This window comes from Balaenoptera ricei, chromosome 11 (assembly GCF_028023285.1).
Source record: "Balaenoptera ricei isolate mBalRic1 chromosome 11, mBalRic1.hap2, whole genome shotgun sequence".
Lineage (NCBI taxonomy): Eukaryota > Metazoa > Chordata > Mammalia > Artiodactyla > Balaenopteridae > Balaenoptera > Balaenoptera ricei.
Genome location: NC_082649.1, coordinates 103,308,004 through 103,368,951, shown reverse-complemented (window position 1 = coordinate 103,368,951; position 60,948 = coordinate 103,308,004). Strand labels below are relative to the sequence as shown.

Below are 60,948 nucleotides of genomic sequence, written 5' to 3'. Positions count from 1 at the left end.
TCTGCCTGCTGGGAGGCGATCTCTCGTTATACTTTGGATTTTTATTTCTGCAATAATGAGCCATGTTATGCATCTTGTCGTGGGGTGTATTTTTAATTTTCTAAACAGTGTGAGTAAACTTTCCCACTTGAAATTTGGCTGAATGAAAGTTTGTGTGTTTCGAATTTTTTTTCGGTTACCTAACCCAGCTGATTTTTGAGGACACGTGTCATTAAAAGCCCCAAATATTTTTGAATATGAGGCGCCCTGTAGCACCGGTTGTAAAGTTGTTACGGGAAACGTCCACAAGGCGGCAGCATTTCTTCATGCCCAACTCTGGTTCCTAGGCATCCAAAAGCTTTCGGAAGAGTCATCTTACTTGGCTGTGAGTTAGAGGGGAAGGTGCCATAGACAACACCCAAGGGCTTGTATGTCACTATCTCTTCCCCGTTAAGCTTCACGCCCCCCAAAATTCCAAACCCTGGCCATACCACTCTGCTGGGGTTCCTGCAGTGTGTAGCTGGGGTGACTCCTGGCAAGGAGGCTGGATGTGGGAACCCCACCACCAGCAGCCGTGGAGGCTCGGTCACTTTTTGAAGCTCCTGCCTCCTAGATGGTCCAGCATGGTTTGGGTGCACTCGGCTTCGTTTAGCTGTCGGAGGGCCCACCTGCAGCTGGAGTTTGTGGTTCCATGGAGAAGTGACAGACAGTACAGCTCTTTAGGATTCTCCTGTGTGGGCACATCCTCTCCTGCTCTCCCACCTCCACTTCAGTCCAGCTTTGGGACCCAAGTCTCCTCATGCTTAGGGTATATGAAACCAGCCTAGATCACCCAGGCTGGAGGGGTTGTAGTAGGCATTTCTTTTCTTTTTTAATTTAACATTTATGGTATGTTGGTATATAGTTGATTTTCAATGTGGTGTTTGTTGTAGGTGTACAGTAACCTGATTCATTTATACGTGTAGTTATATCTTTTTGTTATCTTTCCCATATAGGTTTTTGCAGAACGTTGAGCAGACTTACCTTCGCTGTACAGTAAGTCCTTGTTCATTATTTTTTGTATATTATTGTGTATACATTAATCTAAAAGTCCTTATTTATTTCTGCCCCTGAGCTTTCCTGTTTGGGAATCCTAAGTTTGTTTTCTAAATCTGTGAGTCTGTTGTGTAAATAAGTTCATTTGTATCATTTTTTAAGATTCTAGCTATAAGTGATATCATATGCTATTTGTCTTCCTCTGACTGACTTCACTTAGCTTATGATCATCCCTGTTCCATCCATGTTTCTTCCATTGGCATTATTTAGTTCTTGTTTACGGCTAAGAGTCCATTGCACACAGGTACCACATCTTTATCCATTCATTTATATGTGGGTATTTTGGTTGTTTTTGTCTTGGCTATTGTAAATAGTGGTGCAATCAACAGTGGGGTGCGTCTTCTTCAATCTTGGATTTCTTCGGAAATACACCCCCATGTGGAACTGCTGGCATGTAGGGTAGCTCTCTTTTTAGTTTTATAGGAATTTCGATACTGCCCTTTATAGTGGCTGTTACCAATGTACATTCCCACGAACAGTTTAGGAGGATTCTTATTTCTCCATACTGTCTGCAGCACTTAGTATTTGTGGACTTTTTGATGATGGCCATGTGACTGTAGTGAAGTGGTAGTTCCTTGTAGTTTTGACTTGCATTTCTCTAATAACTAACTAGTGATGTTGAGCATCTTTTCACATGTCTGTTGACCATCTGTATGTCTTCGTTATGAAATGTTTATGTCTTCCTATTTTTTTAATTGGGTTGTTTTTTTGTTGTTGATTTTTATAAGCTGTTTGTATATTTTGGAAATTAAGCCTTTGTCGTGAGATCATTTCCAAATATTTTCTCCCCATCTCAGGTTGTCTTTTCGTTTTGTGTATGTTTTCCTTTGCTGCGCAAACGCTTTCAAGTTTTGTTTAGGTCACATTTCTTTGCTCTTCCTTTTATTTCTATTGCTTTGGGAGACTGGCCTATGAAAACATTATGTTGTATGTCAGAGAATATTTTACCTATGTTCTCTTCTAGGAGTTCTGTAGTGTCATGTCTCATATTTAAGCCAATCATCTGAGTTTATTTTTGTGCATGGCATAAGGGAGTGTTCTAATGTTATTGATCGATCGATTTACATGCGGCTGTCCGACTTTCCCAGCACCACTTGCTGAATAGACTGTCTTTCTCCATCATATATTCTTACCTCCTCTGTCGAAAATTAATTGACCATAAGTGTGTGGGTTTTTTTCTGGGCTTTCTATTCTGTTCCATTGATCCATATGTCCATTTTGTGCCAATACCATGCTGCTTTGATTACTGTAGCTTTTTAGTGTTGTGTAACGTTTGGGAGGGTTATCCCTCCAGCTTTGTTCTTTTTCCTCAGGATTACTTTGGCAATTCTGGGTCTTTCTTTTGTCGTTTGATTGAAATTTTAGGATTATTTGTCCTAGTTTTGTGCAAAATGTCATGGGTAATTAGATAGGTATCACCAGCCTGTTTTTTTGTTTTAAAAAGCAGACACACTAATCCAAGTACTTTTAAATAATTTTATTTAAAAAGATCATCCCAACAGCACCCCCCGCCCCCCACTCCCACATCACTGCAAGTCAGTGGGGCAAATGTACACGTGGGCCCCAAGGAGACCCCAAGTGGCCTTTACAGTGCCACTCCCTGGCATGTTGTGCTTCCCAAGAGCCCTAAGAAAACCCCAAGTAGAAAAATACTTTACAAGGAATATGTTCCAATCTCAGCCAGAGAAAAATACAGCTTTTGGGGGTGGAAGGGGCATGTCCCAGGGGCTGTACCCAAAATGCATAGGCAGGCAGGACGCTCACTGGGGGACAGGTGTCAGGAGGTGTCAATTCTGGGGTGAACGATCCCCACGAGAAGACAGAGGAATATTGCATATGAGAAGGCCGGCGTGGCCAGGAGATCCACCCGCCGGGCCTGGTTGCATACGTCTGGGGGAATCGCAGAGGCCTCAGCCTGAGGAGGGCAGAACACTGTTCAGGGTCAGGATGCATCTTCCTTGGCTGCTGTCGAGCATAGCTTTCCCAAGCCCAGCGGGCAGAGATGGTTCCGCCCTGACAGGCAGGCCAGTACCTGCTCAGAGACTGTCAACCCCTTAATTGTCCAGAGGGGGTCAGACCAGAGGGGTTCACACAGCAACGAGCAGTGACCCAGGGTGAAAGCAACAGATGTCTTGACTCCCTACCGAGTCCCTTGAGTGGAAGAGCCTTTTTCAGGCCTCTAGGGGATTCAGGGGTAGAGGAGGATGAAGGTGGGAGTGGGTGCCCCCTGTTTTCCTGAGACCCTATTAGGAGCTGGGAAGGGGCAGAACAGGTCCCAAGACCTGGCTGAATCCTTTCTGCCCACCTCCATCTCAGGGGCCACAGCCCAGACCACCAGGTGGAGACCCCGGGCCCTTCTCAAAACCAAAAGGGTTTCTGGACTGCAGAAAATGAGGAAAGTGATTTTAAGGGATGCTGGTGCTTCCAGATTTCAAGTGAGAATCAACTTCCTTGAATGACCACTTTGGACACTGTCGCTGCTGGGCGTGAGAAAGAATGGCCTGTCTCCCCTGCTTGTCTGTCTGTCCGTCTCTGCTTCTCTCTCCTCCTTCACTGATTTATTTGGCTAGGAGCGCTATCATCTTACATATCCTATTTATTTCCATGGTTTTCCCATCTTCACTGTAATAGCAGCTGAATGGAACCCCCTGGGTCTTTTGTCCTGAAATGACTCCCACCCACCCTGAGGGGCCTGGGCTAAGACGGGTGTACTCATCTGGTCCAGTGGCCACACGTCCTACTAAAGCAGCAGGAGGGGCTGACAGCCCAAAGCCTGACACCAAGCTCGCCCAACGGGCCCAGAATTGCGGCCTCAAACGACAGAGGCTTCGACCAGAGTCTCAGAAATGAAAGAAATCCTCAAAGGGCCTGTGCTTCCTGGGAATCCAGACACCCCAGTTCAGAGTCTCCTAAGTGGGGATGCTGGTGAGCCCTGAACACCAGACTCTGGAGAAGGGAAGCGGCTGGCCTCCTCCCCTGAGCAGCCTCCTTCCTGGCGGGAGGCTGTCCAGATGAAGTAGCCCCCACCCTCCCCCTCAATGCTCCCCCGGGGGACGCTAACCACCTGAGCCCGCACGACACATCGCCGGGAAGCGGCACACCCCTGCCTGCGACCGCACAGGTGGGATCAGGTCCCGCTTGCTCACCTCCTGAGACAGGGCGCTCCCTCCTTCCTCACAGCCACTCAGGCCCCATAGCTCTTCTGGGAGGACGCTCCTCGCGCGGAGCTGAGCTGTCCCCGCACTAGACGCTCTTCCCAGGGGTTCTGCAGGGACTGGGGGCAGCCCCTGTACTGCCGGCTGAGCAGCCTGCCTCGATCCCTACTGGGCAGGCCCCGCACTGGGCATCTTGGAGGCCCAGCTGGAGAAAGACCTCGATATCACCGCAACTGGGCCCGGGCCCCCATTGCCGCAGACGTGGAGAAGAGAGTCTGGTCAGAGCCTGCCAGATGACAGATGGACGAGTGGGTGGCCACTTCTTCAGCCTGGCTGCAGGTGTGGGCGCCAGGATCTTCCCAGGTGTCCAGACCACGTGCTGACTTCACAGCATCCGTGGGCCTCTGGGGCCCGGTGCTCGTGGGGCCCGGCTGCTCTGGGCCAGCGGGTTGCGGCTGATGACCAGCTCCACGACATCGCCCGCCTCGGCCAGGAGCGGCACCGTCAGGCAGCAGTCAAGGTCCCGCGTGCGAACGTGGTTGACCTGCACATGCACAGCCATGGGGCAGATGGCGTCAGCTCAGTCTGGGCTGAAGTGGGTGAGAATTTCTTCAAATACAGACCCTGCCCAGCCCAGACGCAGGGTGGATCTGACCGCTCACACAGAGGACGGCGCTCATTTCAGTCTCTCCACCCCTCCATGCATCCGTCACCCTCCAGCGCCTGCTTGTCTCCGTTTTTCTTTCTCATCCGAAAAATCTAATTTTATTCATTTTTTTAAAATGTCTTTTTATTGTGGTAAGTCACATAATGTAAAACATACTATTTTAACCATATTTAACTGTACAGTTCAGTGGCACTACGTACATTCACATTGTTATGCAACGCTCACCATCATCCATCTCCTGAATTTTTCACCTTCCTACACTGAAACGCTGTCCCCATTAAACACTAACTCCCCATTCCCCCCCAACCACTGGCCCCTGGTATCTACCAGTGTACTTTCTGACTATATGAATTTGGCTATTCTAGGTACCTCATATAAGTGGAGCCAAACAGTATTTGTTTGCACCTCCTGTATATTGGAATGCATTTTTAACTTAATATATGTCCTGCAAACAGACTGGACCTTTTTTTTCCCCCATGCTATACAGTAGGCCCTCACCAGCCATCTACTTCATATATAGTAGTGTACATCCATCAATCCCAATCTCCCAATCCATCCCACCCCCCTCCCCACTTGGTGTCCATATGTATGTTTTATACATCTGTGTCTCTATTTCTGTTCTGCAAATAGGTTCATCTCTACCTTTTTTCTAAATTCCACATATATGTGTTAATATACAATATTTGTTTTTTCCTTTCTGACTTACTTCACTCTATATGACAGTGTCTAGGAATAAACCTACTAAGGAGGCAAAAGACCTGTACTCAGAAAACTATAAGGCACTGATGAAAGAAATCAAAGACGACACAAACATATGGAGAGATATACCATGTTCTTGGATTGAAAGAATCAATATTGTGAAAATGACTATACTACCCAAAGCAATCTCCAGATTCAGTGCAATTCCTATCAAATTACCAATAGCATTTTTCACAGAATTAGAACAAAAAATTTTACAACTTGAATGGAAACACAAAAGACCACAAATAGCCAAAGCAATCTTGAGAAAGAAAAATGGAGCTGAAGGAATCAGGCTCCCTGACTTCAGACTATACTATAAAGCTACAACAATCAAGACAGTATGGTACTGGCACAAAAACAGAAAAATAGATCAATGGAACAGGATAGAAAGCCCAGAGATAAACCCATGCACCTATGGTGACCTAATCTATGACAAAGGGGGCAAGAATATACAATGGAGAAAAGACAGCCTCTCCAATAAGTGGTGCTGGGAAAACTGGACAGCTACATGTAAAAGAATGAAATTAGAACACTCCCTAAAACCATACACAAAAATAAACTCCAAATGGATTAAGGACCCAAATGTAAGGCTGGACACTATAAAACTCTTAGAGGAAAACATAGGAAGAACACTCTTTGACCTAAATCACAGGAAGATCTTTTTTGATTCACCTCCTAGAGTAATGAAAATAAAAACAAAAATAAACAAATGGGACCTAATGAAACTTAAAAGCTTTTGCACAGCAAAGGAAACCATAAACAAGATGAAAAGACAACCCTCAGATTGGGAGAAAACATTTGCAAACGAATCAATGGACAAAGGATTAATCTCCAAAATATATAAACAGCTCATGCAGCTCAATATTAAAAAAACAAACAACCCAATCCAAAAATGGGCAGAAGACCTAAATAGACATTTCTCCAAAGAAGACATACAGATGGCCAAGAAGCACATGAAAATCTGCTCAACCTCACTAATTATTAGAGAAATGCAAATCAAAACTACAATGAGGTATCACCTCACACCAGTTAGAATGGGCATCATCAGAAAATCTACAAACAAGAAATGCCAGAGAGGGTGTGGAGAAAAGGGAACCCTCTTACACTGTTGGTGGGAATGTAAATTGACACAGCCACTATGGGGAACAGTATGGAGGTTCCTTAAAAAACTAAAAATAGAATTACCATATGACCCAGCAATCCCACTACTGGGCATATACCCAGAGAAAACCATAATTCAAAAAGACACATGCACCCCAATGTTCATTGCAGCACTATTTACAATAGCCAGGTCATGGAAGCAACGTAAATGCCCATCGACAGACAAATGGATAAAGAAGATGTGGTACATATATACAATGGAATATTACTCAGCCATAAAAAGGAACGAAATTGTGCCATTTGCAGAGACATGGATGGACCTAGAGACTGTCTCCATTTTTTAACATCACAAGCAGACCACACGCTGAGCCTCCTGCCTAGAATGTGGGGCATGGGAAAGGGTGTGCCAGGGACGCCCCACAGCTTCTATCTGCCCACTCACATTTCCCAGGCTCCCTTGCTGTGAGATCACATGACTTAGTTGCCATGGAGTCCGAGGCATTTACTAGAGGGTGGAGCCTCCACCAGTGCAGGTGGAGCAAGGCCCACACTGGCCCACAGTGGACATATTGTATAAGTGATAAATAAATGTTCATGTGTATTAAACCACTGAGATTTGGGATTGTTTGTTCCTGCAGCATAACTTAGCCTAACCTCACCAATACAACTGTGTTGTCATTCCCTTCTCTCAGATGAGAAACCTGGGGCTCAGGGCTTCCCTGGTGGTGCAGTGGTTAAGAATCTGCCTGCCAATGCAGGGGACACGGGTTTGAGCCCTGGTCCGGGAATATCCCACATGCCATGGAGCAGCTAAGCCCGTGTGCCACAACTACTGAGCCTGCGCTCTAGAGCCCGCGAGCCACAACTACTGAAGCCCGCGCACCTGGAGCCCGTGCTCCGCAACAAGAGAAGCCACTGCAATGAGAAGCCCGTGCACCACAATGAAGAGCAGCTCCAGCTCACCGCAACTAGAGAAGGCCCATGCACAGCAATGCAGACTCATCACAGCCATAAATAAATAAATAAATAAATAAAATCTATAAAAAAATAAAAAATAAAGGATTATTTAAAAATAAAAAAGAAACCTGGGGCTCAGAGAGGGGAGGCAACCTGCTCAAGGCCACTCAGCCAAGGTAGAAGTCGGGCTTTCTCCCCACTCTGGGGCTAGAAAAGGCCACTCCATCAACAGTGCCACCACCCAGCATTACCTGGAGGACCCTGTCAAAGGGCCGGAGACCCCCACGTTGAGCTGGCCCATCAGGGCGCACAGTGTGGACATAGACGCCCTTCTCCAGGAGGCCATCTGAGACACTAAAACCAAAGTCACTCCGTACAGGGTCCTTGTGCAGTGTCACCTGGGAACAGGAGGAGGAGGAGACCTCTGGAGCCCCGATCTTTCCCCCTAGCCTCCCAAAGTTGCCTAAGCCCCTTGGTCTGGCATCTGATGCCTCCGGGACCCAGCCCTAGCCCACCTGGCTGCTCTTCCACATGTGTTACTACCTTGGCATCGTGCCCAAGCCCTGGCTTCTGGAGCACCCCCTCCCCTCCACCTCCGCTGACCCTCCATCTACAGCACTCAGTCACAGTGGAAGCTGTAGGAAAAGGAGTTCCTTTTAGTTCTTTTTCAATCTTCCTGCTTCCATTCCAGGAGAAAGTCTCAGTGGGATGGCCATGTGTTTTCACCACCCTTTGACACTTCCCATCTCCCCGTCCACCAAAGAGCTGGCTTCAGGCTCAGAGCCTTCTGAAGGCTATTATGGGCCGAGAGCTCTTTTTTCTCTTCTGTGTTTTGTTTTCCTAGACAGTAGCCTATAGATGACAAAAATGCTGGCCTCTCATTTAAGGTACTGATATGCACGCACACATACGTATATATACACACATATTATAAGCCTTTATATGATACACGCACACGATAACTTAAGTGGGGAAAAAGTGAGTCTACTTAAAGTATCACGTGTGTGTGTGTATCGCCCAAAAGGCAGGAGTTTTGGAAAACTCTACCTTCTACAAAATCTGTGTTTTATTGATGGAGGAGAATGAAGCCCAGGGAGGAGCGGGGCCCATCTGGAGCTATGGCGAATACCCACAGCATCAGGACGTGCATCCAGGCCTCCTGTGCTCCCCCAGCACCCACCTTGTGCATCTCCAAGGGTGTCGGCAGCAGCACCTCCTGCATTTCTTCTGGGGAAGCTCGTATCTCCTGGTTCCTCCTCCAGGGCCGGTGGCCAGGCCTGCCCTCGAGGGCCACGTTCTGCACGGTGCCTGTCATGATGGATGCCTGTAGGGACACAGCTCTTCACTCAGATGCTTCCCGCTCTGTGTGCGGTCAACATCTATGGACACCTACTGTGTGCCAGCCTTCAAGGTCACAATGGTGAACAGAATAGATGAGGTCCCTGCCTAGGGGACCTAGGGGACCTAGCCTAGGGCTCTCAGCCCAATGATAAGCAATCAAAATAATAATCAATGGCACTGAATTATTAGCATTTATACTGCGTTGGACTCAGTTCCAAGCACTTTATACACAGAACTCATTTTATGCTCTACAATATTATGAGCCAGGCAAATAACATTCCCCCCCACCCATTTTACAGATGAGGAAACTGAGGCTTAGAAAGATTAAGATTTGAACTCAGAGTCTGGCTCCAGGGTCGAGGGTCTTAACCACTCTGCTAACTTGCTAGTCACAAAAATAAAGAAGATGGAATTACACATGGCAGTAAATGTCACAGAGGCCAGGGTACACAGAATGTGAGAGGCTGGGACAGTGAACCTGGTCAGTGTGAGGGATCAGGGAAGCTTCCGGAGCCGAGATCTGAAAGATGAGCAAGAAATGGGGAGGAAGGAGAGTCCCCGGCAGGAAGAGAGAAGAGCATGTGCAAAACCCCAGCGATGGATAGATGTGGACAGAGGCCCTGCATTTGAGAGGGTGCACAGGATGGGGCTGGGAGGGCAGAGGCTTAACCCTGCAGCACGTCCTCGGTGGCAGTGCTGGGGCCCCAGGGCAGTGGTTGGTGCCACGGAATGGGGAGAAGACACAGTTAGGGGCAAGCGGGACTGTCAGTGGCCAGCTAGAACAGGGGCAGATGACATGGCGTAGAGAGCGGTGACACAGGACGCCTGGGAAGAGAGACAGACAGACGGAGAGACAGGCGGGGGTGGGGGAGATCCATGGTGCAGCTCTAGAGGACAGTATTAGGAATTGAATAGACCATAAAAGTACAACTTAAAGCCTGTGGGAGGCAGGTAAGTGCTTACAGGTAAATTCCTACCTTTAAATGCACGATGTTAGGGAGCAAGAAAGACTGAAGACTAAGGAGTTAAGAAACCAGGAAAAGTATCAGGATTTAAACACAAATAAAGTAGAAGGAAAGGAATATCGAAGCTAGACATAAGAAAGAGTAAGATAGGAAACAATGAAACATGAGACATAGTTAACAAAAACAAAACTTGGTTCTTTGATGAGCCTAGTAATTGGCAAGGCTGATAGAGGAAAAAAAAGGCTCAATCAATAATTTTAGGAACAAAAATAGGGCAAAAGCACAGATAAACAGAGTGTAAATTACCGCTCTCAGAATATGAAGGAGCTTCAGAACTGACCCAGTGAGATCCTCCCTAGGTCTCCCCAGGCAGCCTTTTCCATCGTGGGCAAGGCTGACCTCACAGAAAGCCGCATTCACCTCTCGGCCTCTCATGTCCCATGCTGTTACTGATGTTGACATCCACAAGCTTCCACTGGGCATGCTAACGACATGCACACACAGACACCAAAACTGCCCTTATACATCCAAATGTGCACACTGACACACGTGTTCTGACAATACTCAGCACTGTGCATGCATGAGCGTGCTCACCTGCATGCACACACACATGCTCCCAGTGCGCACACACACGTTTTATGCCAAACATGCTCACATGTGCACACACCCCAATTAACGTGCCACGCCACGGTGCTCTCAGTCACACTTGCACACGGGTCCATCCACAGTCTGTATGCATGTGAAGGCACCTTTACACGGAGGGTGCCAGGAGAGTACCCTTGTACGCGTTACACAAGAGCACAATGCCATCAATGTGCCACCTCCCACAGGGGCCTGGTTGGGGGGCAGGGCGTACCTCCAGCTCCCTCAGCAGCTCCGACTGACCACATGACTCCAGGTCTTCGAGGGCTTCCCCGAACATGCGCCAGAAGCCCTCCTCGCAGGCGGGGCCAGGGGTGGGGCTGTAACGTAGGAACCAGAGAGCGTCAGCTCCTGGCGGGCGGGCTGGGGCCTGAGGAGTCTTCGGGCCCTGGGGCCCTGCGTTGGGCTCAAGGGGCCATTGGGTGGGCGGGTGGGCAGGAAGGCAGGCGTCCTCGGTGGCAGTGCTGGGGCCCCGGGGCGGTGGTTGGTGACACGGAATGGGGGGAAGACGCAGTTAGGGGCAACCAGGACTGTCGATGGCCAGCTAGAACAGGGGCAGATGAGACGGGGTGGAGAGCGGTGACACAGGACGCCTGGGAAGAGAGACAGACGGACAGACAGACAGACAGACAGGAGATCCATGGTGCAGCCCCAGAGGACAACCCCAGGCCCCACCCAGACACAAGGCATTGCAGGACAGCGACAGGGACAGAGCTGGAGCTGGCGAGGACACAGATGGATGGAGACGATGGAGTATTAGGGCTGGGGAAAGGGCTGCGCCACCCTATAACTTCCATCACAGGAGGTATGGCCCGTTATCAGCTCTAAAATCGGGTCTCATCAGAACGGTAACAAGCCACGTTTTCATGCTTCACCGTTTACAAAGCCCTTTGCTGTCTACAAAGCCCTGGACGTTATCAAGTGTGCTGTGGTGTGCAAAGCACTCTCACGAAGGCACGCAGGCTTTCCCCTGAAAGGGAGCCTCCAGGACAGTGATGCAAATTAGGTGCCTCCTTCCCTTCCCATTTCAGAGACGAGAAGACTGAGACTGAAGGCCATTTGCTCCAATCAAGTCAGTTCTACAAATGTTCTGAGCCAGGCCCTCTCCTGGGCCCAGGGCTGTGGAGGTGAATAAGGTGAAGGACCTGTTCTTAAGGAGCTGAGGGTCACTCATGGAGTGCATGGGAGCAGCTACTGGATGCCTGGCTGAGCTATAGGGCTGCCAAGTAGAAGACACGACAGCCAGGTGACTAACAGGTAGGCCCGAGGTGGCCAGCGCCACCAGGAGGCTCACGTGAGCAGCTGTGGGTGCCAGCAGAGGGAGGGAGGATCAGGGAAGCCTCCCCGAGGCAGGGGAGTCTGAGGCTGGTCTAAAGGACGAGTAGGCATCGGCCAGGAGAGGGGAGGGGAGAGCATTCTAGGCAGAAGGAACTGCCCGACCAAAGCAGAGCCGTGGGAAGCTGGTGGCTGGGGCCGCACGAGAAGCAGCATTTCTCCACCGGGTGTGCTCCCCGCAGGAGCGTCTGAATTCACTACAGAACCCACCATGTCCCCAGCCCAGGGCTGGCGCTCGTGACCATGACCCGAGGGCCCCTGCAGGAGGCCATCACCATCTGGGCCAAGTCGGGAGGGTGTGGGTCCGGGCCCTCAGTGTCTGGGAACAGCTGATCACCAGGCGTGGGGAGGGCCGGCCAGGCTGCCTCTCCAGCCTCACCCCTTTGCCCCTGCTGTGCCCTCCGGCCGGCGTGCCCGTCCCCCGCCTCGGCCTTCTGAGATGGCCCTCACCCCTTTGCCCCTGCTGTGCCCTCCGGCCGGCGTGCCCTTCCCCCGCCTCGGCCTTCTGAGATGGCTCTGCTCCACACCTCCTCTCCTCTCCCAGGAGGTGCCCTCCTGAGGCCAGACAAGACTTGCCCGTCGCCCCCACCGCCTTGGCACAGGGACCGGCTCCCCGCGCCCGTCCTAGCCAAGAGGGCGAGCCCATCTCCCTCGTGGAGTCCCCGCCACAGACCTAGCTGCTGGCTCCCAGTCCTCCTCCTCCTCCTCCTCGGGGAAGCTCTCGTCGGCAGGGGCTGGGGTGTAGCTCGTCCTCCGGGGCTCGGTGGGTGGGGGACTGCTTCTCAGCCGGCTGCACCGCCACTCCTGGGGGGTCACGCCCCGGGCTGCCGCCTGCGGAGTGTAGGAACCTGGCAGGTGGACAGAGGGGGCGCCTATAACCTCTCTGTGCCCTCAGCTTGCCCTCCTTCCTGCCCCATCTCTAGCTGTGCTGGGTGGCCCAGGAGAGCTCTTTGCCCTCTCTGGGCCTGCCTGACTACCCAGAGTCCCCTGAGGACCCCTGCCACCCGGACCCCCTGGATCTCCTGATCAACAGCAGAGTTAATGCTGGGGCTCCAGGATCCTGTCCCAGCTCCACGGGGCTCGGCTTGGCCGACCCCTGCCTGAGACGGAGGTCCACTATGTTAACCATCCCCTTCTCCCTGCCACGGGGAGCTCTGAAGGTCTTGCCCCAGGGGGTGATGCTGAGAGATGCTGACCCAGTTCTGGAGATGGAGAAGCTGAGACCGAGATCGGGCAGATATCCAGTGAGTGAGGACCAGGGCCGAGGGCCACCTGAGGCTACCTAGAGGCCTCACTCCACTACTCCCTGAGCTGGGCCTTGGGGAGTCCCTGTGGTTCGGGGTCACAGAGGCCAGAAGGCCAGCCACCAGATTCAGATGCCCCCCAAGGGCACCCATGGGTCTCAACACGCATAGGCAGGGGAGCTTGTGTCCTTGGGGGCGCCCTGGGGGTGTCCACCCAAGAGGGCCTCACAGGATGGGGTGGGAGGGGGCTTTCTGCCTTCCTGTCTTCGATGGGATGCAGTCAACACCGAGCACTTGCTGTGTGCTGGCCGTCGGGCTGGGAATGAAGGAGGCAGAAGTAAGACCACTTGGTCCCAGGCCTCACGCGGGGGATCTGAATGGGCAGCTGTAGTGCTGTGGATGCCAATCAAAGCCCGGGAAGGCCTGCAGTCCACACTCTCAGGAGTGAGGCGCCCTCAGAATGGCTAATGGGGCCCAATCAGGTCTGCCTTCAGCAAGTGTCCCTAAAGGATGGGGCTAGCAGAAGGGGAGCAAGAAGGGTTAGGCCGAGGGAACAGCCCCTACAAAGGCCCACGGAGAACACGGTGCTTGTCCAGGGGCCCGAGGTGTTACCTGGGCCCCCAAAGCCACCCTCAGTGGCCAAGCTGCCCCAGGACTCCACTGCGCTGTCCACACTGGGCACAGTGGATGAGGATCGGGCTGCCAGCAGGCCGCCTTTCAGCGCCTCTGGCGGGTCCTCATCTGCATCGCTGGCTTCGCTGAGGCTGCCCGATTTGCGGGGTAGGAGGGGGCCTGGGAGGAAAAGCGGGTGTCACTGCCACTGGCTTCTGACCTTGGAGACAGAGGTGCTCAACCAGCCTCAGTTTCCCCACTTCAGCCTGGTTTGGGAACTCACAGGCCCTGGGCTCCCTGAGCCTCCTGCTGGGCAAGCTGACAGGTGAGATGGGAGGCACGCCAATAGGCAAACCCGTTTCAGAGATGTGAAAACTGAGGCTCAGAAAGGCTGCACAGCATGCCCAAGGTCACATGGGGAGCAACAGTGGAGCCCAGATTAGAAGGAAGGCTCTAAAGCTCAGGCTCCATCCACTCCCTACCAAAGCACGGGGGACAAATTCAGGGGAAACTGAGGAATGTATGAGTGATGGCCACAAGGCAAAACAAGCAGGCACCTCAAGAGGCAGGAGGTGATGAAGAGCATGGTTCAGGCCCAGAGGGCCCCACACTGGCTGTATGACCTCGGGCCCATCGCTCCCATCACTCTGAGCCTTGTCTCCTCTGTCTCCACTGTCCCAGGTACCCTCCCACCTCCACGGGGTGAGCAACAATTCAGTGAGGTTGGGCCTCACAAAGCTTGGCACAGAGGCTGAGGGATCTCTCTTCCTAAATGGGCTGGATGGCGCCCAGGTGTGGGGTGAGGCTCACGGTCTAGCTGCTTCTTGATCTTCAGGGTGACGGTCTCACCAGCCACCTGCAAGAGGTGGATGGCCTCACTCAGTGGCCGGCCCTTGAGGCTAACACTGTTGATGGCCAGGATACGGTCCCCAATGTGGATAGCGCCAGTCCTGGGGAGGGGGCACAGGGTAGAGGATGGAAGTTAGACAGGGCCTTGAAGTGGGGGTCTGCCCTTGGGGAACTCAGGAACCCCAAAGCACAAGCCCGGCTGACCCCAGTTAAACCCACCTGTGGGGGGAAAAAAAAAGCAAGTGTGATTGTATTAATAGAAGTATGAAGTCTAGCATCTGGGAGGGGATTTTCCTGCTCGACTCTAAAAGTTAGGTTCTGGAACCAGCATCCAGCATGAGTTTTGAGGATGGTTTGAATGCCACATACTAGCTGACAAATGCCATGTGGTCTTAGGCCAGTTCCTTAACTTCCCTGAGTCTCAGTTCTTTCATCTGTAAAGTAAGGGTGATAATACTTATTTTATAATTGAAGGATGGATGGGTGGAATGAATTCACATTTCCCTCCAGCTGAAATCCATGTGTAGCCTTTCCCTCTCCCTGGGCCTCAGTTTCCCCACCTAGAGAATGAGCCTAATCCCCAGGGTCCAGCTGACTTCACAAAGGAGTATGGGGGCGCTGAAGAGGCCAAGCAGAAGCAGTGTACTAACCCAGTGGTTTTCTACCTAGATACTATTAGAATTACCTAAGGAGCTTTGTAAAAAGTGCGGATGCCCGGCCCCTCCCCCTGACCAATGAAAGTACCTCTGGGAGCGGGGCCAGGGAAGGTGATTCTGAGCAGCCGCCAGGGCTGAGGGTGGGGAGGGGGGTTGCAGCAGGTGCTGAGAATGCACCTGACCTGGGTGGGGGAGAAGGAAGCAGAGGACTGGAGTGGGGGGTCCTTAAACTCTAAATGTGGATTTTGCCCCCAGGTGGGAGCTCATGGAGGGTCAAGCCCCTCCACGCCCAGCATTGCCCAGCAAGCTCCCCGAGGGCCTGGGGGAGTGACTGAGTCAGAATATGGTGGATTTGGGGAGGAAGGCCAGAGCTGTGCCGTCCAGTACGATGGCCACCAGCCACATGTGGCTACTGGGCTCCTGAATTGTGGCTGGCCTGAAAGGAGACGTGCTGGAGGTGTAAAATACACACCAGATTCTGAAGACATAATACGAAAGAAGAATGTAAAATACTCTGTCAATAATTTTTATATTGATGACGTGTTGAAATAAATATTTAAGATCTAAAAAATTTCTTTTTACTTTTCTAATGTGGCTGCTAAAAAGTTTATAAATAAATTTGTGGCTCACATTATACTTCAGTTAGACAGTGCTAACCTAGATCAGCCAGGCAAAGGCAGACAGGTTGTCTATTGTGCCCCGTAGGGCTGGCACACAGTAGGTACCCAGAAAATGCCAGAGTGGATGAAGACATTTGAGGTCAGAACCGGTCCCACTGGCCTCTGCAGTCTGCTAGACACCCAGCAGGGGGCGATCCAGGAGCACAGACGCCAACAGGTTGACACCTCAGCCCCAGAATACCTCCCATCCTCCTGCACCACCCCACCATGGTTTGGCCCCTTGTGCTGCGTCCTCCTCCAAGGGCCCATTCTGCCCGCCAGGCTGGGCAAGGCTTCCCTTTTACAGAAAGCTCTTCTCAGTGCCTGGAGCTCACTGCAAAGCTGTCCAGAGAAAGCCTGTCTCACCCACACTGGGGTTGCCTCCATGTGACCCCCGTGGGGACCAGTTCCACTTCTGGGCCAAGATCCACCTGCTTCCCCCTCCAAACTGGACAGCCTGGACACCCCTCTTCTCACATCTCTCCATTCTGCCACAATTTCAGGAAAGCTTTCCTAGGGGAGAGGATAGCAGGGACCCCTGTCCCAATGCCTCAAGAGAGGTGCCAGGCTGTGCTGGGACCCAGGTACCAGGGACATGGCTCCTGTACTATGAAGGCACATAGCAGGTGCTCCAAAAAGACTCACATGCTGACTTTCCAGAAATGGGGTGGTCTCCAGGTTTGGGGGAGAAGAGGGATGAGCATACATTTACCCAGCACTTACCTGAAGTCAGGAGGTCTGCCAGGGGCTGGCCCGCATCTGAGGAACTGAGGCTCAGAGAGGGATGGGACAGGCCCCGTGTCACCCAGGCCATCGATGTTGGAACAAAGGTAAGATCCAGTCTGGCTGATCCCAAAGCCCAGCTCCTGTCCCATGGGGTCCCTGGGCTCACCTGTGTGTCCCCACAGAGCCCCGGCTCACCTCTCAGCCAAGCCACGCTTGGTGAGTCCCGAGATGACAATGGGATCGAAAGGCTCCTCTGTGCCTGAGATCGTGATGCCCAGGGGGCCCCCGTAGCGTTTCAACTCCACCGTGTAGCTGATGGCACCCGTGGTCTCCTGTTCATCTGCAGGGGGGGTAAGCATCAGGGCTGGGGGACACCCATCAGGGGTAGGCCGTAGGAATGGGCACTCCCAGAGCCCTGCCAAGCTTTAATGCACTTACACTCATCATACTCATCCATTAATTCACCCATTCCCTCAGCCATTAGTTCAACCATTCTCTCAGATTTAATTCAGTCATTCCCTCAGCCATTAATTCACCTATATCCCTCTGCCATTAATACACCCATTGCCTGAGCTATTAGTTCACCCATTCCATTATGCCAATAATACACCCATTCCGTCACCCATTAATTCATTCATTTCCTAAGCCACTAACAAACCCATTCCCTCAGCCAATAGTTCACTCTTTCCTTCATGCCATTAATACACACATTCCCTTAGCCTTAATACACACATTCTCTCAGCCATTACTTCACCTATTTCTTCACCATTAAGCCTCCATTTCCTCTTACATTAAATCACTGATTCCCTCATCCAACAATACACCCACATTCCCTCAGCCATTAATATACCCATTCCCTCAGACATTAATTCACCCATTCCCTCAGGCATTAATTTACCCATTCCCTCATCCATTAATTGACCCATTCCCGCATGCCATTAATAGATGCACTCCCTCAGCCATTAAATCACCTAATCCCTCAGCTATTAACACACTCATTCCCTCATGCCATTGATTCACTCATTCACTCACCTATTAATATACACATTTCCACATCTATTACTTCACACACTCTCTCCCATTAATTCACCTATTTCCTCGGCCATTAATACACCCATTTCCTCATACTGTTAATTCACCCATTTCCCTCAGCTCTAATACACATATTGCATAGTCATTAATTCACTCCTTCCCTCAGCCATTAATTCATCCATTCCCACAGGCATCAATACACCCATTCCATCATGCCATTAATACAACCATTCCCTCAATCATTAGTTCACCCATTCACTCATGCTAATAACGCATCCAATCCCAAAGGCACTATCATACCCATTACCACAGCCATTAGTTCACCCATTCCTTCATGGATTTAATACACCAATTCCCTCAGCCATTAATTCATCCATTCCCTCAGCTATTGATTCTCCATTCTCTCAGCCATCAATTCACCCATTCCATCACCCATTAATTCCCCCATTCCCCCAGCCATTAATTTACTCATTTCATCAGCCATTAATTCACCCATCAACCAGGCATAATACACTAATTCCCTCATGGCATTAATACACCCATTCCCTCAGCGATTAGTTCACACATTCATTCATGCCATTAATAGACCCATTCCCTCAGCCATAGTTCATCCATTCCCTCAGCCATTCATTCAGTCATTCACTCTGCAATTAATTCACCTCTTCCCTCAGCCATTAATACAATTCCCTCATGCCGTTAACACCCATTCCCTCACCAATTAGTTGACCCATTCATTCATTCATGCCATTAACAGACCATTCCCTCTGCCATTAACATACCCATTCCCTCAGCCATACTTAATCCACTCCCTCTGCTATTATTTCACCAGTTACTTCAGCCATTAATTCACCCATTTAATCAGGTATTAATTCACCCACTTCTGCAGCCATTAACACACCCATTCCCTTTTCCTTTCATATATCCATTCCTTCATGCCATTAATACATCCATTTCCTCATGCCATTAATTCACACCTCTCCTAACCATTAATTCACCTCTTCCCTCAGATATTAGTTCACCCATTCCTTCATGCCATTAATACACTCATTCCCTCAGCCATTAATTCACCCATTCCCTCAGTCATTAATACACACATTGCCTCATGCCATCATTTCACCCATTCCCTCGGCCATTCAGCCATTCCCCCAGCCATCAATTCACCTATTTCCTGAGCCATTAATTCACCATTCCCTCAGCCTTTAGTTCACCCTTCCCTTCATGCCATTAATACACCCATTCACTCAGCCTTTAATTCATCCATTCCCTCAGCTATTAATTCACCCTTTCCCCCAGCCATTAATTCACCCATTCCCTCAGCTATTAATTCACCCTTTCCCCCAGCCATTAATTCACCCATTCCTTCAGCCATTATTTCAGGCTTTCCCTCAGCCATTAAAACACCCATTCTCTCAGCCATTACTTCACCCATTCCCTCAACGATTGTTTTTCAAAGCACTTTACTTTTATTAAACTCACATAACCCTCATAACAACTTTATGATACAGGTGATATTTTAACCTTCATTTTGCAGATGAAGAAACTGAAGCACTGAGGTAAGTTGTTCACAGTCACAACTTAGTAAATGGTGTAGTTACAAGCAATCTGGCTCTAGAGTCTGTGCTCTGAAATAGAAGACTCTTGCCTTTCTAGAATATATGTAATCTGGGAGCTCTTACATTAGGTGAAAATTTCAAGTTATGTCATTATTGGGGTAAAATTGAGAATTTTTTTTTTTTTACAGTTTCTAAGGATCAGATTTATCAAAGCTGCATTGAATATCTACTGATATCCATTGTTCCTGTTCTTACAGAGACAAAAAAGCAACTGTCCCCTGGGACAGAGAGCCAGGAACAGCAGTGAGAAGACACCTAACCAAACAAATACAAATCAGCAGAGTAACATAAGAAAACTGCTGGGTCCGGCCCTGCCTAACAGCCTCATTAGTGCCCCTACCTAAATATGTCTTATTTTCACTAATAACTTAGCAAATATCTGGTCAGATAGAATGGCTTGCCTTTCAGAGCAGTAAATAGGTATATCTACCAATTATATATATCGGGAGAAACAAAAACATTTCGAAACACATCACTTTTGAAAATCTCAACACTAATATTCCCTTGTCAAATAGAAATAATCTAATATTCATTTCTTCTATTTTTTTTCATGGAAAGGCACTTTATTTATTTTTAAAATTTATTTATTTAATTTATTTTTGGCTGCATTGGGTCTTCATTGCTGCGCGCGGGCTTTCTCTAGTTGTGGTGAGCGGGGGCTACTCTGTTGCAGTGCACGGGCTTCTCACTGCAGCGGCTTCTCTTGTTGCGGAGCACGGACTCTAGGTGCGTGGGCTTCAGAGGTTTTGGCACGCAGACTCAGTAGTTGTGGCTCGCGGGCTCTAGAGCTCAGGCTCAGTAGTTGTGGCGCACAGGCTTAGTTGCTCTGCAACATGTGGGATCTTCCGAGACCAGAGCTCGAACCCGTGTCCCCTGCATTGGCAGGCGGATTCTCAGCCACTGCGCCACCAGGGAAGCCCGGAAAGGCGCTTTATTTTAAATATAGCAGTGTGTACGTGTCAATCCCAAACTCCCAATCTATCCCTTCCTGCCCACCATCCCCTTTGGTAACCGTAATTTCGTTCTCTAAGTCTGTGAGTCCGTTTCTGTTTTGTAAATAAGTTTATTTGTATCATTTTTTTGTATTCTGCATATAAGCAATATCATATGATATTTGTCTTTCTCTGCCTGACTTACTTCACTTAGTATAATATTCTCCAGGTCCATCCATGTTGCTGCAAGTGGCTTTATGTCATTCTTTTTAATGGCTGAGAAATATTCCATTGTATATATGTACCACATCTTCTTTATCCATTCTTCTGCTAATGGACATTTAGGTTGCTTCCATGTCTTGGCTATTGTAAACAGTGCTACAATGAACATTGGGGTGCATGTATCCTTTTGAACCATGTTTTTCACTGGATATATGCCAAAGAGTGGGATTGCTGGATCATATGGTAGCTCTCTTTAGTTTTTTTTAAGGAACCTCCATACTGTTCTCCATAGTGGCTGCACCAATTTACATTCCCACCAACAGTGTAGCAGTGTTCCCTTTTCTCCACACCCTCTCCAGCATTTATTGTTTGCAGATATTTTGGTGATGGCCATTCTGACTGGTGTGAGGTGATACCTCATTGTAGTTTTGATTTGCATTTCTCTAATAATTAGCGATCTTGAGCATCTTTTCATGTGCCTGTTGGCCATCTGTGTGTCTTCTTTGGAGAAATGTCTCTAGGTCTTCCGCCCATTTTTTGATTGGGTTGTTTTTTTGATATTGAGCTACATGAGCTGTTTGTAAATTTTAGAGATTAATCCTTTGTCAGTCGCATTGTTAGCAAATATTTTCTCCCATTCTCTGGGCTGTCTTTTTGTTCTGTTTATGGTTTCCTTTGCTGTGCAAAAACTTTTCAGTTTAATTAGGTCCCATTTGTTTTTGTTTTTATTTCCATTACTCTGGGAGATGGATCGAAAAAGATATTGCTGCAATTTATGTCAGAGTGTTCCACCTATGTTTTCCTCTAAGAGTTTTATAGTGTCCGGTCTTACATTTAGGTCTTTAATCCATTTTGAGTTATTCTTGTGTATGGTGTTAAAGAATGTTCTAATTCCATTTTTGTACATGTAGCTGTCCAGTTTTTCCAGCACCATTTATTGAAGAGATTGTCTTTCTCCATTTTATAGTCTTGCCTCTTTTGTTGTAAGTTAATTGACCATAGGTGCGTGGGTTTATTTATGGGCTTTTTATCCTGTTCCCTAAACGATTAATTCACCTATTCCCTCAGCCATTAATACACCAAGTTCCTCATCCCAGTACATCCACTGCCTCAGCCATTAGTTCACCCATTCTTTCGTGCCATTAATGAACCATTCCCTAATGGGTCACCAATTCCCCCATGCTATTAATATGATTCCCTAAGCCATCAATTCATCTATTCCCTCAGCCATTAATACACCCATTAATTCACTCCTTCCCTCAGCCATTAATTCACTCATTCCCACAGCCGCCAATACACCCATTCCCTCAGCCATTAATGATTTCATTTCCTCAGCCATTAATTCACCCATTCCGCCAGCCATTAATTCAGCCATTCTCTCAGCCATTAACTCACCTATTCCCTCAGCCATTAACTCACCTATTCCCTCAGCCATTAATACACCAATTCCCTCATGAAATTGTTATACCCAACTGTCAGTCATTAGTTCACCCATTTATTCATGCCATTAATAGACCCATTCCCTCTGCCATTAATGCACCCATTCCCTCAGGCATTAATTCACCCATTCCCTCAGCCATATTTCAAACATTGCCTCAGGCATTAATACAGCCATTCCCTCTTCCTTTAATAAATCCATTAGCTCATACCATTAATACATCCATTTCCTCATGCCATTAATGCACCCATTCTCTCAGCCATAATACACACATTCCCTCAGCCATTAATTCACCCATGTCACCAACTACTGATTCACTATATCCCTAGGCCATTAATTCACCCATTCCCTTAGTCATTAATTCACCCATTCTCGTCAGCCACTGGTTAACCTTCCCTCTGTTATTAAAACACCCGTTCCCTCAGCCATTAATTCAGCCATTCCAACAGCCATTGATTCACCTTTTCCCTAAGCTATTGATTGAGCCATTCCCTCAGCCATTATTTCAAACATTCCCTCAGCCACTGTTTCAAACATTCCCTCAGGCATTAATTCAGCCATTCCCTCAATTATTAACACACCCATTCCCTCAGCCATTAATACACCCATTCCTTCATCCATTAGTTCACCCTTTCCTTCAACCATTAGTTCACCCTTTCCTTCATGCCATTAATACATCCACATCATCAACCTTTAATTCATCCATTCAGTCAGGCATTAATTCACCCATTCCTTCAGCCATTAATCACCCATTCCCTTATGCCATTAATTCACCCATTCCCTCAGCCATTAATTCACCCATTCCATCAGCCACTAATTCACCCATTCCCTCATGACACTGATACACCTATTGCTCGGCCATGGTTCATTTATTCCCTCAAAAACTAATACATGCATTTCCTCAGCCATTAATTCACCCATTGCCTCAGCCATTAAACCACACATTCCCTCAGCCCTTAATACACCCATTCTTCAGCCATTAATTCATCCTTTCCTTCAGCTAATAAACCCATTCCCTCAGTGACTAATGCACCCATTTCTTCATGTCACTAATTTACCCATTCCATCAACCTTTAAATCACCCATTCCCTGTCCATTAATTCACCACACCTCTCAGCCATTAATTCATCTATTCCTTCACTCATTAATATATCCATTGCCTCATGCCATTAAAATACCCATTTCCTCAGCCATTAATTCATCTATTCCCTCACCCATTAATACACCCATCCCACCATCCATTAATTCACCCATCCCTCAGCCATTAATTCAGGCAATCCCTTAGCCATTAATTCAGCCAACCCCTCAGCCATGAATTCACCCACTCCTCTGCCATTAATTCACATTCCCACAGCCATTAAAACACCCATTCCCTCATGCGATTATAGCTCACCCATTCATTCAGCGATTTTTTCACACATTCCCTCAGCTATTACTTCAACCATTCCCTCAGCCATTCCCTCATCCATTAATACACCCATTCCTTATGCATTTAAATCACCAATTCCCTCAGCCACTGATTGTCCCATTCTTTTAGCCATTACTCAACCATTCCCTCAGCCATTAATTCTGCCATTCCCTGAGCCTTTGAAACACCAGTTGCTGCAACCATTAATACATACATTCCCCCTTCCATTAATTTACCCATTCCCTCAGCCATTAACTCAGCCATTCCCTCAGCCACAATTCACTTATACCCTCAACCATTAATACACCTATACTTTCAGCCATTTTTACACTAATTTCCTCATGCCTAATACACCCATCCCCTCAGCGATTTGTTCACCCACTCCTTCAGCCACTAATTCACCACTCCTCTCAGCCATTAATTCACCCATTCCCTCACCATCAGTTTACACCTTCCCTCAGCCATTTCACACCCATTCCCTCTCTCATTAGTACACCTATTCCCTCCCACATTAACCCATTCTTTCCACCATTAGTTCACTCATTCTCTAATCCACTAATTCACCTAGTCCTTCAGGTATTAATTCATCCATTCCCTCAGCCATTAGTCACCCATTCCCTCAACTACCATAGAACCATTTACTAGGCCTCTAATGCACTCATCTCTCAGCCATTAATTCAACCATATTCTCAGCCATTAACTCAGTCATTCCTTCAGGCTGCCATACACCAATTACCTCAGCCATTAATACACACATTTCTCCACCTGGTTTAATTTGCACACTCCCGCATCCATTAATTCACCCATTCCCTCACACATGAATTCATCCAGTCCCTCCGCCATTAATTCACCCATTTCTTGAGTCATTAATTCACCTAAACCCCCAGCCATTAATACACTAATTTGCCCATGCCTAATACACCCATCCCGTTAGTGATTAGTTCACCCATTCCCTCAGCCATTAATTCACCCACTTCCTCAGCCACTAATACCTCCATTCCCATAGCCATTAAATCACCCATTCCCTCAACATTAATTGATCCCTTCCCACAGCCATTAATTCAGCCATTCCCTCATGACATTGATACACCCATGCCATTGATCAGTGATGATCAATGGCATGGGTGTATCACTGATCAATCAGCCATTGATCACTTAATCCCTCAACCACTGATACATGCATTCCCTCAGTCATTAATTCAACTATTCAATCGACCACTAATTCATCCATTCCCTCATCCACTAACTCACCCATGCCTTCAGCCATTACTTCAACTATTCCCTCAGCCCCTAATTCAGCTTTCCCTCAGCCTTTGATACACCAATTCCCTCAGCCATTAATACACACATTCCCACATCCATTAATTCACCCATGTCTGCATTCACTAATTCACCCTTTCACTCAGCCATTAATTCAGCCAATCCCTCAGCCATTAGTTCACCATTCCCTCACCTATTTTCTCAGCCATTATATACTCATTCCCTCAGCCATTAGTTAATACATTCCCTCATCCATTACTTCGCATATTCCCTCAGCCAATAATTCACCCATTCCCTAAGCCATTACCTCACATATACTTTCAGCCATTAATAAACCAATACCCACAGGTCTAATACATCCATTCCTTCAGCCATTAATTCACCCCTTCCCACAGCCATTAATACACCCATTCCCTCATGCCATTACTTCACCTGTTAATTCAGCGATTATTTCACCCATTTCCTCAGCTATTTATTCAACCATTCCCTCAGCCATTAATACACCCATTCCATCCGAATTTAAATCACCAATTTCTTTAGCTATCATTATACTCATTCCCTCAGCCACTGATTCTCCCTTTCTTTTAACCATTACTCAACGATTCCCTCAGCCTTTGAAACACCAGTTCCCGCAACTGTTAATACACATATGCCCCCAACCATTAATTTACCCATTCCCTCAGACATTAATTCAGACATTCCCGGAAGCCAATAATTCAGCCAATCCTGAATTCATTAATTCAGCCATTCCCTCAGCCATTAATCCACTTATACCCTCAACCATTAATTCACCTATACCCTCAGTCATTTTTACACCAATTTCTCATGCCTAATACACACATCCCCTCATGATTGTTTCACACATTCTCTCAGCCAGTGATACACCCTTTCCTTCATCCATTAATATACCCATTCCCTCATGCCATTAATACACCCATTCCCTCAGTCATTAATTCATCTATTCCCTCAGCCATTACACATTTCCTCATGCCATTAATTCGCCAGTCCTCTCAGCCATTAATTCACCCATTCCCTCAGCCACTAATACACCTATTCCCTCAGCGATGAATTCCCCCATTCCATCAGCCATTGATACACCCATTCTTTCATCGATTAATACACCTATCCCTCATGCCATTAATACACCCATACCCTCAGGCATTAAATCGTCTATTCCCTCAGCCATTAATACACTCATTTCCTCATGCCATTAATTCATGCACTCCTTCAGTCCTAATACAACCTTTCTGTCCGCTATTAATACTTCCATTCTCTCAGCCATTAGTTCACCATTCTCTCAATTATTACTTCACAGATTCCCTCAGACATTAGTTTATGGATACCCTCAGTGTTTAAAACACGCATTCCCCCAGCCATTAATTCATCCATATCCTCAGCTCTTAATACACCCATTACCCCAGGGACTAATACACCCACTTCCTCACTCATTATTTCTCCCTTGCCCTCAGCCATAGTTCACCTATTCCCTCAGCCATCAAGTCACCCAACCCCTTCGCCATAAATTCACCTATTATCTCAGCTACTAATACACCCATCTCCTGGGCCATTAAAACACCCTTTCCCTCAGCCATGATTCACCCATTTCTCAGCCATTAATATACCCATTTCCTCATGCCATTAATTCACGCAATCTGTCAGCCCTAATACAAATTTTCTGTCAGCTATTAATACATCCATTCACTCAGCCATTAGTTCACCTGTTCTCTCAGCCACCAATTCACCATTTCTGGGAGTCATTAATTCACCCATTCTTTCCGTCATTAGTTTACTCATTGTCCAAGGCATTAACGCACCCAGATCCTCAGGCATTAATTCAGACACTCCCTCAGCCCATAATTCAGCCAATCCTGAAATCATTGATTCAGCCATTCCCTCAGCCATTAATTCACTTATACCCTCAACCATTAATTCACCTACACCCTCAGCCATGTTGACACCAATTTCTCATGCCTAATACACCCATCCCCTCACCGATTAGTTCACACATTCTATCAGCCATTGATACACCCTTTCCTTCATCCATTAATATACCCATTCCCACATGCCATTAATACACCCACTCCCTCAGTCATTAATTCATCTATTGCCTCAGCCATTAATACACACATTTCCTCATCCCCTAACTCATCACTCCTCTCAGCCATTAATTCACCCATTCCCATGTCCATTACATATCCATTCCCTCATGACATGAATACACCCCTTCCTTCAACCATTAGTTTACCCCTTCCCTCAGCCATTAGTACACCAATTCCCTCAGGCATTAATTCACCCATTCCCTCAGGCCATAATTCACCCATTCTCTCAGTCATTAATACACACATTGCCTCATGCCATCATTTCACCCATTCCCTCAACCACTAATACACCCTTGCACTCAGCCATTAATTCACCCATGCCTTAGCCACCAATACACCTATTCCCTCATGCCATTAATAGAGTCATTAGCTTGGACATTAACTTACCCATTTCCTATGTCATTATTTCACTCATTCCCTCAGCCACTAATTCACCCATTCCCTCAGCCATTAATTCACCCATTCCCCCAGCCATTAATTCACCCATTCCTTTAGCTGTTATTCAACTATTCCCTCAGCCATTTACCCAGCCATTCCTTCAGCCTTTGATACACCAATTCCATCAGCCATTAATACACACAACCCCCACATCCATTTATTCTCCCATTCCCGCATCCATTAGTTCACTCTTTCCATCAGCCATTAATTCTGGTATTCTCTCAGACATTAAAAATCAGCCAATCTCTCAGCCATTAATTTACCCATTCCCTCAGTCATTAACTCACCTATTCCCTCAGCCATTAATACACTCATTCCCTCAGCCATTACTTCACTCACTCCCTCAGCCATGAATTCACCCATTCTCTCAGCTATTAGTATACCCATTTCCTCATGCCATTAATTCACACATGCCATCAGTCCTAATACAAACTTTGCAGTCAGCTATTAATACATCCATTCTCTCAGCCATTAGTTCTCCCGTTCTCTCAGCCACCAATACACCATTTCCGGAAGTCATTAATTCACCCATTACTTCTGCCATTAATTCACCCATTCTTTCTGCCATTAGTTTACTTGTTGTCCAAACCACTAATGCACCCAGTTCCTCAGGCATTAATTCATCTGTTCCCTCAGCCATTAGTTCACCCATTCTGACAGCCATATTCACCCATTTCCTAAGACATTAGTTCACCCATCCCTCAACCACTAATACATCCATTTTCTCAGCCATTTATTCACCCATTCCCTCAGCCATCAATTCATCCATGCCCTCAGCCATTAATAATACACTCGTTTCCTCAGCCACTACTTCACACATCCCCTCAGTCATGAAATCACCCATTTCTCAGCCGTTAATATACCCATTTCCTCATGCCATTAATTCATGCAATCCATCAGTCCTAATACCTTTCGTCAGCTATCAATACATACATTCTCTCAGCCATTAGTTCAGCCGGTTCTCTCAGCCACCAATACACCATTTGAGGAAGTCATTAATTCACCCCTTACCCCTGCCATTAATTCACACATTCTTTCTGCCATTAGTCCACTCACTGTCTAAGCCACTAATGCACCCAGTTCCTGAGGTACTGATTCACCCATTCTCTCAGCCATTAGTGCACCCATTCTGACAGCCATATTCACCCATTTCCTAAGACATTAGTTCAACCATTCCCTCAACCACTCATACACCGATTTTTCAGGCACTAATGCAACCGTTCTCTCAGTCACTTATTCACCCATTCCCTCAGTCATTAATTCAGCCAATCCCTCTGCCATTATTGCACCCATTCCCTCAGTCATTAATACACCAATACTTTTATGCCCAATATACCCATTCGGTCACTGATTAGTTCACCCATATCCTCAGCCATTAATTCAGCTAATCCCTCAGCCATTAATACACCCATTCCATCTGCATTTAAGTCACCAATTCCTTCAGCTGTTAATTCATTCATTCCATCAGCCACTGATTCTCCCTTCCCTTTAACCATTACGCAACCATTCCCTCAGCCTTTGAAACACCAGTTCCCCTCAACCACTAATACACACATCCCCCCATCCCTTAATTTACCCATTCCCTCAGACATCAATTCAGACAATCCCTCAGCCAATAATTTATCCAATCCCGAATTCATTAATTCAGCCATTCTCTCAGCCATCAATTCACTTATAACCTCGGCCATTCTTACACCAATTTCCTTATGCCTAATACACCCATCCCCTCAGGAATTGGTTCGCATATTCCCTCAGCCATTGATACACCCATTTCTTCATCCATAAATATACCCGTCCCCTCATACCATTAATACAGCAATTCCCTCCGTCATTAATTCATCTATTGCCTCGGCCATTAATACACACACTTCCTCATGCCCTAATTCACCACTCCTCTCAGCCATTAATTCACCCATTCCCACAGCCATTATATACCCATTCCCTCATGACATTAATACACCCCTTCCCTCAACCATTAGTTTACCCCTTCCCTCAGCCATTAGTACACCCATTTCCTCAGCCATTAATTCACCCATTCCTTAGGCATTAATACACCTATTCCCTCAGTGATTTCTTCACCCATTCCCTCATGTCATTAATAGTCATTAGCTCGGCCATTAATTCACCCATTTCCTCAGCCATTAATACACCCATTTCCGCATGCTATTAATTTACCCATTCCCTCAGCCCTATACACACATTCCCTCAGCCTTTAATTCACCCTTTCCCTTAGCCATTAATTCAGCCCATCCCTCAGCCATTAAGTCACCCATTACCTGAGTCATTAAAATCACCTATTACTTTAGCCATTAATACATACATCCCCCCATCCATTAATTTACTCATTCCCTCAGACATTAAGTCAGACATTCCCTCGGCCAATAATTCAGCCAATCCCTAATCCATGAATTCAGCCAGTCCCTCAGCCATTAATTCAGCCATTTACTTAGCCTTTGATACACCAATTCCCTCAACCATTAATACAGATTCCCTGATCCTTTTATTACCTATTCAGGCCTCCATAATTGACCCATTCCCTTAGCCATTAACTCAGGCATTGCCTAAACCATTAATTAAGTCAATCCCTCACTCATTAATTCAGCCCATCCCTCAGCCTTTAATTCCCCATTCCCTCAGCCATTAATTCACCCATTCCTCCAGGCATTAATTCACCTATTCCCTCAGCCCTTACACCACCCATTCCATCAGCCACATTCACCAATTTCCTACGACTTAGTTCACCCACTAGTTCACCTGTCCCCTTAAACTCTAATACTCCCATTCATTCAGCCATTCACTCACCGTTTCCCTCAGCTATTTAACTAAGCCATTCCCTCAGCCATTAATTCAGCCATACTCATCACCATTAAGTAAGCCATTTTCTCTTCCATTATTTCACCCATTCTTTCAGCCACTAATACACTTATTCTGAAGCTATTCATTTATCCATTCCTTCAGCCATTAATGCACTAATTCTGTTAGGAGTAGTTCACCCACTCCCTCAGCCAAAATTCACCCATTCCCTCAGCCTTCAGTTCATCCATTTCCTCAGCCATTAATTTACTCCTGCCATTAATTTACCCATTCCCTCAACCATTAATGCACCCATTTTCTCTACCAGTAGTTCAACCATTCCCTGACGCCATTAATACACCCTTTCCATCTGCCTAATTCATCTACTCTCTCAGCCAGTAATACACGCATTCCCTCAGCCACTCATACAGCTATTCCTCCAGGCATTAATACAGCTATTCCCTCTGCCATTAATTCACCCATTACCTCAGCCATTAATTCACCCATTCCCTCAGCCATTAATTCAGCCATTCCCTCATGCCCTTACTCCACCCTTTCCCTCAGCCATTATATCATCCATACCTTTTGCCACTAATATACCTATTCTCTTATTCTTTAGTTCACCCATTCTTTCATGCCATTAATACACCTATTTCCTCAGCAATTAGTTCAAACATTCTGTCAGTCATTAATTCACCCATTCCCCCCGCATTAATACATCCATTCCCCCATGCCAGGACTTCAGATGGCACCACCTGAGGCCATCTTCTGCTTCCAGAAATGTCTCCTTCCACCCAAACAGCTATTCTAAAAAGAACAGAAATGTGGAAGCAGCATTTTATAATAAAGATTTCACACACCACACAAAATAACAAGGATACGGTGGTGATGATAATATTGATGATAAGAAGACCCCAGATTTCCAGTTTTCCTTAAAAAAATTGGAAAGCTGCCCACAAGTGATCCTCTTTCCCAGGGTAGGAGCTGGCAGCTGCCCCTCTGAACAAGAGATTCTCTCCCCTTCCTTCTGTCTACCCAAACTGTATCGCTTTTCTTACCTTCAGCCCAATTCACTCACTCCTGTCAGCTGTCCAGCCTCAGATGTGTCTGAGTTTGCAGCCTCGGCTTACTCACAGCCACCCATGCAGTGGTACATCCCCCACCCCCACCCATTCATCATCCCACCCAGTCATTTGCCCACAGCGGCTTTGCGCAGGGCTTGTTGGATCCTAGCTGCCGTCAAACTCCAGCCAACCTCGCAAGGGCCCTTGCAGAAGCCCAGACTCAGGGGTAGGGAGAAATCTGCCGTCCACCCCCCTGCATCTTTATTCAAGGGGTCACCACCAGCAGCCCCTGGGTGGCACCCACCACGCTCCCTCCTTGGCCGTAGGGAGCCCCGGATTGCCAGCTGGGCACTGTCTGGTCTGCGTGGGCAGGGTCGGGGGCTGGTGGTGGAGCGGTCGGAGCCCTCACCGGAGTTGTCCTCGTCCTTGCGGATCTTCAGCTTCACCAGGTCCTCACACTGGCGCAGGATTTGTACAGCGTCCTCCATGGGGCAGTTGTCCAGGCGGATGTTGTCGATGGCCAGCAGCTTGTCGCCCGGCTCGAGGGTGCCTGTCCTGCAGGAGCAGGGTGGGGACAGGAAGGAGCCTCGCACACGCAGGCCCCGAGCCCACCCTCGTGGGCCAGCCCCCGGCCCTGCCAGGGGCTCCCCTACCTGTGCGCCACGCTGCCTTTCTTGATGTCGGAGATGACCAGGGGCTCCCCTCGCTTCCTGCTGGCCGCTGGAGGGAAGGAGCCATGAAGCCCACCTTTGGTCACCTCAGCCTTGCGGGGCCCAGGAGCTGGGCGTAGACTTGGAGCCACGCGCCCTGCTCCCACAGCTCCCTGGCTGAGTGACTGTGGGCAAATCAGCTCCCCTCTCTGTGCCTCAATTTCCCCTCCGTAAAATGGGGATGAGGCCACAGAGTTCACAGGGACATCAGAGATTAACTAGACAAAGTGGGACAACACCTCCCATGCTCAGCCCACCTCCCAGCAAACAGAGCTCCCTGAGGGGCTGTGTTTGGCTGGTGTCTGTGTCCCCAGCACCTGGCACAGGGCCAGGTCCCAGAACTAGGTGACTTCAACGATTGAGTTCTTCCTTCCCCAATGCAGAGAATGCTGGCTGCCATGGCTCACAGCAGGATCCTGCTGGGGAATGGCTTTTGGCTGAGGGAGCAGCCTCACCCAATAAAATGCCTGCACCCAATGACTGGTTCACGCAGTGCTGCCAAGGCATGGCTCCCAGCCTCAGCTCAGGACAACTCCCGTGGCCTCCCCAGCAAAGAGCTCCCCGTGGGATTGGCCGAGCCCTCTGCTGGGACTACATCGCAGCACAGCTCCTCCCTTTGCCTGGTCCTGAGGCCTCCTCGGCCCACAGGTGTTGATCCTGAGAGCCCTCCTCAATAAGGCCCCTGCAGCTAACTCCTAGCGTGAAAAGCTGTTTCCCGGGGAGCATGATCTAAGACAATGGGTGGCTGAGTTTTCCTGCAGAAAGAATCCATTTGGGCTAATGGGTTTTTCCATGAGTGACCAGGTGTAAGGCGGTCCTTCTAGCCCATGCAGCATCTTTGCAAATGAGACAAAGGTGCCCCTTCTAATTAGTCTGTTGAGAAAATGTTACAAAACTGTAAGTGGGGCTTCCCTGGTGGCGCAGTGGTTGAGAATCTGCCTGCCAATGCAGGGGACACGGGTTCGAGCCCTGGTCTGGGAAGATCTCACATGCCATGGAGCAACTGGGTCCGTGAGCCACAACTACTGAGCCTGCACGTGTGGAGCCTGTGCTCTGCAACAAGAGAGGCCACGATAGTGAGAGGTCCGCGCACCGCGATTAAGAGTGGCCCCTGCTCGCCGCAACTAGAGGAAGCCCTCGCACAGAAACGAAGACCCAACACAGCCAAAAATAAAATAAATAAATAAATTTAAAACAAAACAAAACAAAAAACCTGTAAGTGTACCTTGAATGGGCACCTTGTGTCCTGTACAACCTGGGCAACTGCACCTGGTGGCCCTGCCCAGAGGTTCCTGGGCTGGAAGAAGCTTCTCCCCTTCAATTGCTTAAACTCCCACCGCCACGGACTGCAGGGTCCGGGGCAGGAAGGAGCTGCAGCAGCAGCCCTTCTGGACAGTTACCCCTCCGGGGCGTGATGGGGAGACGGCAGGAGATGAAGTCAGAGGACTTCGGATTTTCCTGAGTGAGATGCAGGCTGGGGAGGGTTCTGACTGTTCCCATGCTTATGTATTCTACCTTTCTCTTTCCATTCTGCAGTCCCTCACTTTCATTCCTTTGACAAACATGAATTAAGCACCTACTGTGTTCTAGGCCTTTTCTGGGCCCTGGGAATACAGAGGCAAACAGAAAACTAAACCTGGCCTGTATGTCTGGCGCCTTACAAACCACTTAACTACCCATGGAGACTAAAAAGGCCAGGAGATTCCCATTGTGCAGAACGGGAAACCGAGGCCTTGAGAAGCCTTGCCTAAGGACACACAGCTGGGCACTGCGGTGGAGGAAAGCCACGTCAGCCAGCCCTCCCTCCCACCCAGAGCCTTCCCTCCCGGCCAGGTGCTGGGCGTTTTCTCCGGGCAGGCGGAGAGCGTGCGGGGAGGGGACTCACAGCTGATGGTGATGCCCAGCTCCACGCCACGCCTCTTGGGCAGCTTCACGTGGAAGGTGCCGCTGCTCGGGATGACGGACTCTGGGTGCAAACACACACACACCCACGTGAGACTCAAGGGAAGGGCCTTAGGGAGTCCCTGACCCACACCCATTCTGGTCCAGTGGGGAGGGACCCCAAACAACCCCATCCTGCTTCTTGCACCCACAGATGAGGAAACTGAGGCACGGTGCACTGACTTGTCGGAGACAAGCACCCACCGGGTCGGAGCAGAGTCAGGACTAGAACCCAAACTTCATGGCTGCCGCCCTGCCGGGGGCCCCATGGCCCAGCCCAATCCATTCGGATCCAGCAAGGACTTACTGGGCGCCTCTCACGGGCCGGGCCTCAGCTGGTGCTTTCACACGCTTTATCTCATCTAATCTGAACAACGCCCCTTGTGATAGAGGATTCTATTCACTATTTTACACTGGGGGGAACTAAGGGTGGGGGAGGAAGGGTCCTGTCCAAAGTCACACTGTCCAAATCACAGAACCAGAATTCTAACCGAGTTGTTTGGGGGTCTTTGCATAAACCCTCACCCCACCCCACCCCCCCAGCTCCTGTTCCACTGCAAAAACCCTCATCAACCCTCACACTGGCATGTGCAATCCCTTCCACCCCGGCCAGTGCCTTTCTCCCACCACTAGTGCCGGGGACACGTTGCAAATGCGGGGAGAAGGATCAGGGCAGGGCGGGAGGTTGCGGGGAGCAGGGTAGTGAAGGGGGGAGCACAGGGTCCCGAAGGAGAGGAGGACGCTCGGGGCACCCACTCACCGGCAACGTCAAACTCCACCTCCAGCACGACCTTGTGGGCCAGCGCCGCGTCCCGCAGCAGCTGGTTGGCTTCCTCCATCGTCCCGTCCTCGGTGGCAATGCCATTGATGGCCAGGATGCGGTCCCCTACCTGCAGCAGCCCACACCTGAACCGGGCAGCCCGGCAGAGAGAAGAGGCCCCATTGGGAGACAGGAGCATTGTGCGGGAGCAGGGCCAGGACCAAGCCTGGGCCCCGCCTCCCGGGCGGGGGTGGAACGCTCAGCTCCTCCCTGTGCCAGCTGTAGATCCTCAGGCAATTTACCACAGGACTCTGGCTAAAGTGTGACCTTGCTGGGCCTCAGTTTCTCTGTCTGTCCAGTGCGGATGATGCCATGCCTTAGGAGATGTATACAGAGGACCCTGGCTTCAAACACACAGGGGTTCACGTCCTGGGTCACTCGAGTTGTGTGACCCTAGGCAGGTGAATCAGCTTCTCTGAGCCTCAGATTCCTCATCTACAAAATGGGGCTGGTAATGGGGCTGACGTGATAGTTGATGAGATACAACTGTGCAGCCCGGCTCGGTGTGTGACTTGGTTTCCCTGGCTGCCGGTAAGCCCCCCACCCCCGAATTGGAGAGTGGAGAGTGGTAGGCCCAGTGGGTTGGGGGCAGTAGGCTCACCTCTCCGCCGGGCTGTCAGGCTCAATAAAACGCACGAGGGGTGGGGAGGACAGGGTCTCGGTGGCGAAGATGCCTCCCTGCAGCTGGAGACCGAAGCCGCTGAGGGGGTCTCCGCAGAGCACGACCTCGGTGGTCTCTGCGTGCACAATCTGGCCGCCTGGCCCCACGGTGCTGGAGGCCAGCGACACTGCGGGGCAGGCAGGCACGGTGCTCAGGGCACAGCCCCAGGGACGCCTTCCTGCCAAAGCCCATCCTCCCTCGGCCCAGACACCTGAAGTCAGAGAGGTGAGTGAGCGGGAGGCCTGACTGGCCCAGGGTGGGGCGGGTTAAGTCGAGGCTCATTCTGAGCCTTGGTTTCCTCACCTGAGCAATGGGATCATGAGTCCCACCTGGCAGAGCTGTGGCAAGGATTAAGGAAGACAGCTCCCGGGACTGCCGTGTTGTAAAACAGAGGCTCCGAGGGTCGGTGACATTATGTCATGTCATGTTGTGTGATGTTATATTGCAACTTATTCTATTATTATATCATATACCAAATATCACATTATATTACTATTAGATATGATAGTATATATTATGCCATTTTTGGTAACAGCTTTATTGAGATACCATTCGGCTACCACAGTATACACCCACAGAGTGTACAATTCAACACTCTGTTTTTAGTATATTGAATATTTAGTACGTTCAAGCTGTACAGCCATCCCCTCACTCAATTTTGGGACATTTTCAATCCCTCAAAGAAACCCTGTTTCCTTTAGTTAATCACCCAAATCCTCCCATCTCTTCCAGCCCTAAGCAACCACTAATCTAATTTCAATGTCTTTAGAGTTGCCTATTCTGGACATTTCATATCAATGGAATCATACTATACATGGTCTTCTGTGTCTGGTTTCTTTCAATTAGCATAATGTTTTCAGGATTCATCCATGTAGCACATATCAAAATTCCCTTCCTTCTTGAAGCTGACTAATATCTCACTGTATGATGATACCACATTTTTTTAATCCATCCATTGATGGACATCTGGGTTGTTTCCACCTTTTGGGTATTATGAATAACACTGTATAAACATGTGTAAATATGTTTTTGGGTGAACATGACATATGTTTTCATTTTTCTTGGGCATTTACTTAAGAGTGGAATTTCTGGGTCATATGATAACTCTGTTTAACTATTTGATATGTTATTTAACATATTTTATTTTATATTCCATATATAAAATACATTTGTATTATTAATATGGATAAGGATATCAATTATTAAATAAAACTTATTGCATTTCATTCTATTAATTATACTGTTGTGTCTTTATATATTATTTTCTTATACTATTATATATTATATATACATTACAATATATGTAACACTTTATTGTTGGGTATATTGTGTTATTATATTTATATTCATTATTTTTTTCACTATTGATTTTTTCACTATTTCATTATTTTTTCACCCCAATGATAAGAGTTGTACCTGGAACATTGGAGGTGTTCAAAAAATTTTATTTAACTAATTAATTGTTATCATCAAGGAAGGGGACAGATAAGGGGTCCCAAGAGTCCCCAGGCTCCATAAGCTCCTGCCTGTGAATGACACTTCTGAATCTTTTCACCTACACAACCCCTGCTTCAGTGGGTGACAAAGGTGGCTGGTGAAGGTGTATTGTATCTCTCATCTGACTCTGAATTCTGTTTCCCTTTTCACCTTGGCTGCCAGGAAGCTCATAACCATATTTAGTGCCTTTCAGGTGCCAGATGACTTATATTTCTCTCTTCCCTCACCTAGTTCAATCTTAAATGGCCCAGTCTGACCTTCCATTCTTTCTGGAGGCCTCCCCAACTCACATGGAAGAAGGCTGGGAATACTTTCAACATCAACAAAGGAAAGATTCTTCCCAGGAAAGATTTCAAAATTCTGGGCATTCTTGTGACTTTTGCTACTTCCACATGTTTCCTGCGTTATCATTCATTACTATTTGTCTTTACATTTATTCATTTTTAAAAATACTTAAATACCTTCATTTCAAAAGGAACTATAGGGCTTCCCTGGTGGCGCAGTGGTTGAGAATCTGCCTGCCAATGCAGGGAACACGGGTTCGAGCCCTGGTCTGGGAAGATCCCACATGCCGCGGAGCAACTGGGCCCGTGAGCCACAATTACTGAGCCTGCGCGTCTGGAGCCTGTGCTCCGCAGCAAGAGAGGCCACGACAGTGAGAGGCCCGCGCACCGCGATGAAGAGTGGCCCCCACTTGCCACAACTAGAGAAAGCCCTCGCACAGAGACAAAGACCCAACACAGCCAAAAATAAATAAATTAATTAATTTTAAAATAATAATAATAGTAATAAATACTCCCTCACTCAACCTGATGTGGTCTCTCCCTGCTTGGAACCCTTAGCCATTTGTTAAAAAAAAAAAAAACTTAAAAAAAAAATAAAAAGGAACTATATATAGTGATCATAAATAAAGAGAAATGTTTATAAGCAAAAGTTAAGTAGAAATATATATCTAATAAAACTAAAAATTACTACACTCTGGATGGCTAGTTTCAGGCCTCTGTGTCTCCTTCTTAGGGAAAATTAACAAATGTCAGAGAGGTGGTAAAGACAAAGTAACCACACCCTGGAATGGATCAGAGGGCTGAAGGAGAGAAAAATGAAATGGAGTTACTGTGAGACCTTCGTGCAAATCTGAAAAGGCATCCTTTCCTCAAGACACTTTGCCACCACCTGCTGGGAATTTTTCATAATAAAAATACAAGACAAAGTGTACAAAGTAACTGTCACCCCTCAGGTGTGCCCTTGTGCAGTGCACAACCTGCCCAACCATCCGCAGCAGCCTGGTGTACCACGCATGCTATTTAATGCCCCCCACCCACCCCTGGCCCTGCCCTGCCCCAAATACCCCATACCCTTTGGCAAATCTCTCTCTCAGGCACAGAGGCAGCCCAGAGGGGAGGGAAGAGACCATGGCTTACACGAGCTCTTGTGTTCTCTTCTTCGCTGCCTCCTCCGCCCCATTGTGGTCCGGGGGCTCATGGGCTGGGATCCGCGAGGAAGGGTGCTGGGATTGGTGCAGGGAAAGGCGTGGTTCAGGGTCGGCGAGGAAAAGGGAGATGAGGACAAGGCTGGGGGAGATGAGAGCACAGAACCATGAGCCCCAGCAGAGCCCTCCACCCTGCCTCAGGGAGACACAGGGATGCCTTCCCCCCTCCACCACGCTCGCTGTGTGACCTCTGCAATCCAGTCTCTCCCACTCTGGGCCTCAAAGCTCGCAGGGTTTTCACAGACCTGGTGAAACCCAGCTGCCAGACAGGGGCCCATCTCGTCACTAATGTGTGAGGTGATGCTGCGAGGGCCCCTGACTTCTCTGAGTCTTGGCTTCCTTCCCTATAAAGCAGGCTCAAGCCCCTCCCTAGGAATAGGGGAGAGTGACAGCGGGGAGGGCACTTTACATCGGCTCTGGTCCTGGCTGGCAGGGGTGGCCCAGGTGGGTGTCCTGCAGTGGCCGGGCCGGGGGCTGTGGCAGGAGGGCACGCAGGGGTCCCAGCGATGTGGCTGCTCGCTCCTCTGCACCTTCACTGTGGCGGAGAAAGAGGAGAGACAGACGTTGGGGGCTGAGCAGGTCTAGATCACCACACCCCTGAAGGATGAGCTCCTGTCCACACAATGAGGGGAGGAGAGCAGGAACAGAAGATCCAGAGTTTCCCGAGCCAGGCCAGGCATTCGAGATCTTGCCCGCACGTCCTGGATGCCCATCGTGTGCCGGGCACTGTGCTCAGGGCTCAGCCCGAGAGGCAGGAACAGGAGAGGGAAAGCTGGCCCAGACCAAGGCCCACAGCTGGGAGGTGCTGGAGGAGCAGGACGTGAACCAGGCTGACTGGCTTTGGAGCTCAAGAACTGACCGGTCAGCTCCGAGGAGTGCAGTTTGCAGACGGTGACCAGCTGCAGCACCTTCGGAGTCTGCCGCAGTGCTGCGGCCTGGGCCGGGGGCTGAGCACGCAGGGCACCAGGGCCTGGCATTTCTGCCCCACGCTGGGCTCTCGGGGGCCACCTGGGTCCCTGTTGGGTTGGCCCAGGCCTGCCCGGACCTGCATTGCGGTCTGAGGCTGTTCCCGCTTCCTCCCCTCCACCTTCCACAGGCCTCAACCCCAGCGAACTCTTTACTCCAGCTAAGCATCTGCTTCCCAGGGGACCCCGCAGACCCTCTACCAGATCCTGCCCCCCTCACATCCCCAGCCTACCCTTCCTCCCCACTGCCCCAGGCCCTGTACTGGTTCTTCCTTCTGCTGCAGGACTTGCGGGGGGGATGTCCAGCCTGGTGCAACATGTTCTTGGAGGGATGGGTGAGGTCTCGGTGATCTCAGCCCATTGATTCTGCCTCCCTGTTTGGTGCCCCCAACCCCACCTGGGGGCTGGGCCACTTCTGGGGCCAGCAGCCGGGTCCAATCCTGGCTCCATCACTGACCAGCTGTGGGACTGGGACAAGTCACTTAGCCCCTCTGTGCCTGTCATATCTGTAAACTGGGACAAAGACAGTGGCTACTTCCTAGGGAAGCTGGGAGGATCAGAATGAGTTAGCACGTGTGACGTGCTTACAGCAGTGCTGGGTGCTTAGCAGAGGCTTGTTCAGTGAGAGCCAGGGGGACTGTCAGCAGCTGTGTGCTCTCGGAAGGACCTGCCCTGCCGGGAGCCTCAGCGCCTCTGTACCAACCTTGTAGACTTGTCATGTGGGTGAACCCAGATGACCCGTGGGAAGCCCAGGCACCACAGCAGGGGGTAGGGGACCAGGTGACGGTACTTCAAGCCCCAAAGCCTCCTCTATCAGCCCCTGCTGTGGCTTGTCGGGATCCTTACCGACCCTGGCAGAGACCAGAGATGCCGGTCCCCGCACATCTGATCTGCAGAATTTGTCTCTTCTGGAAGATCGGGCTTGCAAAGGGTGGGGCAGGCAGACTCCATCCTCGCCCCCCTCCCCAACTGTGCCCCAAGGGCTGGAATTCACAGCCTGACCACCTTGACCAAGCCTGTGCACTCGGGGTCCTGACGCCTATTTACAGATGAGGCAGCTGAGGCTCAGAGAGGCAAAGCACCTGTCCAGCTGTTAGGGACGAAGCTGGGATGTGAAGTCGAAACCCAAGGGTTAGGCTGCTGGAAGCACTTGCCTGCCCTGAGCAGGAGGCTGCCTTCCTACGACCACCCTCCACCCTGCCCCAGGCCCCCGCTCTGCCCTCTGGAGCCCCAGACCATCTGCTCCCTCTGCTCTTAGAACTGCCCAGCGCCTAGGTCCCTGGTCCAAGCTGGGAGCCCCCGACTCCACACAGGGGTGGCTCTAGGCCCTCCCTGACTGCTTGGCTGCCTCCTCTGGACGTGCCGAGGGCCCTGAGCTGAGTCCAGGGTCCAAACTCTGAGTAGCACAGGGCACAGAAGGACTGTCCCCTCCCTTGTTCTAGCCCTTATACTTCTATTAATGTAACCAGTGATGGAACTAGCTTTTGGGCCATCCATGCCAGCAAACTGTCAAATCAAACACCCAAATTGTTTATCTGCCCCACCTCCCCACCCTTAGCTGCTGTACTTGACAGTTCGAGCTTCCCTGTGGGAATGGACATTTGTTCCAGTAAATTTTAGCCTTCCTGGGGATTTGGTCCGTTAGCCTTCAGGTTTGAGCTCTGAGGTCTCCCAAGGGGACCCACCTGCCTCTGAGGGCTTCAGGGGCCGCTGACTCTGGGGCGCAGGTAGGATCTCCAGCTGCACTTTCTCCGACACGCTAGCCAGGAGCTTGGTGGCCTCAAGCAGCGAGCAGTGTTCAGTGCTGGTGCCATCGATGGACAGGATGCGGTCTCCGGCATGCAGGGCCCCACTCCTGGCCGGGTCAGGGAGCAAAGGGGGAGGCTGGTCCAGCCAGACAGAGCTCTGGGCGGCTCTCCCCCTGCAGCCCCCACACCGTGGCAGCTCTCAGTGGGTGCCCACCTGTCCACCACACTGGCCGGCTTGATGCGGTCGATGGTGATGACTGGCTTGTTCCAGTGGGAGCCGGTGGTGAGCGAGATCCCCAAGGCGGACCCTGGCGTCTTGGTTATTTCCACTATCAAGGGCCCTGAAGCGTTGGCCACTGTGTCTGGTAAGTGGAAGGAAAGAAGAGTTTGAGATGCAAATATTGAGCACCTTCCTCCATCTCGACTTAATCCTCACTGCCAGGGAGGGATCACTGCACCCACTTTATAGACAAGAAAACTGAGGTGCGTGGAGGCAAAGACCTCGTCCAAGGTCACACAGCCACTCAGAAGCAGATGAGGGGCAGGAATTCAGGTCTCAGGGGCTCTGAGCCCAGGCCTTTGCTGGACAATATTAATTTGCTCGCATATTATTCGAGAGCCGACTGAATACACGGAACTGTGGGTTTCACTACGAGCCTTCCCCCTTTCAGAAAACGGCATCCCATTCACCCACCCAGTGGCGGGAAAACAAAACCCAGCTCCTCCTACTCTCACCCCCACCCCCATGTCCAAACATCAGCAAACCAGGCCAGTGGACCTTCGTTGTATTTCCCGAATCTGACCCCGTCTATCCCCCCGCTCAGCCCCTGGTCCAGCCACCATCACCTTTCTCTCACCTGGACGGCTGCAGATTAGAGGGCATCACCCAGCCTTCCCCATCTCTCTCCCTGATTTTTTTACACACTTATCATCATCTGACACACTCTATATGTGATTTATTGCATCTATTGTCAATGTCTCCCCACCAGAATGTCAGCCCCATGCGAATAGAGACCTCATCTGTGTTGTTCTCAGGTGGATCCCCAGTGCAACAAACAACGCCTGGCAGAGTATTACTACCCAGAGAGGCTCAGAGAGGCTGTGACTGGGCCAGGGTCACACAGCCTTTGCAGTGGTGAGGATCTGTACCCGCTACCCCCTTCCCTCTATCCCTGGGCCTCTTCCTGCTCCAGCCCTAGCCCTTAGGCCCCCAACTCACCTGGAATGGCCACATCGTACTCCACCTGGAAGAGTGCCTCGTGGCTGCACTGCCGCAGGGTGGCCAGAGCAGTGGCGTGGCTGGCCCCGTGCAGCAGGATCCCGTCAACGCTGAGTAGCCTGTCCCCCACCTTCAAGGAGCCCTCCCTGCGGGGTAGGGCCTAGTCAGTCAGCCTCGCCCAGCGCGAGCCAGAGAACAGAGGGAGGGCAGGGAGCGGGTGAAGGAGAAAGGGACAGAGTGGATGAGGGAAGGAATGCACATGTGAGTGAAAGAACCAGGGAGGTTATGTGGAAGCAGCTGAATAACTGAAGTGGGCACTGAAGATGGGGGTCAGGTCAGCTCTGACCCCTCCCAGAGGTGCTTAATAAATTCAGTCCCAGCTCAGCCCTCCAGTGTCTGAGCTGGGGATGCCCTTTGAGGTCACCACCAGGGCCCTGACAGGGTCCTAGCCCTGCCGGGGCACTCAGCATCACGGGGGGCAGTCTGGAGGCTTCAAGCTGCCAGCACAGCGGCCCCTGCCCAGGGTCCCCAGTGATTCTGGGCTGGTGAGAAACGCGCCTGGGAAGGAATTCCACTGGGCCCCAGGGGAGAGGCCTGAGGGGGTTCACCTTGGTTTGGGTCACATCCCAGCTCTGGAATGCCTGCCCAAACAGGTGGCCAAAGCTATTCTGGGAGGTTCTATGAATAACTCATCACAGACCCGTCCCAAGGACAGGTTTAGATTTCTGACAAGGCCATTCCAGGCGTTTCTTAAAATGGCCAGGAATCTCCCGCCGGGAGGTCACAGGGTCAGAAGCTGGGAACTGGGTGTGTTCCTACTCCACACTCTCTCCTCCTGGCGCTTCTGAGCTTCTGAGCGGGGCTCAGGCAGGGCCAGGCTGGCGGCGCAGCCAGGACTGGGGAAGCTGCATCACAGAGGACCACAGTGACGCCGGTCACCATGCCCCACACTTCCTTCACAGCAGCTCGTAGGGGCTGCACTATTGGACCCACTCCACAGACAGGAAAATGAAGGCCAGGGAAGGGGTAACATGAGGCTAAAGCTCACTCTCCATCCCCATCCTACCCCCTGAGACAGCAGGACCTTGGGGAAGAAAGAGCTTGGGGGTAGCTCTCATTTGGGGTTTAGTGCTGGCTCCACCAATAATCCGCTGAGCGACTCTGGGCAGGGGTGTCCCCTGTCTGGACCTCAGTTTGCTCATCTGGAGAATGTGTATGATGTCCCTTCTGCCTTCTTCCTAGGGGAGCTGGGGAAGGGCAGTGCAGGGTGAGGCTGTAAGCTTCATCCCGGCTCAGGCTCACCTGTCGGCAGGGCCGCCGGGCCGCACGTAGGTCAGGACGAGCGGCCGGGACTTGTGCCCGTCTTCATGGGCACCTCCTGGACAGAATTCGACAGTCATCTATCCACTCCCTCCCTGGCGCCTGGAGGCCCCAACCCAGACCTTAAGCAGGCTTCCTTAATTAAATCTGCTTGAGGATTCTGTCTTTGCTATTCATAGTCTCTCCTATGAGATATCAACCGTAAATCCCACCCAGAGTTCGGACAAAAAGTAGGGAATAGGACCAAAGTCCTCTCTCTGTTAAACAGCTTGCTTCCTTTCCTGCGACCTCATCCTATTTCCCTTTTTCCCCTGGTTGCTAGGCAGCTCCAAACTTCATTTTCTGTTACAACTTTTCCCTCTCACTCCCCCCAATCATTTGTTGCTTGGCCAATTTTTCCGTTTAATACTTGATTTTAATGGTTGCTTGGCCAATTTTTCCATTTAATGCTTGATTTTAATGGTTCTTAAAAGTCAGAAGGAAGATTATACATGTATGCAATTCATTAGAGCAAAATAGAACATACATAGAATTGGCATTAGCCTTCCCGTCCCTTGACCCCAAAGGTGACTCTTACACTGACCTCTGAGGACAAAGCCAAAGCTATTGCCCTCCTTGTAGAGGGAGACATCCACTGTCTTTGAAACGATCCCTGGGTTGTTCTCAGGGGCTGGGGAGAAATGGAGGACTCCTTGAGTCCTTCAGTTGCATCACCAAGCCGGCAGATGTCCCCAAAGCTCATTCCAGGAGAGTTGGGTGACCAGTCAAAGACATTACAGGAAGGGTAAATTCCCCTTGCCCCATTTTACAGGTAGGACAAGTGAAGCTTAGAGGCACCCTCTTCCCTAAAAGCCACTCAGTCCACCACTTAGAGAGGGGAAAGGGCCAGCCCATGCTCCCACAGAGATAATGGCAGAACTCAGGCTTGAGCCCATGGCTCGCAGTCTTAGGCCAGAGCTGAATTCCAGACAGTTACTCAAATTTCAAGACTTCAGACCAACTTTGAAAATTCAGAGCTAAGCTAAACCCTAGGCCACTGTACTCAGTGCAGCATGGGAGGGCGGGGAACAATTTATTCAGCGACATTCCTAAAACCTTCCCTCCTAAAGGAGAAGCATCTGGAAACTAAATATGCAGGATGACAAGGGGTTATAAGCAGGTCCCTACCACCTCCTGGTGACAGTGTACTGCAGTTGTAGACAAGGCCCCAGGTGCAGCATGGGTGTTTGTGGCCAGTCTCCAGGTCCAGCCCACCCCAGCTGGCATGATCCCCACCCACCACCCAGGTGTTGGCAAGGAGGCAGCCTTGTCCACCCTTGACCAAGGCAGTGGAGAAAGTTCCCGGTCCAAGGGCACCCACCGGGCGGGGGCAGCTCATACTCCACCTCCAGCACCACACGCTCTCCCACATTCTTGAGCAGAGTGATGATCTCATCGTGGCGGAGCCTGGTTAAGTGGATCCCGTTCACTGACCGAATGTAGTCGCCCACATTCAGCAGGTCACTCCTGGGAGAAACGAGGCCAGAGCACACGCGTGGTAACATGTGCTGGCATTTCATATCTCCCCTCCCACTGAATCCTTATGGTCTCTGGATACCCATTTTACAGATGGGGAAGCTGAGGCTCAGAGAGGTCAGACATGTCCAGGGTCAGATAGCGAGTGAGTTAGGAGAGTGGGGATTCTAACCTAGACCTGCCCGACACCCAGGCCAGCTTTTCCCCTGATGCTGGTCTGCCCGCTTTCCCTCCTGCTGAGGTGTCACCCTCATAGTTATAGCTCTAACCGGCCCCAGACAGCCCACAGAGTGGCCAGATCATCACCTCCTTTGCTATTCCTTAATGCTCTTCCTGGGCCCAGAGGGGCAGTGATAGAGAGACTAACTCCTAGGTTTCATGGAACTCATGGTCCACGGGAGCCCCAGAGGTAAAATAATAGGTGCAGGCAGTGTGTGCAGAAGTGGCACACAGGGCTGTGCCAGCAGAGCCGAACGCCTGCCTCAGCCTGGGGTGCTGGGGGCTTCCCAGAGGCAGTGTGGAGGGATGAATAGGAGTCTGCCAGGAGGATGCCTAGGGAACGGGTCTCTGGGCAGAGGAAACTGCATATGCAAAGGCCTGGAGGGCCCGAGAGCGGTGAGCATGGGATGCTGTGGCCGAGCTGAGTCAGCTCTGGTGTAAAGGGAAAGAAGCAGCCGGGGCCTAGAATCCCAGCCTCCACTGGGGGCCTTCCCTCCACAGACACCAAGCTCTTAGGTGCTCCAGGAAACAGCTGTCTGATTGCTCTGCCGAAGGCCCTAGTACCCTCCTCCACTGCCCCCTGGCCCCTTCCTGCTGTCCCCACTGAGCCCACTTCTCACCTGGCTGCGAGCCCCCCAGGCCTCAGGTTGGAGACCCTGGGCTTCCCATCCTTGTCGGTGCCACCCGAGATGGTCAGGCCCAGCGTGCTGCCTTCCTTCTTGGTCAGCTCCACCATGGTGACCCCTCGGAACTCTTCTGCCGACAGATAGGGGGTGAGTGGGCAGCGTGGGGCAATTCTAGGCCCCCAGCTCCAGGACAAGTGAGGTCAATACTTGGTAAGACCCCTCAGTACCCTTGGCTGCATGACACTCGGTGAAATCATGTCCTTCTTACGAAGGAGGATCAGAGAGGTTAAGTGACTAGTCTAAGGTCACAAAGTGAGTTAGCTGCAGAGCCGATGCTGTCTGACCCCCACCTGGAGCTCTCTATGCTCCAGGACAGAGAGGGGGAAGGACAGGAGGCTGGTTACCTGGAATGCTCTGCCTGCGGCACGCCAGAGCCACATCAGCCCCTGCTGCGTCCTTGCCTCCTTTGGAGTAAGGCCCATCGTCTGCAGGAGAGAAAGAGGGGAAAGGCCCTGAGTTCCGCTGTCATTTCCATCAGGCAAAGCCCTCCTGCCTTGGGAATCTTCTGCTTCGTGGATGTGGCCTGTTAGAGGGGTTCCTTCCTGCCACCAGCTCCACCTGAGTCTCTGCTGGGGGAGCCTCAGGGCTGCTCCCCGCAAGGGCAACTCTGTCTGTGCTCTTGAGTAACGCTCTTTGGAGCACCCACCACAGACTGGGCTCTTCACGACGGTCCAGGGATTAACCATCTCCACAACTATCATTCCACGTATACAGAAAGCAGCTGAGGCTCAGAGAGGGACAACTCGTGCCCAAGGTCGCACAATCCTTGGACAAGGCAGCCTCTGCAAATAGCCAGGACCAGAACCCAGGCGCCTCTGCCCACCCTGCCCCATGCTCCAGGCTCCCTTGACCAGGTTCTTTTTTTCACATTCCTTCTCCAAGTCCCTTCTCAGCCCTGGACTGAGATGGGTAAGGTCAATTGGCAAACGGTCAAGCGGGCCGGCTCTCCCATGCTGCCTCTGGGGCCACCCCTGCCCCTCCGGGCACCTGTACACCCCCAGGCTTCTGCTGCTGTCTCAGGCCTCACCCAAGCCTACACCCCGGCCCGCCTCCCCGCTCCGCCCCCACCCCCATTCACCATTCACCAGCTCTGGGCAGGCCACTCCCTCCCCAGTCCCCTGGCCACAGCAAGGCCTCACTCACAGGACTGTCCCCCTCCTCACTCTTCAGAGGAGGGGGAGAGAAGGGGCTAGGGAGGAAATCAGCCCCAGCAGGGGGCAGAAGCCTCTTATCCCATCCCAGCCATATCCTTTTCACAAGGTGGGGAGGGGCTCAGATTAGCGTTCAGCCAGAGGTGGTGTCAACCTGGGTCAAGATCAGGACACAGCCTGGCCAAGGTCCGGGCTCAGTCAGAACCAGGAATCTACAATCTACAATCTACAGCAGGTTTCTCAACCTCGGCACTATTGACATTTTTTTTTGCTGGATGCTGTACGATGTTTAGCAGCACCCCTGTCCTCTAACCACTAGATGACAATAGCATCCCACCCCAGTCACCACACCAAAAATGACTCTAGACAACCCACATGTGCCCTAGGGGAGCAGTACTGTCCCCCCCACCCCCGCCCTGCCCCTCATTGAGAATCGCTGTTTTAGAGTCGGGGTGGGGCTCAGGCTGGGTCAGGGTCAGGTTCAGCTTGGGGTCAAGGCTGTAGCTCAACCTGGGTCCAAGGAAGCCTGAGAACCTTCACCACCTGCAGCTCTAACCATTGAGAAATGGCTTCTCCAGACCGGGGATCGCCTCCCTTAGCTTTGCCAGAAGGTGGGAAATAACGAATCATTTCCAGGACCCCGGGAATTGGCCCCCAGCAGCTTTGCTCACCTCCTCCACCCCCAGGCCCTGTGTTCACATCCGCAGCCACGGATTCAGGCAACATCCCATTAAGTATAATGCCTCCTATTACGGTTCCCTAATTCGCACCTCATTTAGATTCAACAAGGCGTTTCTGAGCTAATAAAATTAAAAAGACTGGGTTCTATCAACTGTGCGACAGTGAACGTCTCTGGTATTTCATGTGGGCAACTCTGGAATTAAAATCTGTCTTATCCCATGCAAATTAGACTCTGCCACTGGAAAATCCTTCTCTCCCGGGCTGTCCTGGGAAGACCAGAGATAAGCTTGCTGGCTCCAAGTTTAGGAGTCTGGAGGTGGGGGAGGGGGAAGATTATCTCCTAAGGACAAGAAAACAGAGAATCAAGTTTGCCAAATTCAGAGCCGTAGAATCCCAAAGAATGGAGGGGAACAGCCGTGGGTTAATGCTGATTCTGAAGCAGAGGGTGCGGGATGTTGGCTGCTGAAGCAGAACACCCATTTCCTGGGGTGTCTCTGTGGTGTGTCTTCAACACTACCTCTCTGCCCCTTCCTCATCCCAATATTCAAATTTTGATCCAGTGAATGACACGGTGCCAAATTGGGCTGCGATGGCACACTTGGCACAGCTGAGATGTGGGGTCTGCTGCCTTTCGGCTCAGCTGTCAGACAGGCCTGACTGTGTGACGATGCAAACCAAGACTCATACAACTGTGCGCAGAGTCAGTGGGCAATAAGTGAGGACTTGAGAGACTCTTCTGTAGAGAAGGCACGTGCATTTTAGGGTGTGGACTTGATGACCTCTCTTGGCAGTAGAGGCCGCTCAGGATAGCTGATGGCCAGATAAGGGGCTTCTGGATATCTAAGACCCCTGCCACATTCAGAAAGGCACCCATAAGGAATGCTACAATGTCTGCTGATGCTTGTTCAGAGGGGACAGTGCCCCACTCTCACAAACATCCTCAGGTCAGGGGGAAACAGGCAGCATTCAAACCAAGAACCAAGGCAAGGACAGAATTACTAGTTAACCGTGTGACTTGAGTCTCTGTTTCTCTATCTGTAAAATGGGGGTGTCTCCCCCTATCGCTGGCTCCAATCAGCCCAGGCATGAGAATTTGAGGGAATTATTTTATTTATAGAAAACCCCAGGAGGGTTCGGACCCCAGTCCTCCTCCCTCGGAGAACATGCCTGCTCACTCCTGCTCTCTTTTTTGTTCTGGGACCTGGTAATTATATGCTTAGAGATGAAGGCTTTTCAAAAACATCTTTCCCACCAATTTTCAGCTGGAAACGTGCATAAAAAACAGAGATATTTTTATCCGAGTGGTTTTTTTCCTGTCTCCTCCTTCCAGCAATGGGCAATTATGAGCTTTTGCCTTCAGTCAATCTGTCCTGTAAGAACTCGCTTCAGAGGGAAAATCATTGCGCAGCAGTGCCAAACCATCCGGCAGACTCAGGCTGGGCAAGTTGGGGGAGCAGGAGGGAGAGACGCCGTGCTGAGCACAGACAGTACACCTGGTCCCTGGCCCCCAAGCTGCAGCCCGGGAGGATGGGTTTCTTTTTTATTTTATTTCTCCTGAAAGCATTGCTAATTTGCCTTCATTATCTCTGTTTCTCTGGAGCCCCAGGGAGCCACTGAGCTTTGAGAAAGGGAAAAAGGAAGTCAGCCCCTGGCCAGGCTGCCTTTGTCAGGGTCCCGCCTAAGCAGGACAGGGGCTTGGGAAGCAGGGGCTGGGGAGGGCCTTCGATGGGGGCGTGACTGATGCCTGGCTCTGCGGGCCTCCAGGAGGGAGCGTTCAGCATCTGAGAGGGGCCACTGGGAAAACCAGTGCCCGGGAGGCTCAACTTGGGCTGAAGAGAAAATAACCGCTCGACAGAAAGCCAGCAGCAGGGCCAGCCGGCCCGAGTGCCGCTGGGGAGAAGGGGGCCCCCAGTCGCCCCTGGGTCCAACCACAACTGCACACAGCGGCCCATTGCTGCTTGCACTCCTACAAGTGATCAGCCAATCCTGGCTGGGTCGGCCCCACCTCCGAAGGCATCTCTGGCTCGATGGAAAGGGAAGGATGGGCTTTGGATCCTAAATCTGCTGCCGACCGGCTAAGGGATCTGGGACAAGTCGCTTCTCCTCTCTGAGTCTCGGCACAGTGGGTGGGCTAGTGCCCACCTCATGGGCTGGTGGGAGGCATCAGCGAGGTTATGTGGTACACAGAGCCAGGACACACGGAAGTTCTCTCCCTGGCCCTTTTACTCACCTCGTTAGAAAGATTTTCCCATTAGTAATGGTAACAACTCCTCCTGATTAAGTGCCGGTGCTGTGCTAGGTGCTTCACAAGCTTTGTCTCATGTATCCCCATCACCTTCTGAGGTGGGATGATAGTTATTTCCATTTTACAGATGGTGGAGCTGAGGCACGGGCAGGTTAGGTGACTTCCCATTGTAAGGGGCAGGGTCAGGATTTGAACCCAGGCCATATTCTAAGAAATTTTAAATTATTACCACTTTATCCTCATGATAATCTTACGTCGTGGGTGTCATGATCATCCCCACATTATAGATGAGGAAACTGAGGCACAGAGAGGTTAAGGGAACTGCCTAGGGTCACACAGCTCCCAAGTGGCGGAGCCACGGGCCCCCTCCTGCCTTCTCCCCTCACCCCATGACAGTCCTGGGGGGACTCAGGGGTAATGCCTGTGGCCCTCCCGGCAGCAGTCACGGCTCCTTTGGGCACTCCTGACCCACTGAATGATCGCCCTCTGGCCATGGCGGGCTGGACCGGGTCAGACAGCTGGATGGAGAGGCATCAAAGCCGGTGGCAGGCTGACCTCGGAGTGACAGCTCTGATTTCCGTAGAAGACAGGCCTCCCCAGAAGCCGTGAAGAGATCGGCTCGGCCACGGGGTGACCCTTGCTCTGTTCAATGCATGTTTTTAAGGGAAACAAAAAGAAATATATCAATAGATTTAAAAAGCAGACGCCTGCTTCACGTGGTGCCAAGGACTGAAAAAAAAAAAGACTGACAAAGGAGTCGGGGGCTTGGCCCGCCCAGTGCCAGGCCTGCTCCAAGCACTTGACCAGCACTGACATGTTTAACTCTTCTGCGAGCTCACTAACAATCCCATTTTACAGACGAGGAGACTGAAGCTCAGACACGCCACTCAGCTGGGGAGCTGCAGAGGACAGACTGGAATTGGTCTTTCTGGCCCCCAGCAGACCACATCCTTAATCCTCAGCTCTGCTCTCTCCCTCCAAACACAAGGGAAACAGACCCCAAAAGAGGGGTACCCAGGGAGGCAGCACCGGCCCCCAGGAGGCCCATGTTAGCGCTCGGGCACCCATAGGCCGGACACGACCAGAGAGGTTGCCAGCCCTGCAATCCCTCTTCCACAAGGCGTGCAGGGCTCCCGGCACTGGGCCCTGAGCCCACGCTTGGGCTGACACCCCCCTCCATGGGACCACGATGGCCCCAACGTCAGTGGGGTGGGGATGCAGGCTCCAGAAGGGCCATGGCCTTTTGGGTCTGTGCTCTCCCACGTCCCTCTCAAACCCACAAAACTGGGTCACCAACGGAGCAGTGAAGACTCAGTTCACCCGGCGCAGAATAAAATCAAACGTTCTCCCCACAACTGACAGTCCCCGGGCCTCCCTGACCTCACCTCCTAATGCTCTTTCCTGGGCTGCCTCCACTCCGGTGTGCTGGTCTCCTCGCCGTTCCACACACCAGACTCAAGCTCACCTCAGGGCCTTTGAACTGGCTGTTCCCTCTGCCAAGAATGCTCCTTCCCAGACACCCACAAAACCCCCTTCCTCACCTCCCTCAGGAACCTGTGGAATCTTCACCTTCTCATCTTTCCCAAGCGGCCTGTTTGAACTTACACCTGCACTCCCAACACCTCCAGCACTTCCCATCGCCTTCCTTACCTAGCAGACCTCACTTTTTTTTTTCTTTTAACTTAGTGATCTTATTTCCTATCTGCCCCTTCCCACTATGATGTCAGCCCTGGGGGGCTGGGTTTTTGCCTGTCTGTTCACTGCTGTTTTTGGCATGGAGAGTCTGGCACACAGTAAATTCTCAGTAAATCATGTGAAATTCAATTCCCACTTACAGATTAGGAGAATGGGGATCAAACAGGTGGAATGAGTTGCTCAAGGTCATAGAATCAGGAAGAGGCAGAGACAGGATGCAAACCCAGGGCTCCCTGGGTCTGGAGGCCTTGGCCTCCGTGGTCTGGGAACTGGGGTTTCTCCCACAGCCATGGCCCTGAGGAGGTCAGCCCTGCCAGAAGGTCCAGGTGGTTCTGGTGAGGGCCCCCCGGAGGAGTGGGCAGCTCAGGCCATGGCAGAAGTACCCTCCCACCCACCCCGACACACACACACCCTGTCTGAGCCTTCCCAGGAGCTGGGAACAAAGACCACTTTGTGGCCAGGAATCAGAGGATAGTGGACACTGTGGGGCATGGGGGTTTCCTGCCCAAATCTGCTTTCAAGCCTACTGTGCACCCCAGCCCCGGTCACATGTCTTCCTGCAGGGGCTCAGGGTTAGTGGGGTGAACAAGCCTCCCAGGACCAAGACAGCATGGCCAGGGCATGGGCCTGAGAAAGGACTCGTGCTGGCAGAGTCCCTCGGGGAGGAGAAAGGGCCCTGGGCACTGTGCCCCACTGGCCCCAAGCCCCAGCCTGGCTCTCTCTGAGGAGCACTGCATGTGGCCTGACTGCTCAGGGTCTCAGCCTGCTCTGTGAAATGTGGAGGGTGCAGGGAGTGGCCACCTGTTGGGAACGTTTGCTGAAACTATTGGAAACAGGTTCTCTTTCCTTGAGGAGGATCAAGCTGTCTGACCATAAGCTCTAAGGTACTAGGGGCCCTCTGGGAGCCTCAAGGAGAGGAGTCTGCCTGGAAATAAAGCTCGCCTAAAAAGAAGCAGAGACCTGGAGTCCTAATCACGCTGAGCACCTGGATCCCACTGTGCCTGAAGCTCCACCTTTAGACTTTTCTTTAAAAAAGCCTCAGTGCTGACACCAAGTGAGACAGGTGTGATCATGAAGCTCTGTGACCTGGGGAGGAGACTAGGGTGGGGGCTGCAGGGGTGAGGGTGGGGGTCAAGGAAGTCATCAGAGAGAGAAAAAGCCAGGGAGATCATGAAGGGCCTTGAATGCCAGGATAAGAAGCTGCGATCAAACCTGAGTTTTTAGCAAACTCCCTCCTACAGCAGCATGGAGGTGGGGTGCGGTGGGGGGTGAGGGCCAGGAAGCCAGGGAGGAGACTGGGGCTAAGGTCTAGGCAGGCGATGCTGAGGTCTGAGCCTGGGTAGAGGGGGCAGCACCATGAGGAAGAGGAAGACAAAGACACCTCCTTGGCGGTGCCCCAGGTGAGGTCTCCAGGGCACTGCTGCCCTTGTGGCTCTGACCACTGCAGGACGAGGTGACCCCATTTCCTGGGCCTGACGTTGAGAGGACAGATGTGCCCAAGCCAGGAGGGCAGTGGAGTCACCAGGAAGGGGCAGGGGCAGACCACATGGGGTCAAATCCCAGCTGTGCTACTTCTAGCTCTAGCCTTGGACAAGTCACTTAACACCTCTGTGCCTCAGTTTCCCCAACTGTAAAATGGGGAGAATAACAGTGCTGAATACACAGTGGTGTGAGGATTAAACGATAAAATGCACAGAGAGAGCTCCGGACAGAGCCTGGCACAGAGTAAGGTCTCAACAGCTGTCAGCTACTATTATTAATCACATTATTATGATCTGGGGACCTAGGGGTAACCCTGTCTCTGTCCTCTGTGACAGGCGGGGAGGTGGGAGCCTAAGTTCACGGGCCCTCGGAAGCATGGTTGGGGGAGCTCTGCTATAAAAGTCATCTGGGGGCCAATCCCGGCTCAGCCACTATGGGCCTTGGTCAGCCACTGGCCCCTCCGAGCCTCAGCTTCCCATCTGTCTGTCCACTGGGACCACAGTCCATACCCTTGGAGCTGCTGCAAGGAGGTAACACCAGGAGTACATCGACTATGGGAAGGCATTGACGGGACGGCCCAGGACACGGAGTGAAGGGTGACCTAGCCTGCCCCAGAGCCCCTCCCAGGGTCCCAGCCCTGGGCCCACCCAGGAATATGGCAGCTGAGCAACACCTGTCCCCTCTGCATTCCCAGAGCCTGAGGCTCACCGACCAGACAGCACGAGGCCGGGGCCTCTGCCTCCTGCCATGAGCCCATGTAGGAGCTCCCCCCAGAGCACCCTGACCAGGGAGCTGGCGCCCACAGCTCACGCAGGGGCAGGACGCGCCTCCCTGGGGCACGCCTGAGGCAGGAGCGCTGCCCTCTGGCCGTGCCGTGCAGGACAGCCCAGCGGACTCAGTCCCCGCAGCCACGGTCAGACAGACAGCCCTCTCCCCTGTCCACTGGCCAGGTGTCCCACGCCTGCCCTCCCTCCAAGCTCTGGGTCTGGGAGTGGCTGTCCCAGGCTTCGCCATCCCAGGCCCCTCTCTGGGTGGCAGTTCCAGAGGGTTCGGCCCCGCCACTCTGCCTACTGGTCCCCGTTACTCACCCGCCTCTCCAGGGGTCTCCCGGCTGAGCCCACACAGCATGTCTGCTCTTTTCTCCCCGGTGCCACTGACTCCCTTGGGAGCCAGGGAGGGGCTATGGGAGGGGAGCTCAGAGCTCCCACTGGCTGGGCAAGAGTCCACCCACTGCAGCGGGCGGCTCTCTGCTTAAAGGGGACACGGCCCTTGTCACGGCTGATCCTTGGATGGGGTTCAACACCCCCCCCCCAGCCTGAGTCTGGGCAGGGGTCTTTGAAGATGGCAGGCCTCCCCCAGGGCCCGCAGGCAGACAGACCCCTGAGGCCAGCTCTGCCCCTAACTCGCCCTGGGTCTTTGGTAAACGATTGCCTCCCAGCCCAGACTCAGTTTTTCTACCTGGAAAAGAGGAACAGGGCCTTCCAAACTTTTTTTTTCCTTTTTTTAAGTAGCAGATTCCAACAGAATCTTGCACAGAATTCCCAGGACATAAGCCAGATAAAACACAGCCGTGGAACGATGCCAGGGTGTGTCTCAGTTTAGAAATCCTTGCACTCGGAGTCCCTTGGGCCCTTCCACTGAAGTTCCAGCTACCTCTCCCAGGCCTCGGTTTCCTTTCCTGTAAGGTGGGACTTGGGGAAGATCAGCCCAGCAGCCTGTTATCCAGAGCATCCCCCAGCTCTGTGGGAAGACAGAGCAAGCTGTGCATCCTGGGTTGATGGGCAGGGGCAGCTGGTCACAACTCCAGCCCCAGCTGGGCCTCAGCCCAGCACACTCCTAGCTTCCCCCGCACTAGCTCAGGATGACCCTGACGGACACCCAGGGCCCCTCCTCCAGCTCTCTAGCTGCTCCTGCTCTCCACCCACCAGTGCGTGTTGGTACCAGCTGAGAGCCAGACACCGCAGAGGTGCTGGGGAGGATGGGCGATAGTGACTCGGGGTGTCAACAGCCTGTAAAACTAACTCCTTATTGCATCCAGCTGAACACAGCAGAGAACGAGACAGATAAGGTCCCAGCTCCCATGGAAGCTCTCAGATGCATGGGAACAAGGGAGCTCAAATTCACCTCTGTCCTGCAGCAAAGGAGGGTGCAGCCCCGTGGTTAAGGACCAGGGACTGCATCTGAGTTTCTTCCTCAGCGGGGATGCCCACCGCAGAGTCCAGCCCACAATTCCTGGGCTGCCCATGCTGGCTCCTGCCAGACCCACTAGTGGCACATTCAGAACAATCCAGGCTCTGAGTATGGGGTGGGGTCTTTTGTACCCCTCTATCCACAGGTCATATTCCTTGCCCCCCTCCCAAGGGTGGCTTCCTCTTCGGATGATTTCAGGTATGTCTCAGGGGCAGGGGCCCTTGGGCCAGTAGTGAGGTCAAAGGTCAAAGAGAGATGCAAAGGTCTCAGCCATGGGAGGGATGGTGAGCACTGAGTCAGACAGGGGGGACCTGAATTGGGAGGCATTTGCTGGGAGAATCGGGCCAGGCAGGAAGGGAGTGCAGACTCTCAGTGTGGTCCACGGTGCCCTGCAATGGTCCCAACAAGGCTGTTGATGAAGACCCTGCCAATCCCCAGGGCACTGAGAGCCACCTTGGAGCAGTCCCAGCTCCACACCAGGCAGGAAGGGACACGGCTCTTAACAGACCCTCGCCCTCTTTCCCCCCATTTACAACCGCTTCAGGGAGGAGGGCCGTGTGGTGCACAGGCCTTTGGAGTTCCATCCACCCCCTCTCGTAAGAAAATATTTGCTCTCTGTACAGACGCATTTAAATGAGCGATTAAGACGGAAGATCCAAAACCTTGCCGTGGTTCTGTCTCTCTCGCTGCTCCTTTGGAATTTACTTTTGTGGACGAGAAGCTCCTGGAAAGGTCATGCCATGGGTTATGGGAGAGCTTCCATGCAGCGTTTCTCTGAGCACCTGCTGTGCCAGGCACTGGGGACCGAGACACCAGGACACAGGCGAGGATCAGCATCTTCCCTCTGTCCTCTGTTCCTGTCAGCCCGCCAAGCACATTTTCACTTCATTCATTTTATCCAAAAGTGGGTTTGGAAGCAACTGTTGGTCCATTCTGGAACAAGGTAGGGCTTAAATAAATATTTGGCACAGAAAGGTTAACTGACTCGCCCAAGGTCACCCAGCTGTAAGTGTGGAGCCAGGTTCACACCTAAGAGGTCTGTTCTTAAAGGCGCTGCTATGTGCCTCTCAAGATAAAGGGGTCTGGGGGTGCAGATGAGGGGCAGTCAGCTCTGTCGGGGGTCCACCGAGGAGGTGTTTGTGAGCCTGACTTTGAAGGATGGGAAGGAAGGTGCCATGAACGCAGTCCCAAGTGACAAGTGAGGAAGAGACCAGGCAGGAGACGCAGCTGGAGCCAGGCCACAGATGGCCTGGCCCCCCTCGCTCCCCCAGGGGCGGTCTGAGGGCCAGCGGCACTGCCGGGGGGTCCTCGCAATGCCGGCTCTCAGGCCCCACCCGGACCTGCTGAATCAGAACCTGCATTTTCACCAGCTCCCCAGAGGATGCATACGAAGTTTAAGAAATGCTGTATTATGGGTTTGGCTTTCATCCTGCGGGCAACGGGAACCGCAGATGGTTGTAGAGCAAGGGTGTGAGAGGCTCTGCAAGGACCTCAGGCACAGAGGGCCTCTGAGGGAGAAGGGAGGAGGGCCTGGGAATGAGCAGCAGAAGCCCCTTCTGGGAGCCGAGAGTGGGTGAAGCTGCCGCTGGGCCCTGCTCCAAACACGACCCCTCTCGCCCAATGCGGCCAAACCTTGGGGAAGTAGAGGAAAAGGGGGACAGATTGCCGGGCCTGCACTGTGACTAGAAGCCAGGTTTGCTAGGGGCCCGGGCTACCAGCAGCTCCAGGTCACAGTTTGAGTGTTCTACATTTCCAACACTGTGGATGACAGTGACGGGGACTGGGCCGCCTGGGTAAGGTGGCAGGGCCACTGAGCTGACAGGCAGCCCCTCCATGGTCAGGAGAGGCCCTGACACCTCCACGTCCTCAGGTTTTATGAGACAACTGAAAGATGGATTGCTGTATGACCTGGGGCATGTGTCCAAACCTCTCTGGACCTCAGCTTCCTTAGCTGCACAATGGGAATAATAAAAGCACCACCTTCTAGGGTTAGGGAGTCCACATATTGGGTCAGGAAGCATTTATCCATCCACTTTCCTGCCAAGAGTCTCACACCAATGCCTTGGATGGATCCAGGCCAGAAAGGCAGAACTACAAGGTAGATGAGCACACTGGCCAGATGCACCCAGGTTCAAACCCCAGCCCTGCCACCCAAGAACCTTGTCATTCTGGGCAACTCACTTCTTTCTGCCTGAGCCTCTGCTTCCCCACCCGTGAGGAGTGAGGGCGAAGAGACCTCGGAAGGTCTGCCCAGCGCACACTCTTGCCCTCTTTCCCACATGTGGCCAGGCCTGCAGGGCCTTCTCAGAGCCTCTTAATGGGGAGCCACTGGCACCACTGCGGAGCGGGCTGTCCTCACACTGCAGGACACCGGCATCCCTGGCCCCCGCCCCCCCAGGGGTAGTGACCCCCACAAGTGGGAACCGACCCCATGCTGCACAGATGGGAAAACCGAGACCCAGAGAGGACGGTGTCTGAGGCCCCCCAGAGCAGAGAGGGGCCTGGACCCTGGCCTCTGTCCTTCCTCTCAGGACCCAGGGCTGGTTAGTCATAAGCACAGCAGACCGTGTCCCGAGCTGCCAGGGACCCTGAGTGACAACCGGAAATGAAGTCTGGGTGGGAAGGACGCAGAAATGGCGATTCGATAACAAGAGATAAACCCTTTGTTGCTGTTCTGCTGCTTCTCCCTTCGTCCCTTCCTCCCTCCCTCCCTCCCTCCTCACACCACACCGAGGGCCAGGCCAGGACAATCCCTCCCCTCTCCTGGTTGTAAGACAGTCCCATAAGGTGGGCACTGTTGCCCCCATTTTACAGACAGGGACAGTGAAACCCAGTCTGTGATGCCACCAGCCACAGGTGAGGGCCATGAGGTGACCCTGCCTTAGGGGGTGCTGTTTGGCTGTGGCCCCCCCCACTCTGCCAAGCTGCCCCATAGCCCCAGCCCCATGGCCCAACACCTGACTGCAGGGGTAATGCCACACCAGTGGGCTGCACCCGGGCTAGGCCCCCAGGCCCACACCTGCCAGTTCCTAGCGCCCTTCACCACGGCTTTCCTCCGGCCCTGGAGGGCACAGGGGCAGGTAGGGCCACGGGGTCGCAGGGGGCTGCAAGAGCAAAGAACAACAGGCTGTGTGCAGAGACCAGGGAAGGGCAAGGCTCGGGGGGGGAGGTGAGAGGAACCACAGCTGGTTCCTTACACAGAACCTCTGTACCAGGCTGTGTTCTCAGCATTTTCCAAGTATCTTCTCATCGCATCCCCACCTCAGAGACAAGGAAACAGGGGCCCAGAGAGGTGAAGCCACTTGCTCTTAGTCACACAGAGTGTGAGGCATGAGCAGGGATTTAAGCCCAGGCCCTGCTGACGCCGTCTACACAAGCACCCCATCCACAGCCCCCTGAGAAATGCACACTCACGGATACGGGAAGAAAGAGAGGGACTGTTGGGGGGCGGGGTCCCCAAGCTGCTGCTCCTGGGGAGTCTCTCTGAATCCTCTGACTAGGGAGGGCCTAGGGGCCACAGGCCCAGGCCTGGCCACAGATGGGGCAGCTCCTTGGGGCTCCCTCTTGGCCTCCACGCTTGACACTTGCAATGGCTTCCCTCCTGGAGGGGAAACGTGGGGCCATAACCGTGCAGGGGGCCTCTCTGAGCCCCAGGTCCCTCCTCTTAATGATGAAGATGTCTGTCCTCACAGGGTTTTGTTGAGAAACTCGGTGAATAAACAAAACGCCTGAAAAACTGTAGAGTGCAAGGCCCGTGGAGGTGGTCAGTGTGAACACGGCCTTGCCCTACCTCTCTGGTCACTCAGTCACCCAAAAGCACCCACTACCTGCCAGAAACTAAGCTGGGCACGAGGTTTCCAAGCGGGCAAAGCAGATGTAGAGCCTGCCTCTCGGGCTGCTGGTCTAGGAGAGGGACAGAGATCAAAGGAGAAAAACCTGCAAATACAGATAAGTCATCGAGAAGGTGCGGAGGGCGACGGGGGCCAGGACAACACGAGGTGGGGGGTCGGGGAGCCTCTAAGAGGAGGTGCCTCTAGGCTGAGACAGGATGGGAAGGAGCCAAGGGCGGCTGCAGGAAGAAGTCTCCAGGCGAGCGTGGGCTGTCTGGGGAGCAGGCAGGAGGAGGAGAGAAGTCGGGATTCTGCTCCAGATGCAGCACCAGGGGAGACACTGGAGGGTTTTAAACTGGGTCTTGTGTGATCTGACTTGTTTCCAAATGGCAGCAGGAGGGGATGGGCTGCAAGGGTCCGGATGGCATGGGGGGACCAGAGGCGGAGGTGGGGGGCAGGCACCTCAGGGGCAGGAGACCTGGAAGCCAATTTTCTCTGTGCCCCGGGCCTGTCCCTTCCTGCTCTGAGCCTGTTTCCTTTCTGATGACGATGGCCAGCAGTGCGAGTTTGGGGACCTGCCAGGGGTAGAGGTCAGAAGCATGGAGTCAGGATGCATCGCGATGCAAAACAAGAAGAAAAAGGAAAAAGGGCATGACGATGAACAGGCAGGGCACCTGGCGTGAAGGAAACGGCCCCAAATTCATGCAGAGCCGGCTCCACTCACTGGTAAGCAGAGAAGTGAAGGGGAAATGATACTTCTCCCACTTGACTCTTCAGGGCGGCAAATATGAGAAATGCAGGCAAGACCAGGTGCTGGTGAGCATCGCGGAGATGGAGAGGCAGGGGCACTGCTGGGGGGGGGTTGGTAAACTGAGGCAGCCATGAGAGAGGCAGCACCCTCCCTCCTGGTAGTTATCCTTGGGTGACTCCCCCCACGGATCCCTAAGGGGCAGGAATAGGAATGTCACTGGTGAAGATGACCTGCATCTCCATCCTGGGGGAGGGGACAGGTAATGCGATGGCCACACCCCATGGAGGACAACTGGGCTGAGATGCACAGCCATGTGGATAGGTTTAGAGACACGGTGTGAGTTAAAGGGAGAAAGGAAGGGGGGAGGAGGAAGGGGAAGGGGCGGGGAGAAGGGAGGGAGGACAGAGCAGGGAAGAGAGGAGGCAGGGAGAGGGCAGGAAGGAGAATATTTCCCTGTAATATCACTTATGTAAACTAAAAACATACATAAAGCACTACATGTGCTGTAAGGGCACATACATGTGTAAAGACCTGTTTCACAGAGTGATGGTTTCAAGGGAGGTAACTGGGAGTGGAGGTAGGGCATGAAGGAGACAAAATAAGATAAAACAGCCAGAGCAGGTGCCAGCTGGCTCAGGACCATGTGTGCCATACACTGAGGAATTCAGCTCAACCCCCAGAGACTGGGATTAAAAATAAAAAATAAATAATTGCCTTGAATGGCATGTTCAGAAGTCAAAGCTCTCTCCTGAGGATACTGGGGAGCCATGGAAGGGTTTAGAGGGAGGGAGGAATGAGGACAGCCAAGTTCCTTACAAAAATAACTTAACTGGGTGCTGAGAGAGCCCCTGGGTGGGGGTAGGGGCCTTGGCTGACCTCAGTCAACCTCAGCCACCCTCCTTCCCACGGGGACCACTCAGACTCTGCCCACCTGCCCTCTTGGTGCCTGAGCAAAACGGGAAAATAAATGGGCAGGCTGTCAGGGCTCAGCCCCGTCACGCGTCCTCATCTCAGGGTGCCAAGGACACCATGGCAGTGCCCTCCCCAACCCCCCCACATGTCCAGCCCTAGAGAGAACCCTGGGCTGGGGGTCAAGAGACCCAGGTTCAA

General features: G+C 51.5%; 1 protein-coding gene across 6 annotated transcripts; it reads right to left on the bottom strand.

Annotated features, from left to right (window-relative positions):
• Window positions 1–2,616: 2,616 nt before the first annotated feature.
• GRIP2 (glutamate receptor interacting protein 2) lies at window positions 2,617–54,217 on the bottom strand. 6 transcript variants are annotated; one of them, XM_059940451.1, is made up of 24 exons: window positions 54,156–54,217; window positions 46,158–46,238; window positions 45,748–45,883; window positions 44,754–44,899; window positions 43,977–44,063; window positions 43,376–43,451; window positions 42,074–42,219; window positions 41,069–41,216; window positions 40,792–40,961; window positions 38,551–38,676; window positions 38,074–38,223; window positions 35,096–35,282; window positions 34,435–34,580; window positions 33,619–33,699; window positions 31,677–31,743; window positions 31,433–31,578; window positions 16,920–17,064; window positions 14,645–14,784; window positions 13,835–14,014; window positions 12,652–12,826; window positions 10,858–10,963; window positions 8,876–9,019; window positions 7,947–8,093; window positions 2,617–4,773 (listed from the first exon to the last, which is right to left on the bottom strand). In XM_059940451.1, the coding sequence occupies exons 1-24, from the start codon at window positions 54,193–54,195 to the stop codon at window positions 4,615–4,617; spliced, it is 3,129 nt and encodes a 1,042-aa protein (XP_059796434.1). In that variant the 5' UTR covers window positions 54,196–54,217; the 3' UTR covers window positions 2,617–4,614. The 6 variants fall into 6 exon arrangements, with proteins under 6 accessions (XP_059796434.1, XP_059796435.1, XP_059796437.1 ...); XM_059940452.1 differs by having other exon boundaries at window positions 45,748–45,880; XM_059940454.1 differs by lacking the exon at window positions 13,835–14,014.
• Window positions 54,218–60,948: the final 6,731 nt, after the last annotated feature.

Excerpts from the sequence above, each read along its gene's own strand:
- GRIP2 (XM_059940451.1), bottom strand. The coding sequence starts at position 54,195 with ATGCTGTGTGGGCTCAGCCGGGAGACCCCTGGAGAGGCGG. Across the intron at positions 41,217-42,073 it reads GTACGATGTGGCCATTCCAG|ACACAGTGGCCAACGCTTCA; the intron begins GTGAGTTGGGGG and ends TCCACTTACCAG. Across the intron at positions 34,581-35,095 it reads CCTGACAGCCCGGCGGAGAG|GTGTGGGCTGCTGCAGGTAG; the intron begins GTGAGCCTACTG and ends TGCCCGGTTCAG.